The sequence below is a fragment of the Aythya fuligula genome, chromosome 11 (genome assembly GCF_009819795.1).
Source record: "Aythya fuligula isolate bAytFul2 chromosome 11, bAytFul2.pri, whole genome shotgun sequence".
In the NCBI taxonomy this organism is placed as follows: Eukaryota; Metazoa; Chordata; class Aves; order Anseriformes; family Anatidae; genus Aythya; species Aythya fuligula.
The window spans coordinates 1,765,934-1,826,881 of NC_045569.1; the positions used below are offsets into that span (position 1 = coordinate 1,765,934).

Consider the following 60,948-nt stretch of genomic DNA (forward strand, 5'->3'; position numbering starts at 1 on the left):
TTCAGAAAATACAACGTAACCTTTTCAACTGCTGAAGTGAACTACCACAGATAACTATGGTAAAGGAAGAAGTGATGGTCCTCCCTTCTTCATGGTAACAGCTAGTTGGTCTGTGCAACATCTCTGTCACTTAATTCCAAAAAGTTTCATATCGCTACACTATATCACCTTTGCTGTATATTAAGTCCACTAGCAGCATCCCTCATGGTCCATTATAAACATCTTCCATTATAAAACAACTCTCCTGAAGTTTTCCAACAGTTGAAGTTTTTAGAACAATAACAGAAGTGACATTACTTTTTACAAGACCTGAAAAAATGAAATTACGAAGTTCTAGTCTTGTTTACACAGCAACTGTGCTAAATATTAGAATTAAGACAAAAGCAGAGAAATACAACATTGTAACTGTCTTCACAATGGGACAGGTACCTTATTCCAGGGATCAAAGGATTATCTTACAAGTACAGACTGATTGACTGATTGAGACCCACCAGCACCTTAACATCATACACCTGTGTTTGGAAAAAATAAACTACCAGGAAAAAACCCAGCCAAGGAGAATCACTCTATCTTCCGACATTCTCAGGCATAACAAGAAGAGGAAATGAGAACTCATCTGCATGACACCATTCAGACATACATAATATTACCAAATTTGCACATCTAAAATATAAAAGGAAAAGCATTTTTTTTCTTTTTTTCAAATTTGAACAATGGAATAATCTGTCTGTACTGGACAGCAGAAATAAAATGATAGTAATATTCATGCTTTGAAAGAGGTGGAATGTAGTTACAAAGGACAAATCTTTCTGTCTTGAATGCCTGGGCAAATGCATCTGAAGTACATATGCATATAAACAGATATTCAAACATAGAACTGCTTTGAAGACTAAGAATTAGCCACATCATTTACTATGTAAGGACAGTGAAACTAAGCTCTGTATTATTCAGTTTTCAAACTTTTTAATAACAGAAACTGTTATTAATGAGAAAACAAAAAATGTTACCAGTTTTGTCAAATCCATTAGAAGAGATGTAGGAACACAGAGAAAGAAAGAAAAGTACATTCATGCAGGCTGTCTATAATATCCTTCCCAGTAAGAATCCTATTTATTCAAATTTTGCTTGTATAATTCAAAGTATATAATTGTGACAGCATACAAAATTCAAAAGTGACTGGACTGCTTTTCATTACTGCTCTGTGTGCAACTTATACATGTATGTGTCACTAATAGCAGCATGATTTTAATATTGTGTGCTATGCAAAGGCATTTAAAGAGAAGATTTGAATAAGAACTGTTGGTATCTGTTTATTTTCAAAAAATCACTTGAGAGAAATGCTGAAGATAAAATGAGGAATTTTTATCTCACCTAGTTATGACTAACTGCATTGATGGATGCTTTGGTCCATTTGGTGTACAAGTGGAGAAAGATTAAGGGCAAGACATCAGAGAGGACAGAAAAACTTACAGAACAGCATACAGTCCATCTGCTTTGGCCGTACAACAGATACTATCAAGTAACTGAGTGGCCAAACTTTAGTCTGCTTCAGCAGTTGAGTCATCTAAAAAGCACTTTCAAATTCTACTCACTAATGCACATTTGAGACTTCTGTGAATTCTCTTCAGGTACATTGTTTCACTTAAAACACAGCAAGACAGAATTTGGAGTTCATGTTTAAGCACAGGTTTAAATACCGCTTTAAAATGGGACGTGTTTTATTTTTATACTTGTAAAATTATCTGTATTACTTTGCTGACTATGAATCTAACACTACATACATGTACTTCAGGCCCTTATCCTCCTAGTTTTCATCTCCTCAATTTAAAATGTACTTATACACACATTGTTGTTAGTTGTCACATTGGTTATTTACTAGACCTCTTTAGGTGAGCACTAGCATTCATTATTACATACACACGCATCACTAAGAATGAAAGACAGCTGATGAAGGAATGATGGTACCACCTAGTTCAACAGGCTTGCTGAGCAACTTCTGACATTCCCTCTTTAGACCACACTAAAATACCTCAGTTTAAGTACCTATACTGCATAGTTTTCTAGTTATGAAATGCCGTAATGAAGATTAGGATTGGTCCATAAATAAAAAGCTAAAAATAACTTGGGATAATAGCTTCTACATAGTTCTACATAGTATAACTTCTGAAGAGATAAGACTCTCATTGCCAGGTTAGGAGCAAGTCTCTTGTTTGTAAGTGGAACAAAGTTTTATCCTGCAAAAGTTACATTTCTAGAAAAACTTCCTTGCATTTCTACCTACCTTGGTTAAAAAAAAAAAAATAGTAACTAGACGTTAACTAGATGATTGTTTGTTTGTTTGTTTGTTTGTTTAATCACAAGATGTGTGTGTTCTGTATGGATTTCAGACTTTTAGCTTAGATTTCATGCAAGGATTTTCAAAGTAGTATTTAAAAAATAAGTAAATGAATTAGCTGCAATAGACAATTCCAGTTATGTGTGTAAAACTCCATGCAGTTTTAATTCAGAAGAATCATAAGTTACTTTGATATAGTATCAGTCAATATCCATTATTATCCACTAATAACCTCTTTTGGTTCTTAGAAACCAGAAACAAGGTGTGGGACTGGTTCTAGCTGATTTCTTCTACTTCAGACCTACTTATCTGAAGAAATTACCAGAGTGTGGCACAAAGATGAGTAGAAAGTGAGCAGCAACAGGCTAAACCTTAAAATGAAGTAAGGTTTCCCAAAACAGACCAAACTGCTACTGAGAGTCAGACCACATTAGCTGTATCAGGCAGCTTTAATACTTCTTAGAACTTACATACAGAGGGCTGTATGTAAGAAAGATAGTCTGAATGAACATGCATTAAAAACAAATAATTTCCAGAGCTCTTTTTTTTAGCCAATAGAGTAAATTAAAATGTAAACACAAAGATATGAAAATCTAATATGCTATTTAATGAGTCAGGGAGAAATGCTGAAAATGATTTTGCTTACCCAAATTAAGTTAGAAGATAGTTCAAGCCTAGCACTGTGTCATGTGGGAAGAACTAACAGTTAAACTAAAATATCTTGAAATCTATTCATATAGAGGTAGTTCACAGCACTTTTTTTTTTTTTCGAACTTGTTTAAAAAAAGTAAAACAGGAAATACCAGTCAGTGTTTCAAATTCATAACTCAACATTATGAAAACACAGTAGTATCATTAGATTTCAGTAAAATAATTTTGTAGTAAAAACTGCAGTGATCAACAGTAATATTATATTCTTACTTGTCACCAATGAACTCTTCAGATTTTCTGTTATTCACCCAGTTATTAATTTTATGGCAAAGCCAAAACATCAGACAAAGGTAATGTGTCTGCCAGCATAAGATTGAAGGAGAATATACCATTTTTGCTAAAGAAATTGACATGCTACAAAGCCCTGGCCTTTGAGGTAAAAGGAATTCAATCTGAATGTAACCCCAGACATCAAGAAGTATTCTATGAAATTATTTAGCATTTTTCAGTTCATTAAAAAACATAACTGATTTCAATTAACATGCAAACAACTCCAAGCTATTGTTTAAAGTATGCAAGTCTGCCATGAGCCTCAAAATTCCTCCTGCTGCAGCTTCCACCAATTCAATGTACTTCCAGCTAGGATTAATAAATTGTTTGCAGTCCTTCATCTAATTGCCAACTCAAAAAATGTTAAATTACCTCTGTAAATGAATTGTCTACACTTTCTTCAGCGTTCATAATTTTGTGACTTAAGATCCCAATTTACCAAATATTTGGAACACACCTTGCACAAATCCAATGAAGGATACACCTATTTTAAGTATTCTCTAAACTACAGTTTACAGCTACTATTTACAAAGCACCTAGACATTTCGCACAAATTGTTTTCCATTGATCAAATAGCCCGGTTACATATCAAAGGGCTAAATTCTGTACCATTCAAGCTATAAGCTTATTTTCCTTAACTGTTCCATCTAAGTTTGAAGAACCTTTCCCAGCATTCTTGGTTTTGAACTCTTTGGCTACATTAAGTTCTTTCCATTTCTGAAACACATATGGTCAATACTTATGTTAAAAAATATATATATTGTTCTCAGCCCAACATTCAAGAACCATTACATTCTTTATTACTTTATTTGAAGCTGGGACATGTAGAATAAAGTTATTTTTGAGAAACCATTTGCTAAAACAAGTTTTTACCCCCAAAGCGATCTATTACTGCCAATGTTTTTACATTACTGTTTCACATTAAAGAAATGCAAAGCAACCCAGCTTTTCAAATCAGATGTCTTACTTTAGGTAAATAGTACAAAGAACATGATTTCCTCTAATTTATTGTTTTTTCATTTAAATGTTTCCCTTGAATGCCAATGGCTCAAGCTCCCCACAGATTTTATATATTGTCTCAAATAACTTGTATTCTACATAATTCTAGAAGTAGTATTTGTTCAATTATTAGAATAACATTTTACTAGATGACTTCAAGCAAAGCCTTGAACCAGAAACTTCACAGTAGCAGTCAGAAGATCACCAAGACTACTCACTATTGCTTTCAGAATCTAGGTCCACAGCTGCAAGCTTCTAAGAACACTTTCTGTGATTTTTGTCACTTGTAGTTGTTCAGCAACACTTTAACAGCACCCCAATGAATGCTAAAGATTTTTCATGACTCCTACATGAAAAATAATGCTGTTACTTGTACTTACTCATGGCTCCCCATCATATACATTAAAAGGTCTTAAGGGAAGCCTGCATTATAAAGGTACTTTATTATTTAATTCTGCACTAAAATAACCATCTTACACACATTAAGCTTATTGGTGAGCTATGAAATGTGAGATAAATACATTAATGACTATAGAGTACTCTGATACCACAGCCATTGCAGTTGTAAGAGTGGGAGCTTATTTCATGTCAAGTTGCATCTGCATGTTCTCTGAGCCAACACAATCTGGTAGAGCGGAGCTCTGTTCAGGCAGCTACGGTAGTTGAATACCTATGGTGAACAATACAATTTCCTAAGTTGCAAGTTAGACAACAAGATTTTGTTGCTTATGGAATTTGCGAGCATCTACACTGTATGTGAGGAGAACTGAGAACTAGTGCTGGTTTTAATTTTGTGTGCTCTGCTGAGCTCTGTGCCGCCACAGCAAACCAACTATTTCTACATATTTTAAGATTAAAAATAGCTCGAGTTTATGACACACATCATGTGCTCAACTTTCTTATATCTTGCTGTGTTTTGCTGCACATTGTTACACCTTTCAGAGGAGTTCAGGAGGAAACAATGGAGAAGAAATCTCAACTTTTAAAAATATCTCAAACACTTTGAAGAATTGGAACAACAAAGAGAGCTACCTGTTTATATAAAGCCTAGAAAGCTCTGTTATGATCATACAACCCAGGCATGGCCTATCTGTGGTTCTGAGCCATGTGCAACTTTCAAATAGTTCAAGTGAAGCTCTGATAATGGTGCTAAGTCATCTCACTATCACACAGCTGCCCTTAGCCACTGAGTAATCCAGACACATAGTTCTGTCTCTTGGTTTATATTCAATAAAATCCACCTCTCTCATCAGCTGACTGATGTATTTTTCTATCTCTAAAGAAGGAAAAAGATTTAAGAACCCAAGCTTGTGAATAGTCATGTTCAAAGCATTTTCACAATGTTACTTCTTAACACTATTGAAAACATTTGCTCTTTTGTAAAACTTCCTCTTTTTAAATATTTGCAACACCACTTTTATTTCATTGGGTTACTTGAGGGCAGGGACCACTCAGCTTGTCCTGTCTTCATCTCTGCACAGTACCTCACTACCAAACAGGGCATTTCTTTCACTGAATAGTTTACTGTTCCAAATGCTTATTTTCATTGTTGTTCAAATAATTTCTTGTGTACTTTAAGGATCTGTTGGGGATTTAAACCCAAACCTTTACATTCTTATACTTCTTCCTGACATCATACCTCATGAATCTATGAGCTGATGATCATGCTGACTTTTTTTTTCTCTCATTTTTAACCATAACTAAGCAGCTGATGTCTAATTCTTCACAGTAAAATGCCTTCTCTCTTCTTTCTCTACCTTGTAATTTCCCTGCCATCAATTTCATAACCTTTAAAGACATCTAATCTAGAGCTTAATTTCATATTTTAGTTACTATAATCATGGAAAAAACAGTCCATATCTACTTATTGGAATACCACAATTCTTAACTATATCCATATCATATTCTAGTATATTTAAAATTAATCACTGGTAACTATTTTTAACTATTTAACTCTTGTGTCACTCAGCAGCTGGGCTGTCAGAAACAGCTATACCTTATTTAAGAACACTGTGCTAGTTGCTAGTCCACACTGAAACACTAGATATTAAAATGATCCAGAGATCCTTTCGATTTCTATTCAAGAATAATCTGTGAAATTAATTAGGCTAATATTGGAAGCAAGGCATAACTCCCAACTTTACATAATTAATTGTGTTGGTAAATATTTCATCAATACTTGTGTGTAATTCACCAGTATAAAAATAAAAGAGTATACAACATTACAGAGTACTTTTAAGGATACGAAGAACCTTGGTACTGAGTTTAATGGACATACATATTTATATGTTGGTTTTACAAAAGTTTCCTAATGTTCAAGTAAGAAGTCTGTGCAAAAAATCCTATTTCACTCTCTCATCATATGCACATACAATTTCCTCCTGTTTTTTCTATGTTTGGGGTTTTGTGTTCTTTTTGTATTTTGTTATATTTTATATGACAGTGTTTAATATAGGTTAAAAGTCACTAATGAAGCATAAAAGATTGAACCATGATAACTTCAGTTAGCAGTCTGAAGGCCTATGAAGATGAGACAAGTTTACAAAAGACTTAATACTTTGTTAAATGTAGCATATGCAAGTTTTGGTATTAAAATCTGTGTTTTAACTTCTTTAGAGATAAATGTATTGCTACTCCAATGTGAGAACTGTTTATGGAATACTTAAAAAAAAACAACTGTTGGATATGGTACTGAATACTCTACACTGTACTGGATATACGGTATTTATGTCCAAGTATTAGACTGCAAAATTAGGATATCATCTCTTTTCTTAATTTGACTTATGTTAGAAGACTCAGCAGGAAAAGTCTTTGCTGACTAGATAAACAAAAGCAGTATTTAAATATATATATGTATACTATCAAGCTACATCTCAAGCATACGATATCAAGCATAATTGTAGAGAGATGCTAACTGCACAGCACAAAGTTGAAAGTTTTACCAATAAGTTGGAAACACCTCCAGTAATACACATTCAGATGACCAAAAGCTTTCTAAAACTGCATTATTAAAAGTACTGAGACATCTGCGGCATCTTTGACTACAACAATAATCACTAATACTAGGGCTAAACACATAGAAGTAGTGAAGCAAGATAAGGAGGGTATTTCTGGAATCAATGATAAAAAAGCATGATTCCAATTTTAAAATGCATCACAAAGTTCCATTATATAAAATCAGTAGATCTCCATGAAATTTCATGACATTTTCATATACAATAGGCATATAATGATAAAAAAAAAACAAAAAACAAAACAAAAAAAAAAAAAAAAAAAAAAAAAAAAAAAACAGAAGATTGAGAAACTATCATCTACTTTTCTGCTTTCTGTGAGCTCCAAATAAGAGACTAAAAGAGGAAAACTAAAAACACCCACAAAGATAAGCAAATGAAGAAAAATGAACTCCAAATCAAGGGTGAAACAGAAGAGAAACTGCAGAATTGGAATCAAGTTTTCTTAGTATTTTAAGAGTTTTCCTCCGTGCAGAAAAAAATACTCATTTCTAAGTAAAAAATACTGATATAGTAAGGCAGAAAAATAGAAATCAAGGCAAAAGGAAATAAAATAAAAAACTTAGAGAAATATAGAGCATAAAATAAACAGTAGCAAGTAAAGACCCATGTAAGTGAGATAGAATTAAATGCAACACAAATAACACAAAACAAAGAAGTGGCAAAGTAACTGATAATCATGCATAAACAAAAATGGAAAAAAAAAAAAAAAAAAAACAATTTCAGAACAAACTATATTTTAGAAAGGATCTAGCAGTGAACTGCTTTATAAGATAGTGATTTTTAAATGTCACTTTATCTGTTCTAGGTGTGTCTCAGATCATCATGATTTGTTCAGTTTTTCAACCAATGTTAATATATTAAAGGAGCTAGGCATGGACTTTGAGGTTTCTCATCTAACCACCAGACTCTTTCTACCACCTCTGAAATTCTGAAAGAACATGTGGTTTCTCCTCTACAATTTCCCTATTTCTTAAGTCTTTTCAGTGTTTACACAGTAAAAATACCACCATGTACCAGGAACTGGATTTATATATCACATAGAAAAAAAAATAGGTATTTATTCGGAATATACATCAGTACGACTTCAGATATTTACGTTACAAGCTTGGTATTATGAGTATTTTGTAATTATTCCCTAATACATTAGCAATATATACAGCTGTAGCTAAGAACGTAACAATTATAATGATTTAATAGTTAAAAAAAAAAAAAGAAAAATTGAATCCTATATTACCTACATCTTACTGGTAGCACTAGATTTGAGCATAGAGAGATATACATGTTTGGAAAAAGAATAGTTGTACGCTGTATTTGAGGTTAACTTTTATTCTAAGCTACTACAATTATAATAAAGGCTTCCTGCTTTTCCCAGCAGATGTCACTGCAAGGCAGGTGCAGAGAAAAGACATGTTGAAATGATTGCAAAGTGCAGCAACCAACCAAACACGCTCACTTGCATATACAACAAAAGCACTTTCTGGAACATTTAAACTCGCTATAAATTTCTAACTGATAGGACAATGCAACACAAGATAATTTTAGCTTAACTACAAAAGCTGTAAGTTCTAATTTGGAAAAAAAGAAAGAAAGACCTGAAAATTAAACTTCTATTTCCTTGTAGAATGTACATTTCATTATCTTATTATTCTACTACACATTATCCTTGCTACTGTAAATTAATTTTTTTCCAATAAATTGTCTTTTCAAATCTTTAACAAAGCCATAAAACAGAAAGAAAAAAAAAAAAAGTTATTCACAAATCCTTTCACAGTGCACATTAGAGAAAATAATAACGAAGTTAATCTCAGATTTGTTCTTTTCCAATTCTTGCAAAAACATGCCTGTAATAATGCAGAAAAACACCAGCCAAGCTATTGCTATGAAAAGGAAATGAGACACAGAAGCTCTAGACAAATCATTAAGCTCTCCTGGTGAGGCACCCACATGCGCCCCCAAGGGTAACACTCTGGACCCTATGTATTCTTGGTTCAAAAGGCTTGAACAATGTGTCTGGATCTGAGCTGATAAATCATTATGATATTCTTTGTCAAATATTTTCTCATGGATTACTTTCCTTTGTAAAACTCCTTAGGCCTTAAAACATTTTTCTATTCCATGTCTGCTGCACAAAGGATGTTGTGATGGGTTTACATGCATAAGGTTTTATTTGCAGTCCCTAAACTGATGCCATGCATTACAAGGGACAGAGGCAGGGGAGGCACAAAGAAGTCTCCCCTGGGGCCAGCTAGCAAGAGAAGTGATGGGAGTTCCCAAACAAACATCATCCCTCTGGCATTTTCTCCAGTGCAGCAGGAGATAGTGACAATGATCACTTTCACCACGCCTGTCCCTATTACTGTACACTTTTCAGCAGCACCCTCTCAACCTCCCTACTGGGCATTATTACACAATCAATGCAGATCAAAGCATGCTTTAATAACATGAAAGGTCTGCACATAGTCTACTTACTAAATATCATCCATGTATATTATTAATACTGACCATTAAGGCCAAAAGAAAACAGAGGCGCACAAACATTTTGACCAAAGGTGCATAGGCACTGACCCAACAAGAAAAGTCTGGAGAAAGCATATGACAGAAGAAAGGTTTCCTTAACAAGGATGAAAAGAAATGATCTGATGGAAGAACATTTTATCTAAATAGCTGATGAAAGACACAACATGGGTGAAGTGTAATGTGATTTCTAAACAGAACAGTCCCACTGAGGAAACATTTACTTTCAGAACTATTGGCATTTTTCAATACTGCCTTATCTCCATTGTAAGTTCATTTTTAAAGATTACACTAGTAAAGACATGTTTTTAATTAGTCTCAGATAATGTAACATAGTAAAAAGAGGCAAAAGTGTCTAAATTACTCTGAAATGTGTATTTTTATTTAGCAGAGGTATATTTTTCAGTCAAACGTTTAGAGATTCAGAGAAATCTGAAGTTGGGACACTATGTATCTACTCTTTCCTGAACGTGGGATGTAGTAAGAACAGACAGCTACTCTGGGTAGGTGTTCTCACAAGGTGTCTGTACACGCCCGCTATTTACTCCCTCTCACCTTGTCACCATCATTCTTGTAGATATCACATGATTAACAGAACAGGTCCTCAGCTCCTCCTTAAAAGAACAAGAAAATATTTTATTCACTGTTTTCAGCTCTTGTGAGAATACTTCCTTCCCCTTTGTAAATACAAAGGCAGTATCATTTTGGACCACAAATTCTAACCAGCAGACAGAGGACAACACACCCATAGGAGCTGAAAAACAGAACCTTGACTAGTGACACGGACAAACTGCAAGTATTCTAGATAGACTTCAAACCTCAAAGTCTAGAACAGAGCCTTTAGCAGGGCAAATGGTTAAAAATGCACTCAGTCTGAAACTTAATTTGATCGGCCGATATTAATTTGAGAACTAAATGCATAGTCATTTTCACAGGCACTTCCACAGTAGGACTCCACAAGCTTCATGCAAATATGAATGGCTACATTCTGTTCTGTGCAATGTAGGCATTGTTCCTAGGTTGGCTGCCAGGGCTCTCGCCAACCCTCGCTGAAGTCTGTGACATTCTTCTGATGAATTCTCTAGGAGAAATGATCACCAACTGAGCAGCTGCTTCTACTGTAAAAAAAAAAAAAAAAAAAAAAAAAAAAAAAAAAAAAAAAAAAAAAAAAAAAAAAGTCTATAAGTAATGGAGCAAATAGACTGCTATGGATTTTGACCTTACATCTCGACCTCTTGCTGAGTTTGCTAAAGGTCGATTGCTGGTTCAGAACAAGCTAGTACTCAGCCCCATATCTTAAACTTGCAGGAAGCAACTATGGCTGAATCATTCAGCTTTGGAGTTCAATGGAGTGATTTTAATCTTGAAAGGGGTATACAGAAAGGGGTAAAGAAGACGGTCTGATCCCTTGTTTTCTTAAGAAGGGAAAATAAAAACCCTAGCACAACCTCTAACAGCTTTGAAAGACTAACAAAAAGCTTAAAAAGTGAAAAAACTAACTGGGTAAAATATATACTGCATGTCTTAGGCAAAAGTGTTTCTGAGATCTTTCATTTTATTTTTCCAATCTTTGCTGAAACAACTTTTAGTTTTCTGAGTGTTGTTTCGATAACCAGATCTACTTAGTTCATTCAAACCAAAACAATTAATTTTCAAGTCTATTCAATTATCCCTTTCAGTCTTTTGGAGCTATGGGAGAGTACCAGTACTTATGTCTCATGAGTATAGTTCCCTAGTCATAATATACATACATAAATTAACATGCTTTAAGGATATGCTTTAGACATTTTCGTTAAAAATGCCTTTATTAAGTATACTCAGCAACACGTCTTGCTCCACTGGATTACAACTCTGGACTCTATAAACTGTGGTTCAGATGAAAGCTAAATATAATTTACAAGTTATTTACATGTATCTTACAAGTTCTGATTCCGTAGAATTTCCTGGGGAAAAAGTTTCCTTTGAGATAAATTTAAATGCTGTAAAATTTCTTCTTATTTTGAAGGGTAAACACTTTGCCAAGAGTTTCCTGACCCACAGAATCCGTCTTGTTCAAGAGAACAGAGTGGGACATTTATATGAGTCTATCAACAATTTTAATAGTTCTACTTCTATGGTTACACCTTTATATAATAAACAACTACAGTTTTTAAACAGTTGTATTCTAGGGAGGAATATATTCATATTTTGTTAGCTATCATATACAAGGACATTTGAAGTGAAATTCAGATCTGCTGTGACAGGATGCAGCTCTTGAACACATAAGATGACTGCCATTAAAGGATTTAAATAACAAGGTCCTTGCAAGTAATAGTGTAAATTCAATTCATACTAATTGAAGCTAGATGTAATTATGTTTGAAAAAGTCTGTTGTCACATCCCTAAAGATTATAAAGGAGGAACAGCAGATTGCAGCAAGCATCAGATGCTTTCATCAGACCAGTGCAACATTCATAAATGTAGTATACAGCCTGAGAAACCAAACATGTCCAATTTCCATTAAGAGACTGACAAACCAATTTTTAGAAGTGCGTGTATAGACATGACTCATCTTAAGTGCTTCATCATTTTTCTGTAATGCCCTGTTCCAACAATGCAAAAACAAACAAACCAAAAAAAAAACAGCAACATAACATTTCATAAAGTGTTTTTGGAAACACCAACAATTCAAAGAGATAACTGTTTGAACATCCCTAGAGTGCTACATTAAACAATACGAAAGTTGTAAACCATGATTTTCAATTTTCAGTTTAATAGCTTGTTTTGTAGATAATATCCCAGCCAGAGATTCAGCCCCTTGGAACCCATACAAATGAATTTTTAAAACAATAAAAACCATGCAAAATTAACTATTGAGATTGTTTTTGGTTTGGGTAGTGTTTGGTGGTTTTTGTTTTCTGTTGCTTTTTTTTTTTTCAGTAGAAGGAATTCTATTAGGCAAGAAAGTGATGTTATGACTTCATAAGAGTGCTCAAATCCCAGTTTTGAGCATCTGAAGCTGAATTTTTCAAGTGATCTCTTGTTTTGGATCAAAACAAAACCACAGAAAGAATATGCTGCTCTGGGTAGCATATAGCGAGTAACATTTTATGTAGTTTGTTATCTTAAACTTAAAATCCTTTCTGGTGTTTGGACAGTAATAAATTTGTACGTGCCAGACTGAATAACTTGAAATCACGGTGAAAATAAACCCATTCATTAACTCACAATAATTAAATGAAGTGTGGTTATTTCAGTATCTGCAATATCTGAGCTTCTATAGTAAGTAAACTTTATGATGGAACAGCAACAATATTCATATGAAACACTAACATAACCAGCACAGATTACACCAATTTCAGTAACAAAGACAAGTGACAGATTCAAAATAATGCTATTTGGTATTTGACTTTAAAAGAAAAGTGAAAAAGCAAACACCTCATCAAGGAGAATTTCATTACATATCTGATTGCCTGCACAGCATGATGGAAGTCCTAAAAGTACAAATGGAAATAAATATGGAGATGGAGCAGTGTGAGAAGTAACAGAACCACTTTCCATTCACGCCCAGTCCACTGAACTTCACACCTGGAAATCTAGAAATACGGCTTTGTCATTGAATTTGTGAACCTTCAACCTTGACTTGTTCAAAGAAAAAATCTCAAATTCTATAGACCAGCATAACAGAAGCTAAGGAAAATTCTTGAAAAATCACTGAAAATTCTTGCTATGATCTTCTTTCATTACTGTTCATTAGAGTACTTGGATTGCATTACTTAACCACCAGGCATTTGAAAGTCAGTATGTTTTAAAAGAGTATTTATTTCTCTGAAATATTTTGCACTGCAACATTTTCTGAGATATGGAACTCTTCTGATGGTGTTGTAATCATTCCCACTTCCTCTGTAAATCATAATTATCTCACATCAGTCAGATCAGTAATCAAACACTGGGGTGGGAAGTAGAAAAGGTGATTCATTCCAGAAGCATTAAAAATTATAAAACAGCAATAAGTGAAAATAGCAGCTTGAAAACAGAAAGGCAAAAATGCAGACACAGAAGTGACAATTCATACAAGTCCAGAATAATTAATCTAATTTTAAGGGATGATGACAAGGGAAAAAATGTTGATATTTGTACATGACTGTGTTCCAAGATCTTTGTTTTAGGGAAGAGGAATGCTAAAGGCATAAGACTCCTCCCAAAGACAGAAGAAAAAACTATTATACTACCAAAAGACAATTACTCCTACCAGCAGCTGGCTTGATTGTCTCTCCAAGGATTTTCAGAAGCTTTTCTTCAGCTGAAGCATGAGATGTGCCTAAACATGGAGAATATGCATGACTATTCTGATGTCTCATACTCAGTTAATAGCTGTAGAATCATTCACACTCCCATAAGAAATAAACATCTATCACCATAAGGACAGAAAAATTGCAGGTTTCTGTTCAAAGGACTACTGGATTTCCCTTCAGACTGTCTTTCCTACACTATACTGCCCTCACAGAACCTATTCCAAGGTTCCTGACCTTTCTTTTCTGCCTTGGTCCCTTTCTACTTTGACTGCCATTTCTTCCTTTTGAGGAACACAGATGACTTCTATTAATACTGTAGCGTCTTTGATGCATGAAAGACAATTGGTATAGCAGAAATGCTAAATACATTGTACTCAGTACAGAACACAATAGTTTAACAGAATTCAAGATTTAACATTGTGTGTGGTATATCTGTATCAAATTACTGGTAATAAGTTGAAGTCAAATTTTCCAACATAATTGGCATTTCTTAGGTAATGCCAAGACCTCAGTTGTCTTGGGAAGTTAAGGTGCTTGTACACCTCCCACAATTAGGCTGCTTGTTTGTTTTGTTGTTGTTGTTGTTGTTGTTTCCCCCCCCTTTTTTTTTTCTACTTTTGTCTAAACCACATGATTAATTCTCTTCCTGTTGTGAGCAACTGTTGCCTCATTTCCATAAGGATACATGGCAGTAATACCACCTTAAAAAATCCTCATTTTCAACCCTCTCAATATTAGGCTATATAAGAGGTGTGAATTAATATAGCTATCTTTAATAAACATACTCATAATTAAGTATACTGAATAGAAAAAAATAAACATTATTAAAACTAAATCCTAGTATTACCTCTCCGAGAATTCTTGTCCTCCTTCTACAAGGAACATCAGTGAAAGAATATGCACGAATTTTATTAAATCGTGTGCAGTTTAGAACCGTTCTAACAGATATTTTGATATGCTTCTTTGTGAGCCATCAAAACAGTAATAAGGGAAGTAATTTATAATTGAATTTCCAAGCAAGGACAGAGTAAATATTTTTTTCTAGAAGTACGTTCATGTGCTACAATGATCATTAAACCAAACAAACTACATGAACATTTTTATCCAGCCTACTGTTTTATAAAAGAAAACAGCTTATGCATTTTACTGTAAATACATATCAGCAATAAAATTAACTGCTTACCATCCAGTAATTTAAATGGAAGACAATATCTGTTCAAGTTGCATACATATCACTCATGAAAGAACTTAGCTAAAAATTTCTTCTCTGCAAAGCATTATTGCATCAAGCTAGTTTTCACAGAAGCAGACCTGAAAACATGCATTAATGAAAAACAAAGCCCACTGAAAATTGACTAATGGAATATAGCACCATTCTTCTGCTTCAGAATTTCAGATGTAATATTCTTAAAAGCCCTTCAGAAATCGTGAACTAGAATTCAAATTGTCCTATGACATTTAGACATTATGTCATTGTAACTATCCTTTTAAGACCATTAAACTCATATTTTAACATTGCTGAAATTACAAATTTGATAATTTTATAGAGGAGTGGAAACAGTTTTGTAGAGCTTCACATATAGTCAAATTCAAAAAGTAAAGAACATCATTACACACAAGCAAGCTCTATGTTAAAGTACCAGAACTTGAAGTGGCCCTAAGTACAAACTGTTTTGACAAGAGAATGACTAATTCATGAGGAATAGTCCCATCCAGCATTTATTCCAAATGATGATCAATATGCAAATTCTGATTACATCCCTTGCCTTCAGCTAGCAAACGTGACGCCCATCTACAAGAAGGGCTGGAAGACAGATCCAGGAAACTATAGTCCTGCTAGTTTGACCTCAGTGCCAGGGAAACTCATGGAGCAGATTATCTTGAGTGTCATCACGCGGCACTTGCAGGGCAACCAGGCGATCAGGCCCAGTCAGCATGGGTTTATGAAAGGCAGGTCCTGCTTGATGAACCTGATCACCTTCTATGACAAAGTGACGCACTTAGTAGATGAGGGAAAGGCTGTGGATGTGGTCTAACTTGACTTCAGTAAGGCCTTTGACACGGTTACCTACAACATTCTCCTCAAGAAACTGGCTGCTCATGGCTTGGACTGGCATACGCTTTGTTTGGTTAAAAACTGGCTGGATAGCCAGGCCCAAAGAGTTGTGGTGAATGGAGTCAAATCCAGTTGGAGGCCAGTCACTAGTGGAGTCCCCCAAGGCTCAGTGCTGGGGCCGGTCCTCTTTAATATCTTTATCTATGATCTGCATGAGGGGATCAAGTGCACCCTCAGTAAGTTTGCAGATGACACCAAGTTAGGTGCGTGTGTTGATCTGCTTGAGGGTAGGAAGGCTCTGCAGGAGGATCTGGATAGGCTGCACCGATGGGCTGAGGCCAACTGTATGAGGTTCAACAAGGCCAAGTGCCGGGTCCTGCACCTGGGATGCAATAACCCCAAGCAGAGCTACAGGCTGGGAGCTGAGGGGTTGGAGAGCTGCCAGGCAGAGAAGGACCTGGGAGTGATGGTTGATAGTCGGCTGAATGTGAGCCAGCAGTGTGCTCAGGTGGCCAAGAAGGCCAACAGCATCCTGGCTTGCATAAGAAGCAGTGTGACCAGCAGGGGCTAGGGAAGAGATTGTCCCCCTTTACTCAGCTCTGGTGAGGCCGCACCTCGAGTACTGTGTTGAGCTTTGGGCCCTTCACTACAAGAAGGACATGGAGGTGCTCGAGCAAGTCCAGAGAAGGGTGACGAAGCTGGTGAGGGGTCTGGAGAACAAGTCTTATGAGGAGCAGCTGAGGGAGCTGGGATTGTTCAGCTTCGAGAAGAGGAGGCTCAGGGGCGACCTTATCATACTCTACAGGTACCTTAAAGGAGGCTGTAGCAAGGTGGGGGTTGGTCTGTTCTCCCACGTGCCTGGTGACAGGACAAGGGGGATTGGGCTTAAGTTGCACCAGGGGAGTTTTAGGTTGGATGTTAGGAAGAACTTAATTGAAAAGGTTGTTAGGCATTGGAACAGGCTGCCCAGGGAAGTGGTTGAGTCACCATCCCTGGAGGTCTTTAAAAGACGTTTAGGTGTAGAGCTTAGGGATATGGTTTAGTGGAGGACTGGTTAGTGTTAGGTCAGAGGTTGGACTCGATGATCTTGGAGGTCTCTTCCAACCCAGATGATTCTGTGATTCTGTGAATGAAACATTACAGGATTGCTATTGCAATATTAATATGCTTTGAAAGGACACTATATGTTATATAAATCATATAAGTTCCAGTGCATTTCCAAAAATTATTTTCTAATGGGAAGAATTAGTAATAACCATTGCTAATCACAAGAAATGCTCAGAGTATGGTTTTCTTGCTTTAATTCTGGACGCAAATATACTGCATTCCATTCAATGAGAATTAGACAGACACCTTGCTGTCCCAATTCTGTCTCTCTGACAAGCAGTACAAAAAGAAAATATAAATGGTATTGGACAGGCTGCCTTTTGGAAGCATGCAATGGAAATGTAGTAATGGTAACTATTAACATTGTGCCTAACATACTTTTGCCAATTAGACTAGTGTCCAAAAGAAAACCCTAGATCAAAAAGCTTCTTCTACATAAACCATCTATATACCTGGTGAGACATTACTGCCAAAATTTATTTACTGAAGTGAAAATATTCCATGGAAAGTACTGATTTCCAAAAAAACTTCCTGGGACTTTTAGAACAAGAGAGCAGCTTTGCTCCCTTGCACTGACCCTGTTCTGTAACGAACCGATTCATCGCACTACACACGCACACATCACAAAATTATGGAGAAGTTTTCTCTCAGGTTAGCATGTTGAACTGAGGGGCAAAGGAATCAGACAAGTACTAGGGATGACTATATGGGATTTTCTAAGAGGAAAAATGTTGGTACAAAGCATGCACCTGCAATTTTGCATTTCTGATTCAAATTACTTTTGCAGAATTCTCTGCAGAATTTAAGGAATAAACATGATACTTTAAGAATGCGCCTTTAAACAGAAAAAATAATGTGAACAATGGTCAGAAATGGACAGTCAGTATAAGTGTGCATGACACTTTCTTTTTCATAGACTCCCAATTTCCAACCATTTCAGCTTGCAGAAGTTTCTTATACCAGTGTGAGCATGGCTCTTCAGCAATCCTCTAAGCTCTCTTCTCACACAGACCTTCTCAAACCTGAGAACTATTGCGAGCATCAGTCTTTTCTAAATAATTGTTCAGTCTCCCCTTGTACTGACAGTTTTCCATCCACAGCATCCTTCAGTGAAGTTCTACAGATCTACTACCCACCATATGATGGATGACCTCTTTTTCTTTGTTTTGAACATAGGTTTAAGTGCCATCAGTTATTCTGGCATTGGAAGAGACCCTTAAAGCTGGCATTTGCTATCCAAGCCACAATTTTGCAGATCTCTTCCATAGTCATCTCAAAGTTTTATGTTGAGCAGTTACAGACTACTTCTAGTCATTCCTTGCACTGAAGCCATTCCGTACCTTTGATCATTCTTATTGCCTTCTATCCCACTTCTATAAAGGGGACTCTAGGATGGCTTTTCCCTCTTCACATCAATGTATACTAAATTTTATCTGCCATTTTATTGCAAAGTCCCTCAGTCTTGTATGGTTCTTATGTCTTTCTCCACAGTCTGCTCTCATTCCTATATTGAATAGCATAAAATCATTTCCTTGCCAACTTAAGTAAAGACACCAGAATCTCCTCTGAATTAATTCAGGTGCAGGCACATATTCTTTTCTGATACTGAGGGCTCTAACTTCCCTCAGCGGTGCAATGTGAATGTTACCTAAGGTGCAGTAACATCACAATAACAGTTTGGCAGCAGTCAGAGATTTTCCACACTTTCTTTGAGAAATGCAGGGCCTAACGTCTCATGCCTTGCACATCCAAAATTCCTACTAGATGCAATGAGAACTTTTTCCTTATAAAGATACAAGGCTGGATGCTCACTGGAAAGTTAAGTAAACAAATTGAGGGTGGCCCTCCCATAAAAACATGCAGACATACAAGAGCTCATTTTTCTCCTTTAAGCACATCTTTAAAATTTATCTATGAAGTTTTGTTAAAACTGAAACTGGTGCTTTAAATGCACAATATCTAGCATAATTTATCAGTACAGGCTGGGGGACGACCTGCTGGAGAGGAGCTCTGAGGAGAAGGACGTGGGGGTCCTGGTGGACGACAGGTTGACCATGAGCCAGCAGTGTGCGCTGGTGGCCAAGAGGGCTAAAGGGATCCTAGTGTGCATTAAAAGGAGCGTGGCCAGTAGGTCAAGGGAGATGATCCTCCCCCTCTACTCTGCCCTGGTCAGGCCTCACCTGGAGTACTGTGTCCAGTTCTGGGCTCCCTGGTACAAAAAAGACAGGGATCTCCTGGAAAAGACTCCAGCGGAGGGCCACAAAGAAGATACGGGGCCTGGAGCATCTTCCCTATGAAGAAAGGCTGAGAGACCTGGGTCTGTTCAGCCTGGAGAAGAGAAGACTGAGAGGGGATCTGCTCAGTGTATATAAATATCTGAGGGGTGGGGGACAGAAGCATGTAGCCAACCTCTTCTCAGTGGTTGGTGGGGATGGGACAAAGGGCAACCGCTGCAAGTTAGAGCAAAGGAAGTTCCACTCTGACATGCGAAAGAATTTCTTCACGGTGAGGGTGACGGAGCATTAGAACGCGCTGCCTAGGGAGGTTGTGGAGTCTCCTTCTCTGGATATATTCTGTCTGGATGCCTACCTGGGCAGCCTGCTGTAAGGAACCTACTTTGGCAGGGGGGTTGGATGATCTTTCGAGGTACCTTTCAATCTCTACAGTTCTGTGATTCTGTGATAATTGCAATGCAGCATTTATTTTTGGCCAGAAAACCTCCACTAGACATTAAAATCCTGCTCTAAAGTATATACATGCCATCTACCCACTCTGAGCTATCTTTATTTGATTTATAGACAATTAGCATACATTTCAAAATCCATTTATCATTAAGAAAAACTACATTAAAGACACTGTTAATTTGTTAACTATTATGATACATACAAGATATAATCAAACTTACCAAATATATATTCAGCTTAATACCTTATCTACTTTGTATGCAGGTAATTATTGTAGCAAGACACAGCTATTTTATTTTGTGAGCTATAATAAATTGGGAATGAGGAACAACATTTTATTCTACCAAAAATCAACAGGTATATCCAAAAGAAAAATATTATTCCATCTCTTTAGAATATCATTAAAGTATTTTAAGTTGTCCTTAAAAAGAAATACACCTGGTCCACTAAATATAAAAGTAAACAATAAAAGAACATTCTTTCCCAGAAATAAACAGCAATAAAACCAATACAAAAAAGCAGAAACCGTAATGAAGCTGAAAATGATCTCAACACTCACTGTGCTGGTATTTCAGTTTGATATTTGAAACAGAGTGAAGACAATGCTGGACTACAATCAATTTCTCCAAGAACCGATGACTACTCCCTTGAAATTATCAGATCTGCAAGGAGAAATACAACCATTCTTGAAGATCAGCTGCCATCTAGTGAATATTAAGAAAATTGTTTAAAACATTGGTTTGGTTTGTTTGTTTGTTTGTTGTCTTTATTCCTTCCTTCCTTCCTTCCCTCACTCCCTCCCTCCCTCCTTCCCTCCTTTCTTCCTTCCTTCCTTCCTTTTACAATTTAACTAGATTCTTGGTGGAACACCTTCTTGCCACCTTGTCACTGCTGATTTTGGGGCCTGTAAAAGTTTCAGGAGCATGAGTATTCAAAGTGACGCATTCCAAACCAGAATAGTCATTCAGCAATGTTTTTTGTAAAAGTATATAAATAAGGTCTTGGTACTACAGTTTGGTCAAAAAAAGAACACGCTTTCAAAGAGCTGAATTGATGATTTTTGGACTCCATTACATTGAGTTCCTATGCATAGTTAAAATTAGCTGAACTGATGATGTTCACATTACCCGTTTATGTTCATATTGCTTACTGTTTTGTATACAGCCCTTGGTTCATGAAGGAATGTGATGAAACAGGACACCACCAAAGAGATCTCCTCACGTTTTTCTCATGAGACCTTCAAAGTGCATGCTGGACAGCTTGTAGGCATGCCATAAACCCCTCCCCGTCTGTCTATGAACATACCAGTCTGACCAGTGCCGTGTGTTTGAGATGCCAATCCTCATACATATGAGGTCTCAAACAGAGCTTGTGTGTATTAAGTACATGTGTAACTGCACTCATAGCGAAGCTACTTCCAGGAGTAAAACTGTACACTTTCCAAATCTCACAGATCATGGCTTTATATTGCATCCTACAATGCTGGCAGATCTGAAAGGTTTTTATAGAACTATTGCACAATTCATGGCACGATTTGAAAAGACCATGGGCCAAACAGTTATAAAATTGTTTTTTCTCAAACACTGACTGAATATTTGTCAGAACAATGCATTACAACAGATTTATCCATTCCTGAAAAAATTTCTGCCTCCTATTCACCTGTACCAGCAGCTTCTCAAGGCAATTCTGTGGCTCCCCACTTGCTTCTCTTACTTAGCACTGAGGGTTGACTCAACCCCAACTGACAGCACTGCCTTGAGCCGGGGAACTACTGGAAAAAGGGAGCCCAACTTTTGAGAATGCACTTGGGAAGCGCCCACCTGACGAGCGGGTGGCGCTGAGGAGACGACCTGAGGGAGGCGAGGGATCGCCGGCACGTCCAGCAGTGAGGAGAACAAGGTGGCTGGCCACGACAAGGCCAGCCCCATTTCGGCTGGGCACGGAGGGTGTGAAAGGCTTAGAGGGGTCTGTGAGACAGGGGCTCGCCTCACAGTGCCCTGACTGCCCTGAGGGGGGCAAGAGCGAGGCGGGAGCGGGAGGGACGGCGAAGTCCCGCCCTGGTGCAGTCCCTCAGTGCGCTTGCTCCGAGGCGGTGCATGCGCGGGGCTCGGAGGGATGGCCGGCGGCTGTGAGGGACGGGCACTGCCGGGTGAGGGGTGAGTGGGGAGTCCCCCGCGGCGCTGCGGTCGCTGCCCGCCATGGAGGCGGTGCCCCTAAGGCTGCTCCCGCCCGAGCCCGGCGACGAGGGCACGCAGAGGTGCAGGCTGGGCCCTGCCGCCCTCTCCTTCCTGGGTGCTCCACTCGGGGCCCCGCTGAGGATCTCCGTGCCCGGCGGGAGCTGCTTGTGCACGGCCTGGCCCAGGGCGGACCTGGCGGACGGTTACCTGCAGGTTGACCTGGCCTGCAGGACCGCGGGGGTGGCGGCGGCGGCGCTGAGGGGCCTGACGCTGAGCCTCGGCCGGCTGCAGCTGCTGCCCCATTGCCGCCTAAAGAAGGCGACCGTGAACGTGGTCGTGAAGAGCTCGGCGCTGCGAAAGGCCATGCCCCGAGCAGTGCTTCAGGAGATGATCAGGGACCTGCTAAGAAACGTTTATGTTTCCCATCATTACGTTGTTACTGTCGCCCCAGATCTTGAAACTCCTGTGGTGCACATTGAAATTCTCTCTGTAGACCCTTTGACAGAGGAGGCCGGACTGATAACCCCCCAAACAAGTGTAAAAATTAAAGAGGTGTTCACTCTAGAAAGGTACAGGCACTTATCGGAGGACACAGGAAATATTTCAGTTGCAGGACTGGATGATGTGAGAAGGACTTTGAAAGAAATGATTGATTTGCCCTTCCGTTTTCCAAAAACTTTTAAGAAGCTGGGGCTTTCTGTCCCTAATGGGGTGCTACTAATAGGCCCTCCAGGTGTGGGGAAAACTCTTATGGTAAAGGCAGTAGCAAAAGAAGTGGGTGCATACCTGCTTTGCATCAGTGGCCCAGCCCTTTATGGTTCCAGGCCAGGAGAAAGTGAAGAGAATTTGCAAAGAGTCTTTGAAAAGTGCAGAGAAATGTCCCATGAAGGCCCAACTATTCTCTTTATTGATGAGATTGACTCCTTATGCCCAAAGCGAGGAAGTTCAAACAATGCTCCTGAAGATCGTATTGTTGCTCAGATGCTAACACTACTGGATGGTGTAGGTAGTGAAGGCAAGATGGTTCTCATGGCAGCAACAAACAGGCCTGATGCCTTAGACCCTGCACTGAGAAGACCTGGCAGATTTGACAGAGAGGTAAGCAAACCCTGTTACACATAAAGAATTTCCTTTCTTTTCCAGGGGGACACTTAATATAGTAATTCATTTTTTTAGAGGGAAAAATGGCTACTATTCATGTTTTGTAGTGGGATTCCACAGATTTGACACATATGTCCTGTTTCTCTGTTGTGAACACTGAAATAATGTCTTTGCCTAAGACTTATGTTCTTACTTGTATATTACCTTAAAACAGTATTTGGTGAACAGTGACAGTGACAGCTGACAGTGTCTTATGAACAACTCTTTATACAACACTGTTCACTTGGAAGGTAAGTATAAATGAAAGGTGCTTTAAAAATTTATCATTTGTATGCTGCTGTTGGTTTCTTGTAAAACTCTAGTTGCAATACAGGTAGGTAAATTTTCAGAACACAGTATAAAGCAGAGACAAATTGCTTGCATAGGTCTACAAAATAAGAGGAATACAGCAAAATATCTCCTTAAAATTTTTATTGTTTTAGGTTATTATTGGGACACCAACACTTATGCAGAGAAGATCCATCCTGCAGTTGCTTACATCTAGTATGCCGATTTCTGCGGATGTTGATTTGATTAAACTGTCGGAAATTACAGCTGCGTATGTTGGAGCTGACCTTACAGCACTCTGCAGAGAAGCTGCTATGCAGGCTATGTTCCACAGTTCTTTGGTATGCTTGCAAATTAATCAAGGTGAATGTAATTATTATGTACTACATTTTCTCCATTAATACTTAGTTTTCCTGGAAATTCTCAAGAAGATGAAAAAGTCAGAACCTTAAATGCTGAAAAGCACCAAATGTATTATAAATGTAAATATACCAATGCTTTTACTGCATTTGCAGTTTAATAACTGCATTTTGCAGACTTTTTGAGAATTATGAATGCTAGACCATTTGTATTCAAGAGAATCAAGGCATTTATGTGTAGTAACCCTGAATCTAGCAACTCTTTGATTTTGTAGGTCACTCTGTAATGGAAAAATAATTTAGGGAAAAACAGTAGTTTTCCCTAAAATATTCCTTTCTTATAAGCTGTTTTTGTTTTTTTTTGTTGTTGTTGTTTGTTTGTTTTTTGTTTTGTTTTGTTTTTAATTTTCAATAAAGAGAATATATTCTACTTTGTGCTACATCTTTTTGTATGCAGTGCTTAAGCTTGTTAGGGCAGGAATTTAATTGACTACTGATTGCATTCGTCCTTTTGTGAAGTGTTTGGCATACTAATAGAGCATTGTAAATTATTATGTAAAAACCTTATTAATATGCTTTATTTGATTTTCTTCAGGATTCAACTGAAATGGTGATTAAGATGGCAAATTTCCAAGAAGCTTTTAAAAAAATTCAACCATCCTCGTTTCGAAGTGTAATTGGACTAAAAGAGTGTAAGCCAGTCACTTGGGAGCAAATAGGTGGTCTTGAAGATGTAAAACTGAACTTAAAACAGGTAATGTATAAAATGTATTTAGATAAAAAGGCAGTTTATGGCCATGTGCTCCAAGGTGTTCTATGTGCTACATTATAGAAATGTATTGTCTAGCAAATTACATGATTCTAAATTGTATTCTAAGCATTATTTTCTACTACATTAAGTTATTGTAATGCTTGTGATTTAAAAACCTTCCTGCCCCAGGATAACAGCAATAATACCATGAAATAATTATCATGCTTTCCAGTATCTGAAAAACTGCAGCAGTACATTTCTGAGTTTGTAGCCAGATGTGGCTCTTGCATGTCATTCTTCAAGGATTGCCTTTTATTCTGTTTGAGACTGAGAGGAAACTTCAAGAAGGAGGGAAAGGGAACGAGGAGGGTCTGTCTTTTCATACCAAGAAAGACCATATTAGTATTCTGTGTTGATTTAAAATTAATGCATGAACCAAAGAGAGAAATATTTTGCTTAGCTGCTTTAATGATTGGCTGTGAACTCTAGTTCCTTTACTGAGAATTTCATCCCTTTTTTATGTATTGACAGTGCATTGAGTGGCCTATGAAATTTCCTCAGGCGTTTGCTAGGATGGGTCTGTCTCATCCAAAGGGTGTTCTTCTCTATGGGCCACCAGGGTGTGCCAAAACCAAACTGGTGAGGGCTGTGGCCACAAGTTGTCACTGTTCCTTTCTTTCTGTAAGTGGTGCTGACCTTTTCTCACCTTACGTTGGAGATTCAGAGAAGATTTTGTCTCAGGTACAGTTTTTAATTTATATGAGATCTAAAGTTTATTTTTGCCTGTTTTTTATGAAGTGTAAGTTAGGCCTAAATTTTGCTATTGGAAAAATGATAGTTAAAATTTACCTAGCTTTGAAATAGAAAAAGATAATGCTTTCACATTTGTGTAAATGGAGAATCTAACCCTAAAATGATACCAGTTTTAAACTTTGAAAGTATTTCTACCCCTCTTGTTGTTAGTTCACATAAGAATTTAATTAAAAAGTAGAATCTGTCTGTAGTAAATGTAATCCAGAATGGCTTTTTGAATGAATGCATCTTATTTTGTGAAATAATTTATCTTTAAAGTTGCATAATTAAGTCAAAATACAGAGTGAATGTAAACAGGTGATTTCACCTTACCCAGTAGAAAGTATGCATTAACATTTTATTCTATCGATCCAAAAATAGGTATTTTGCCAAGCAAGAGCAAGTACTCCAGCAGTAATATTCCTAGATGAGATTGATTCTATCTTAGGGTCTCGGTCACACCATAAAACTGGCCATGGTGTCTCAGAACGAGTTCTTTCTGTTCTTCTTAATGAGTTGGATGGCATTGGACTGAAAGTCACAGAAAGGAGAGGAAATAAACTACAGCTTGAGGGCCAATGTCAAGAATTAAGTGACGAGGAAAGACAGGTAATTTTTTAGTTGTTGGCATTCATGTTTTTAAACTTAAAATCCTTAGGCTTAAAAACGTGCTATTCTATTCTGTCATTGTTTCTGATTTTTATAAAATACCATTTATAGATTGCTGGTTTTGTATATGCTGTTCATCAGTGAGACTTTGTCCAAGCAAAATACCCATACACAAAATATTAATATAAAATAATAAAATGCTATATAAAATGATATATAAAATATTGATATTAAAAGGGAAATAGACGCATACAGAGATGCATTTTCTTCTTTCCCCTTTTATTTTCTTACTAGTAGTTAACAAAAGTCTTTAGATATTACCTATCTTATCCATGTTGCACTAACTTGTTTATATAATCTCTCTACTCAGCTAGAGTTTCAGGAAACTTTGAACAAAGATTTCATGGTAGTTGCTGCAACAAATAGACCAGATATGTTGGATGATGCTTTACTGCGTCCTGGAAGGCTAGACAGGGTGATCTATATTCCACCTCCAGATCTCAAGGTGATGTATTACGAATCCATACGTGGCTTCAAATGGAGAAAGAGAAATTGCCAGCATACTTTAATTCAGGAGTAAAGGGGAAATATTCCAATAATATAAATATATTATAGGAATATATATTAATTATATAGTAAAAAATTGATGGTTCACGAAAATGAGTCACCAGATTCAAAGTACATGAAGTTTAAAAAGGAATAATCCTATTTGTAATTTAAATACCAGTAATTTTTGAACTGGTGCGTGTAGTTACACTATTGCATATAGAAAGCAGCCAAAAATCTGAAATAATTCTTTATTTACAGAATCAAGTTGCAGTTTAGGAAGTATCATAACAAGTTAGCTGTCCTTGCTTCAGATCTCTTGTGCCCTGTAAACGCTCAGTGGTATAACTATTTGCCCTGAGGCCCTCAAAAAGAAGAGATGACCCACAGCAGGACAAATATGGAACTTTCAGTGTAAAATAGCATTTTCATGAAGTAATGAGCAACTCTGAATACCAGACTTTAATGTATGAGATAACCGCAAGAGTGAATATTTCCATTAATAGTATTTTGTTTACTCTTTCACCAGAAATATGGTAGTTCTGCTTTTGGTAATTTCCCAGATCTTTCTTAGTTCTGATTTCAGATTTTTTATTGCTTTGGAGTGGGAGTAAGTGTTACTTTGTTCGGTTTTGTTTTCTCATTTAATATATACCAATATATACCAATTTACAGGGAAGGCTTTCCATTTTGAAAATTTGCACGGAAAAAATTCCGTTAGATTCTGATGTGGCACTGCAAGATTTAGCAGTCCTAACAGACCTCTTCTCTGGAGCTGATATTGAAAATCTGTGCAAGGAGGTATGAAATATTCATGGTTAATCTGTGAAATAAACTATAAATTATACCTTTCAATGAAAATAGTTAACTTCTAGAGGTTACCAAGCCTCTAGAATAATCTGTAGGACAGATTATTCCACCGCTGAAAATAAAGAGAATGAATAAAACAGGAGTGAACAAGAATTCTTTAAATAAAAATCCAAGTAAGTATAAAGGGTTTCCATGATAATTTACTGGTGGAAGTTATTCTACTGGCATAAGTGGAAGCTGTACTACCTTTTATTTCATGTGGCTTTTTGTAATTCAGGCTCACATCTGGAGGAATCATATTTTGTGTACTGCAAGCAACTGCGGCATTCTTAGCTGAAAGCAGCATGTACTGTCAAGGCTAGAGTGGAAAAAAACAGAACAGTCCATAAATACTTGAGCAAAGTTATATTGAAAGCAGAAAAAAAAAAATGGAAGAAAATCCAATATGTAAATGATCAAGGATATGTTTTCTAATACAGACAAAAAGTAAATGTGAAATTTACATTAGTCTTACCTGATGGTGTGTTTAGTGATAAATATAATCCAGACAAAGTATCTGAGAACAGCATTGTATAAAATTTGGTTTCATGTAAAATGTTTTAAAATATTTGCAGTAACTTCTTTGTGAGTTAATATTATAAGCATTTCAAGCTTTTTTTTTTTTTCTTTTCTTAAGGCTGCTTTGTTGGCATTGCAAGAGAATGGACTTGAAGCAACTACTGTAAAACATGAGCATTTTGTAAAATCACTGAGGACTGTAAAACCGTCTTTAAGCACAAAAGACTTGGAATTTTATGAAAAATTTTATAATCAAGAATTAACATCTTGAATCAAAAAGGAATGATATGGCATAAGTATTTTTAAATATATCACGAAGACTGAGAGTTGAAGCGTTTTGTATCTTTCCTGCTTTTTCATACTGTACTTACTGTAGTTTTCAATCTGTATGAAATACAGTAAAATTTCACAGGTGAAAAATGCATAATGTCAGTAATGAATAAACTGAAACCATGGTTGCTTGGGCTAGGTTTCCATTGGATGACATGGATCGTTGAGATAGTTACATGGAGTACTACAGAACAGCTTTGTTTTACTATACATTTCCTAGTTTTGTTTATAAACACTGGCACAGTAAGAATATTTGATTTAAAATGTTAAGTCTGAAAAGGACAGAGTGACTACTGAAGGCAGAAAAGCTTTCAGAATGTGAAGTATGAGAAACCAAGTTCCATACTACGCAAAAAGACAAGCCATTCCATATGTGCATATCTAAAGGCTTGCTTTCTCAAAGGCAGGTTAAAAGCTTAGGGCCACGGTTAAGTTTTTGCTGCAGCAACTGGGCCAGACTTCAGCTGGGCTCCGTTTTCGGTCCGCTCGCCCGGCCCTGACGCGAGGCAGGCCGAGGCCTTTGCCCTGCCGTGATGTTCGTCGGGCAGCAGGGCTCGGGCGAGGGGAGCCTCCCATCAGGGGCCGGCGTCGCTCCCCTCAGGAGCCGGGGATACCCGCCGGGGGGCGCGCGCGCTTCTCGCGCCGTTGCTCCGGGCGTTGCGGGAGCCTGTTTGCGGGAGCCTCCCCGCCTATATAAAGCGGAGGGCGCGGCGCCCCGTGCCGCTGTCCCGCCGCAGCGCTGCCCGGTCGTTCCTTTGCCGTCCCGTCAGGTAACGCCGCGCCCGGGGGGTGCCCAGGTTCGGTTAACAGCCCTGTTTGTTCCAGGTCCGCAGCCGCAGCGAGGATGAACACGAATTTCTTCCACATAATCAAATCGAAAAAAGAAGTAAGTGCCTCGGGTCGCTTCAGAGCCCCGGCGGCGGCTGTGCTGAGGTGGGCGCCCCGAGACCGGGCGCTGGCACCTGAGGTGCGGCCCCTGAGGGCTTGGGAAGCACGGGGAGCAGCTCAGCCTGCCGCCGGGCTCCCTGCCCCTACAAATCCCTCCCGAGCTCAGCCAGGACAGGTTGCTCCTCAACTCTTCTGCACATCGTGTCTTTCAGCTCATTCCCCTGGTTGGAGTCGTGTCTTTCGCAGCAGTTGGGGCTGTTGCTTTCTCTGCCTATTCCCTCTTCAGCAAGTCTGATGTGATGTAAGCGAAATACTGCTCGGATTTATGCTGGTTTGTTCATCTCTGCGGAGGCAGTTGACAGTTACGTTTTCCTGAAAAAAAAGAAAAAAATCCAAGTGCATGTTCCAAACTACTAGGAAAGATTAAGACATCTACACACTTTAAGTACTGAAAAATTAATAAATATAGTGTAATGCAGATGGCTTCCCAACTTAAGATTTAATAGATAATATTTATTTTTCTTGGCTTTAGGTGTAATAGGTTTTAGTTGTTCCCAGACAATTGGGTAGAGGCCATTCAGATATGGGGCGAGCAGGCTGTATCTAAAGAACAGTATTTGCAAATACAAAGTTAAAACAAGTTAAACTGGAGCCAAGCCCTTCACTCTCTAAGCTTTTGGAATATTTTGTATTTACTTTAAAGTGACTAAAATAGACAATTTTAGCCATCAGGATCAGAATCCCCTTTTTATTTGCATCTTTATTCAGTTTTGATTTTCAGCTTTTTTGTCTAATGTTAGACAATACATTTATACTCAAACAATATAGGCATGTTGGTGCTTTGGAAGTTACAAATAAAGCAAGCCGTAGTTGATGCCTAACCAGAATTTAAAATACAGAGTTGACCAAACCTGTAAACATGTGTTTCAAGGAGCTACTTATGTGAATAGTTCTACTGCTAATAGATTCCTCGTGTAGAAAAGTATGTGCAAGTTCACACCCTAAAACATAGTACCTAGTTTGCTTTCTTCTCTTAAAGCATTAACAAGACTGGCAATCCAGAGCCATGGGAAACTATTGATCCTACCCGGCCTCAGAAGGTAATTAATGTGAATAATACAGTCAGTGTAAATGGCATATTTTTTCCAATACAATGACTATAATGTGTAAGAACTAGCAAAATATGGATGAGGAAAAAATGTAAAGCTGAAATCTATTTAAAAGTAGAAATGATTGCATAGCTCATTACTTTATCTAAAGAATTTTCCCTACGTTAATGATAGTAATTAAGGTATTTCCTTCTCGGTCAACTGCTGAATTTGTGGTCTATTTGTTGGTGTTGGCCCCCACAACATCCACTTACTCAATTCCATCGATAACAGTAGATATATGGACTGTAGAGGAAATGCTGTTTACATTTGCATTGTTCCTGAATTACAAAATTGACTGAGAATGGCTTATTGGGTATTATAACTGTAAGGAAAAAAAAAATCTTAGTTTAGTAGAGCACCTAGGACAAGGAAAAATAAAATTATCTGTGAATAATATTTGGGTTTATTATTTTATTAATATCAAAGTGATTTTGTTCAACAAATCATTGGATGTGATAATAATTGTTATTTTTGCTTATTTTTACTAGGAAAATATAAAACTATTAGAAATCCTTTATCACCAATAAGTTGATGTGTGGTGTTGTGGGGAGAAGACTAACATTTTATTGACAGTGGACTTAAGTACTGAGGGTTTGCTAATTTCTTCCATGATTTCCTTTGAATCCAGCTATTAACAATCCATCAGAAATGGAAACCCATAGAAGAGTTGGAAAACGTCAGAAAGCTTACAAAGTGACAAGTTTCTGTTGGCTCTAAAAGGTACTCTATGAATCTAGTGGAATCACTTCTGCACAAACTTGACTACTGAAATCAGTGTGCGGAAATGCTTCTGCTACGTTTTTAGGGTCTCCCTACATTTTTTGGACTCTGGATGAGGAGTTTCATTTTGCCTTAGAAGTTGGCATACAACATCCACGTAGTCCAAAAACCTGTTTCAGAGCTCATTTTCAGGTTGCATTTGATGTCAGATATTGAAGATTCAGATGGTAATTACATATGGAAAAAACCTTCACCCTTTTTGTAGAATTTTATTATCTCAAAATACATCCGTTTTGTAATTTTACAGTGTTTTTTAATAAAATTGTTTAATGTTTGCAATGTTATATGTAAATTCCATAAATGGGAATTACCCAAAAGCCCTTCTAAATTAAGATTCTTGGTCTGCTCCCTCTTTATCCTATATTTTAATGCAGCATGCATATTGTATTCAGACTAAATAGTCGTCATAGCCAGAGGATGTCTATGTATGGCAACACGTCATAAAATAAACTTGTATTTATTTCCTACATTAGATGTGATAACGTAAGATGAAGTTAAGATAAGGTTCTATTCCTAATACTAAAACTTGCACATATGCACAGCGTAATCCACCAGGGAGTCTTATATGTTACTTGAGACTGCAGGATTAACACATAAGACTTTAGCATGGCTAAAAGGGATTTAGAAATGAGAGAATTTCTGTTATATTTAAATATTGCTCCTGTTTAAACTTAGAAAAAAATGCTAGAATTGGGAAACACACTACCCAAAACCACTTAAAATGTTAATTTCTTCATCTTGTGGGAGGTAGTTCAAGCTTAAATTTGCAGCACAGTTTTGGTGATTTTTTTGTTTGTTTTGTTTGTATTTAAATAGATATTAGAGACCTCTGCTTTAATAAAGAGAAAATAACACAGATTAAAGTTAGGAATGACTCCACATAAAGACTTTCTCTTTAGTTTCCTTACTGGTGAATTGGCTAGGGAAAGGATGCCATAATCCCAACAAATTAATTATCTATGTATATCCAATGGTGAAACAGCCTTTTTGTGGGTATTTTCTGTATGTTTTCCTTGCAAGCCTTTTCATATATATTACATAGTTTCTTCTACACTGGATGATCAGAATGCATGTTATTTGCTGAGAGGAAGAAAGCAAAACTGAAACAAGTTGATTTGAGGAAGTCCCCTTTCAAGTGTGTAATAGTGAGCCTAGTGCTGTAGCTTCCTCTGCTGTAGCAAAGACAAAACAAGTTAGTAAAACTGTCTCCAAAATCTTAAGGTAGGTTGGCTTCAGAGACTTCAAGTTTTTTAAAGATTTTTTCGATGCTGAGAAGTTAAAGATTTACTTATTCCACACTTGTGTGCAGATACAGCATATTTAATATGTAAGTATGACTCAGCAGCATTTATATTTAAGAGTGAAAGGAACAACAGGACTTCAGAATACATGCTTAGCTTTCATTTTAAGGAATGACATTACAAGACAATCAGTATATAACCACAAAAATCTAGTGCTCTGGGGAATAAACTTTTAATCATTTAAATAGAGAAATGTTTTAAAATATTTTCTGTAAGTTACTGTGTATTTACATATGTTGCTCTATTACATTAAAAGATGTGCTGTGCTGTGCTCTAAGTTCATGCATGAATTAAATGAGTTTGTCCTTAAGTAAACTACGTGTATGGTCTTTGAGTACTATTACTTCTTTTGACCTAAGTATATCAACATTAAGGAAACAAGTCATTTTTACATGATTTTTGTACTTAAACACTTTTCACTGGTGTCTTCCAGTAGTGCATTAGGCAGCGTGACTACCATCAGTCCCAGGTTATTGCTTCTCATTTTCTCTTAGGGCATAATAGCAAAAGTAATAATATATTGTTTTGCTTGTTACCTGCATCCTTTAAAAAAAAAATCATGGATTTGTGGAAAGGGTTTTCACATAATGTGAGAAATCATCATCTCTTCGTATACTTCAAAAAGATTATGAGGATTGTCCAAGTCCTTGGGACAACTTTTTGAGTTCTCAGACCATCCCTAAGAATATTCTGTCTGCTGTATTGATGAGATTACTCCCGTAGGGAATACCAAGGCCAGTTGCTGTATCTACCGCCAGAACTGCTCAACATAAAGCAATAAAGCAATATACAGGTTATTTCCTTATTCTGCAAACATCAGAGTTCAGACAGTAAAGATTTAATCCGTTGAATTTTATGGGTTTACTTTTATGAGAACAGTAAGATTTCCTTGTCCTGTGTAATGCAAACCCATGACTTTTTATTCTTTGTGCAGTTTAGAGGCTGTTGAAATAAATTTCACTTCTTCCTTTCTTCTCTCCATTCTTTTCTACTTCTGCATCCTACTTAAACTTCTGTTCTAGGTTTTTGTTTTTTAAACAATTGCTGTTTTCACTCACCCTGGCTAGTACTTTTCCATGGAGCTATATCACTTCCAACTATCATATTAATTACAAAGTTTCATTAAAATGCTCATTGGCTTGTTAAAATTTCAAATCTGGATTAAAAACCATTAGCAATGATTTTTAATGGTGCTAATCACCATCACAATCATTAGAATCTATACAAGTTATGCTTTTCTGCAGCTAGTTGATAACTGTTAAAGCCCATTTGTAAATAGTTTTCTGGAAGAATAGAAGGTTGCTTTCTGCAGTATGCATGCAAACTGAACCAATAGTTGTGTCCCCCCAAAAAATAAAATTTGGGGCAAGAAAAGTTTATGTAATTTTGTAAATAGACAAATCCATCAGTTCAAACAATCCGCAGAAACTTAACAAATGTTTTAAGCCTTGCTTTCAAGGAGCAGTACCATACAGGGGAACCTGAGTGCTACTGTCTGTTCTTGGGTCTGATTCAGGCTTTATAAAATGCCAGCTCTTTCAGCCTTCTAAAATACTTCCTTTTTGTTTTAGGAGTCATTAAAAAATTCCTGATCTGTATTTCACTTACTGTCTCCCAGGCTTTCACTAAGATACTTATCTTTTCTTGAGTTAATAAGAGAGCTAGGCCCCAAGAAGGATAAAACATGACTGTCAACCTCATTTTAGCCTCTACCCTTTCTCCATCTTATCTGATACACCTTTAAACATACATCTCCTTAAAGGAGCCATGACATGGGACAAGCTTGATGGCCTGGCTGTAAGGACCATTACTTCATGTATTAACTCTGTAAGTTCACAAAATCTTTGAGCAAAATTTCAAATGCTCTGAATTCATTTTAACTTCCAGAAAGTGAAGCCTAACAATCAAAAAATATATATATTCTTTGCTGTGTATGTTTATTTTAATTGCAATTCTTTGTATTACAGTAGTACTTAAAGGCTTAAGCAGAACGATACAAGATTTATGGGATCCAAGACCCGTGCTGAGTTTCTCCTTTGGTTTTCTTTGCATATGATAGCCTCTGTGTCAGCATTTCTCTGCCTGAGAGCCCTACCCCTCCATGTTTCTCCAATGCAAATAGTTTACTACCTAGTTATTTCACTGGTGCATGTAATTTCTGTAGTAAGTAGTTACTTACAGTGGGGCCTGTTGCAATCATTAAAGGAAATTGTTCATCCTCCAGTTGTCATCTGTCTCAGTGCAGAGGGCTCTTGCCCCTAGGACTAACTGTAGAAAACAAACAAGAGTAATGGGAATGATTCATGGGTTCTGGCCGCTGTTTGGTGTTGGATGCTTCCCAAAAAAGCTTTCAGATTAAACAAACATGGCCACACTACTCAGCACAGTTTTAATTCATTGTCTGAAGTCTTCAGTGTATAGCACATGCCTGCCATAAAGGCAGCACACAAGATAACACCATCACTTGAAAGCCTGACTGAAATGGAAATGGAGAAGCATTAGTGAAGAAGAAGACCTGGTGAGCTGTGGCTGGACTCGGCAACTTTTTACATTCAGGTGCTGATTTGAATAGACAGCAAGCAGATTGTTTGCTGAAAGCACTCTGCCATCATAAAATAGCCATCACCACAAATTACACCCTTCAGGGAAAGTCCAGAGTGAACAGGTACCTATGGGCCTCACCCCGTGCAAAGATCAGACACCCTTGTGGCATTTCATGGAGGCTCTATCAACCCTATTAATTCTGTACTTTGGCCTAGCAATCAAAGGATTTCAGTTTAATAATGTGTTACTTTCAGATAACATTATATGTCAATTCTTGCCAGCAATGTCCTCCTGTAGAATTAATGAGGGATTTGCAGTGCCCTCTAAGGACACCTCACAGAGACAAACTCCATTACATGTTAAGCCAACATGAGAGAGCAGCTGTCCAGAGGCTGTTACTCGCCACCACACTGAAGGGGAATCCTGAGGGATCCTCCATGTCCCATAGCTGCCATCTCCTTCAGCCACCTCTCAGTGGAGAGGAGGGAGCACAGGGTTGCCTGCAGCTGGCGGGTAATGGTGGGACACAGGGCTTTCATTAGCACTTCATTAAGGAGGTGCAGTAAGTGCTATTTGGGTTCTTCCCTTCTCTGTGAGGCAGGGGAGGGCAGAAGGATGAGCCTCGACGTGCATTGCTGTCAGACCACCTGTGGGAGCGCTGGAAGGCTGTGAGCCCTCAGTAGGGCTGACGATTGCAGCAAGGAGAGAAGAGGTACAAAGAGAGTAAACTTGCCACACCTGGGTTCTGTGTAAATACACCATTTTTAGGTGGGAGGACTGAGGAGGTAAACTCTCTTTCTGTGGTGGTGTGCTGTCTCAAGTAGTTTGTGAGGTAAAGGATTTCTCTGTATAGCAAATAAGGGAGATTCTAGGAAATAGTATCTGTGGGGTTAGGAAATGACAGGGCTTTATTTGTGTGATGAAGCAGAGTTAGCAAGTCAGAGTCCCAGAAGTAATTTCTTTGGGCTTGTCATGTGCTGGTCTGAAAAAAAACCACAGAAGTCTCATCAAACAGCAGTGGGAGCATGCACAGAAGTGCTTGCTTTTGTTTTGCTCTTGCCTACACCTAAGTCTGGCAAGGTTAGGTCACCTGTGTGACACAAGTGCTGTGGGGCTGGGCTGAGGCCACCTGCCTGGCCATGTGCCCCATGGCACGGCAGGCCCATGCCGCTCAAGTCATCTCTTGTACTCAGGCCACAGCTTCCACCCTGTGGCTTGTGGCTCCTCACGAAATGGCCAGGCTGGACTGGAGACACCAGGGCCTACTGTGATATGTGGCTGTGCCATCTGTCTGGGTGATGGGCCTTGATGCCTGTGTGTGGCTATGCACCTGCTCTGGGCAGCAGATCCGCTGCTGCTGGTGGCCAAGGTTTGGCCACGTGTGTAACACTTCCTAAAATCCTTTTGTCTAAATACATTAGACTTCACAATGTGATGTTTTAAGATAAAGCCAGTCATCCTTGTGACCTTGGTCCTGTAGTACTTAGAAAGTGCTTGTGCTAGTATATTAAAATTCAGATAAATGTATATCCAGCTTTATAAGCTTCAAGCAATTGAAAACAGGTCTCTTCAACTTCAAACATTTGATCCCTACTATATCAGAAACCAGGTATTATTTGATTTCTGCCTCTCACACCCTCCTATTTGCTGCAGAAATTCCTTCCTTATTTCCCTTGCTGACACGTTTTTTTTTTTCCTCATGCTATGTCTCTCTTTCATCCACCAAAACAATATAAGAAAAACATAGAATTGTCTTGGTCTAACTTGCTTATGCTGTTAGTATTGTTTATTAGTATATACCTGTACTGTGTTATAGAAAGTTAAACATGTAAAATTATTATATCAATTTATAATTAGGCTGGTGATTTAAACTCAGAAATTATGCAAAAAAAAAAAAAAAAAAAAAAAGGAAAAAATAAACCCACCACAGTCATGACTTTAGTAAGAATGTTTTCTTTATTTTTTTTGTAACAGTGGTAAAGATGCGTAATCTGAGCTCTTTAATCAAAGATTTCTGTACTTTCTCTATGTGCTTTAAAAACAGCAGATACTGAATAATTGTTTTTCAGTTTTGAAAATAAAATTTTAATTTGCCTCATACGTAAGTATGCTTTGTCTCACTTAAAACTCAGGTAAAACAGTTTTTTTCTTTAAATTTGTAAACATACTAATATTGTATTGTTAGGTAGGTTCCATTTCACTGAAAACTATTTGTTAATTATGTTGATGTGGAAGACTAAAGACAGTGTCTGCTAATAATATTATGGGATTCTCTTCCTTGCTTAATATCTTCATAACATCTTTTGCTTTGAGTAAGATCTGTTTTCTGACTGAAATCTGATTGATCCAGTTGTTTTCTGACAATAAAATGTGAAAGTGACATGTTCATGTTCTGAAACCACAAACTTGAAGTGGTCAAGTAGTTGCTTATTTCTAAATACTGTGAATTGTGTGGATTCCTGTAGCCTTGCAGACCATGATGGTGGCAGTCGAAGCAACAGCTGTGAAACAGTTTTTTCCCTTTTGTATCTTCTTTTATGTTTGGTGGTGGTTTTGTTTGTTTGTTTGTTTGTTTTTTAAGTAAATTCAGAGACATTATTTTTTAGGCTAGCACTCACTCAGCCAGAATTTTGCTGGCTTCATGAAGCAGGGCAGGGGGTGGTAGCTTTTGAATTTGTGACTTTACACAGCAGTTATTTTTTTCGTATTTTGAAAGCAGAATTCTCTGCTGGAGTGAGTGGAAGTTTTGTACAGACATTGATGATATCAGATGGTGTCAAATTGGGTATCTACAGACTTAGGACAAAATGTCAGTAGGATACAACACCCAAACCAGACTGGGGGGACCGGAGGTCTGTAGCGACCCACTCAGCATTGCCTGAAGGAACTTCTGTGAAGCAGTGCAGTCAGAAGGCAGAGTTGTTGCTCTCCCACTTCATGGTTACAACCCTTTTCTAGAACTCTCCAGTGTTCAAGCCACTTCCTGTCATTCTACTCCTTTTGTATGGTATGTGGCATGAGATCAGTCTTTTCTGGTAGACCAGAGGTAACCTGCTAGTGTCTGAGGCCTACTGTGGTTCCTCAGCCTTTTTCACAGAGCTGTGTTTCATCTTCTGACAAGACTGGTGCATGCTGCGAGGTATAAGCAAGGAATGCCAAGCTTATCCTGCTGGATTGTTACATGGATTGTCAAAATCCCCATGTTCTGAAAAGCTGGAGTTCCTTGTATTCCTGGTCAGGTGTCTTAGAATACGCAGATTTTTACTGCAAAATTCACATAGGATCAGTATGATGCATTATCAAGTGCAACTTATTTCAATACTTTTATTACACTGCATGGTATGTTGGGAGCAAATGAGGTAGCTGTAGATGCAGATAGATTAGCTGAGAGGTCAGAAAGCCATACAAGTTTGAAAAACTTAAGTAAATGTGTTTAAGCTTTCATTTTTAGCAAGGCTTTTTCATTCTTGGTTGCTTTTTGTGTGACTTTTTTTTTTTTTTTTATTCAAATAAATGTATTTGCAGTAAGTAGGTGACTAAATACCGTCCTGTACCAGACTTGCTGCTGCAGCACAAACAAGGAAGTAAGCGCTGAAAAAACACATTGGTTGTAATTCCTGGTAGTAACAGGGAAATGTTATCAGTTTGCCAAAGAAAGCAAAGTCACATACTTGTCATAAATCACTGATTCATTACATCAAAAAACAAACAAAAAAAAAAACTATTCTTACTGTTCTTATATTAAATATGTTAATGTTTCATGTAATGATTCATCTCTCTTACCTATTGTAAGACTCTTACAATTCAGTGAAGCCTGAAATATGAAGGAAAAAAAAAAAAGGCTGTCCTTTTCGAATCATGTTGGGTGACTTTGTAAGTGTTTAAAATAGTCAGATAGGACTTTGATGAGATCTTAGTTATGTATCTGGGAAAATATATGTTAACATTATGCTGCTTTTACAGAGTTTTTATTTTTTGTCTTATGAAATGCTTTGAATGGAACATGTTTAGTGAGAAGACAGAATTTGGCTTAAAGACTGCAATATCCACCCTACTCCCAGAAGCAGAAATACATTGCCAAATCATAGTTATAATGACTTCAGTTCTGTTCATTGCCAAACTAAGCCATAATTTTAATGTTATCATAGCACGCTGTGTGAAGTAGATGTAAAACAAATTGATTTTGAAGTTACAGATTTCAGGGAGACATGGTATTATCACAGAACTTGTAGTGATTGTGTACATATGCAAGTACATCTTTTTTTTTTTTAAATTGCCTCTTAAGAGAAATAATAAGTTTATAACTAATTATTAAATATATAATAAGTTTATAATTATTATAAGTTTAATAATAAGGGTGTGACTGAAGTTTCTGTATCCCCATTAGTTCAAAGAGGAAGCTTGTGTAGTATGCAAAACAGGGTGATAGGTAGAAGTTTGAGCTATGTGTTGGGTGTATCACTTTTTGGTGCACATAAAGGACAAAACATATACCCTCTACAGGCCACTGCTTTAAATGCCAAATTCCCACCTAAGTTATATGTAGAGTCACTCAGTAAAGATCCTAAATGTTTGACCAATCAGCCTGTTCTCAGAAATCTTCACAGCTGTCTGTTTGGCAGTACCACAGACATATATACATTCCTCAATAAGAAATACTGAAGCACAAAGTTATTACTGTAGCTAGAGATGAGGATTTGTTGAAGCAACCTGTAATCAGAGGTACCAAAATTATGAGCCAAGGGAACTTCTGTACCTATTGGATTTTCTTCTTCATGAAACAAGTAAAAGGATATGTGGCAACCGAACAAAGGAATGGGGTGTGGGTAAACCTACAATTGTTTTTATTATCAGGAATGAATGGGTGTGGTATGCATGAGATGGGTAATACATACCCTTGCTTAAGAGAAAAATTGTAAAGTTAGCTATCAAACATTCTAGCTTAACAGCACAACAGATCAACTAATGCTGCAATCTGTAAGCAAAATTGATGTTGGTTTAACTTGTGACCACCACAGTTTGGCCCTGAAATATGGGTATGCTCCAGAGTTGGCTGCATGGTAATGTAAAGGCATCTAATGCTTTTCAGTTGCTGTCTGGAGTATCTATGTACTCTGGCTTTATCTGTTGGGTTGTTGTGTGTGTGTGTTTTGTTTTTTTTCCCAACTCCCTCTTTTGTACACAAACACACCTTATATTATCAATAAAGTATTAACGATCTAAGAAAAAAAAAAAAAAAACACTTTCTGCAGTTTGAATATCCTTACTCAGCCATAGTAGTTGGTGGATCCAGTAGTAAGGTTTCTTTTTGTTGTGTTACTCTTGCTCTGTGGGATGCTTCTATCTCCAATGGCTAAAATTAGAGACTACCTCTTCCCTCTATCCTTTCTCCAGATAAACATTAACTGTAGTAATTCTGAGGGGAAAAATAATGTTCTGGTTTCACTGCTAATTTACTGAGATAATTAATTGATCTAATGTAATATGATATCCTGTATGACTATCAACAAGTGTGTGGATCTAGAAACATATATTCACTTACTGCTTATGTACATGACCCTTTAACTTTTGATACACAAAGAGTTGCTTGCTTTTATATTTTCTATGATATGACTTGACCTTTGCTCCATGGCAACTCCAAGCAGCAAGATTACCTGAAAAACATAATAACTTGTTCCATCTAGGCTACGCTTAAAGCAAATGTCAAAGCACCAAGAAAATACTCTGTGTAACTGGGTTGGGTGATTTCACTTTCTAGTTGATGGTATGTGTTTTTTGCAGAAGCATAGAAAATTTGGAATTGCTTAATAGCTTGAAGAAATGAAAGAAGACTTTACAGGAAGGAAGCTGTGGTTGTGCGTTGCTCAGCCTCTACGTGAAGCCTGTTCAAATAGCTTAAAAGACAGCAGTAGCAATTGCAGCACTGTGGTATTTTCTACTTATTTTGTATCTCCCTGTTTAGAAACAAAAATGCTTCCCTCAGTGTATGTTTTTAATTCAAAGTGTCATCAAATCCTTTATCTTGAAAAAAACATCCCGTTAATTCGAATTCAGCACCCCACAGAAACAGTACTTATTTTCATAGAAACTTATGGCTTGCATGATGGATAGTGTTGTTTACATTAATGAATGTAATTTGTTCTAATTGCATTTGATAGCCACAGCTGACTTATAGTCATAGAACATTTTTTTTTTTTATTGCATACCTGGGACTGGCAGAAGGTAACTTTTTCCACTCTGTATTCCATGGGTATTTTCTGTACAGACCTTTAAGAAGAACCTTAAATATTTCCCAGTAATTGATTAGGAAATCCGTGGTAGGCTTGTGCTTTTTCTTATTATATGTGTGTATCCACGGGGGGGGGGCGGGACACGACACGACTTTTTTTTTTTTTTGCTTACTAGTAAGTCATTTGAAAGATTTGTGGCAGGATACATTCTTATGACACCTAAACCAGCACGTCCCAGCGGTTATACTCGGTGCACATTTATTAACGTTGGGCCTAATGCCCCCTCTGCTGGTAATTTTGGGCAGGACTAGCTGCTTAGTGCAAGGGGCAGACTGTCCATGCGGTTTGTCGGACCTGTTCTTACACTGGGTTTGGAGGAAAAAAACGTAGGAAATCTATAAAAACGATGAATAACGGTATACAAGTTTCAAAACTTTACTATCATCTGAATTATGAATAAGTTTAAATATGGTATTTACATTCAAGTAGAGTTGACTTTTTTGGGGGGAGTGGCAGGGGAGGAAGGCTGGTTACTATCATTAAATGTTTTTGTTTACATTCCCTCAATTTATTTGAGGGCTTATTAGTTAATTTGAGAAAAAGAGAAAAAGAAACCAGAGGAATGCGGGAGTTGGGCACTCTTAATGCGTGTGAGCCAAGGAGAATTTATTGCCTGCTTGCCATTCAGCTGCTGTTATGAGTTCAGCTGTGCCTAAGATCCCTGTCTGTATTGGCACTGAGTGCAGTGGGACGTTTCCTGGGCAGACAGCCTTAACTGTCCTCATATGCTACTCACAACCCTAGAACAACCACTGATCTTTTCAGCAGGTATAACAGTAAGGAAATCATAAAGCAGTCACCATATGGATAAAACCATAGTTGTGTTCATGAAGTGGCTTGTTTTTCTGCAGAAATTGGTGCCGCAAAAGTGTGCATGCTTCATAACCTTAATAGAAGTGACTAAATTACGTCACGCATTTTACCACTGGCAGTTTTCAACAGAAGAAACTGTGAAACTGAGGAAACAGAATACATGGAGAAAAGGAAAATAGATAAAGGAGTAAAAATATAGATTTGGATTATCATTATTTTACAGCTGTAAAAGTAGAAAGCAGGCAGGCATGCGTTCTAAGAACAGATTGCTGTCATAACTGCATAGAAGTAAATGGAAAGGATAAGCATTTATTTCAGCAGCTTCCAAAGTTGTCAGGTATCTCACAGAACGGAAGGGCAGGTATTGTCCTTCCTAGAGCATTCGGCTGTGGAGAATTAAATGAGAAGAGTAAAAGCAAAGGGGATTTGCCATCCCTAGAGCACAGAGTGGCAGTTAGTGCCCAGTGTAATTTCTTAACCAAGAACAAGGGTGAGGAGAAGCTGGGAAGTGGATTAAGGGGTCTAGGGAAGGGGGAAGATACATGTTTTTTTTCTTAATGTACAAAGAAAATCAAGAAAAAGACTTTTGGCAGTGCCAGTTTGGATGTTGAAGACCAAGTTCAGGTATAACATTTTACATGGTAATCCTACTGGTATAGAAAAAAGTGCTGCTAGTATTGAAAGGAGTGTCAACACAATTTAGAAAGTAAAAATCTTCATTAAGCAAGGAAAACACTAATTCAGAAATAAAATTGGTTTATGTTAAGTTCCGTCTTAGCATAAGAATACTTAAGAATATGAGCAGAATGCAAGGGTTTGCAGTCCACTCCTTGTAAAAAAAAATAAAAAAAAAAAAAAAATATGGGTAGTCATCAAAGTTGTATCTATATTTCAGGAGAAGATGAGTAAAATCACAGATTAAGATGAGAGAAACTTCTTCCCAATGTAGACTGTTAGAGGTGACAGAATTTTCATAGAATTTTAGCCATTCGATCAGCAATAGCATTTTGGCACATCTCTGGAAGCAGGAATACTAGCTGTGGAAGCTTCAAATTTTAGGTGCCTATTGGGTAGGGACAACCCAAAAAGTAAAGGCATTCTCATTTCAAGCAGAAGGGTTTACAATGATGAATAGAGAGGTATGAGGACATGTAAATCATCTTGTGATAACCAGGTGAAATAATCTGGATGTGCTGCAGAGCTGCTTGGAAAGGCACTACGATTCTTGTTTATACCAATGTCATTTTCCTCTAAGGTGATGACTGAAAAATGATCTTACAATATCTATAACTTGCATTCTTTAATAGCCACTTTACACTTACCAGAGCACTGTTAATGCATGTTAGATTATATATTCCCTGTAGTTTATTTGCAAATAAACTTTCTCAAGAATTCTCTATTAATTGTAAGTGTGCTATTTCAATTTGTTTATTTTTAGAGTTCTGTTGTACTCTACACAGAAGTGTACACAGGAGTGTAGAGTACACATCACTAGGAGTGTTATAAATTGTGTATTCCTTTTGTTACGGATTAATAACGGATTCAGAAGAGTACCGAGATCTTACATGAAATGCAGCACTGCCAGACAACTTTTGTCCTGATCTATAAAGACTAAGAAAAGGGTTAGAGGTAAGCCATACAGATACCAATTGCTATGTGAGACCTTAAGACCTTAAAATAGGGAGTCTCTACTTCAGAGTCTTCCTGATACAGATGCATGGATTCTTTTATTCTAGATTGTATTCTGTTTTTTTCTGTGAACTCCTTCCAGTTAGTCCATAGGCCTTGATAACAAGGGCACCTCTGGGGTGACTGAAGGGCTTCAAGAATGCCTTGCCAGTTGCTTTATGGCTGTTTCTTCACCATACTTTGTTTGTATTTTCCAGCCTGCAATTATTGCATAGGAAATAACAAGACTTAAGTTGTCCTGACTAAAGAGGGAGCCATAATTTATTTTAAACAGTGTCACCTGAGTTAAGCTTCAAAAAACAACTGCTGTAAGAATCAAAGACAAGAAATAGCAATACAAATAAAATTTATAAGACAACAATGTGAATTTTAATTATTGATTTAATAAAACCCACAATAAAACAACACTTTTGCTTTTTCTTAATTAAACGAACATGTAGTAAATCATTACAATAAAAAACTCCAAATACAATACATGTCTACTGTACTTCAACTTCTAATTACATCAACTGTAAACCCCAAGTTAATTAAAACCTATTTGAGTATTAGTATGTGCAAAATACCTGTTGTGGTTTCTTTTTTTGTTGTTAGGAAGTTTGTAAGGATGGGATGCATGCTTTTCATGAACTGTGATATGGCTTAATTAATGATGGTGTTTGTATTGAAGCATTAACTTTCCATGTATGGTGCTCCTTTGCCTCTGATATATCTACTTGTATGTTGTACTCATGTTCCCATTTCTTGCCAGAACAGATACAAACATAATCCAGTGTTATGAGTACTTTGTCCAAAATAATACTGTGTTGTCAGTTTTCACCTTTGCAAATTCATCATGTGATATCTACCTCAAAAAAAAAAAAAAAAGAGAAAATAAGCCAAGGTTATTAATACCAATCGCAGATAAAGATCACCCTGATGAATATGTGAGACTCCAGCAAGTTTCAAGACAGACAATAGCTTAAGCATTCACAGCTGAGTATCACAATATCCATTATTGGGCCAAAATTTTCCTTTCTGATCCACATATGGAACTACTCCTGATGTCAGTGGAAGTTTTGCATAAAGATCAAAGTGCAGAATAAACAAAAAATACTTGAAGTTCTGTTTATTGAACTCAACAGGTCATATTCCTGTTGCCCTTGGCTTCTTCAATCTAACTAACTTCAGAAACAGGTGTAAATCTGGATGTATGATAGCTTAGGGACAGGTAAAAGGGTTGTTTTATTATCCTTTGTAGGTTGAAAGTACAAGGATCAACACCATGAGCCAAAACAATTCAGCTTTGTGGACTTTGAAGCATCAGGATGAAAAAACAGTCTTTTCCAATTGCTCTGTCTCTCAACCAATAAGAGGAAGCAATCTACAGACATAGAAAGGCTACATTAGCGTTGCCCAATGTACGTTAGATTACTGAGCTTGCTTAGGTTTTGTTTTATTCATAAAGCTAATTAGGGGGGGACTGCTATTGCAGTGGCTCTCCTGTGAGGATACCACCTCAAAGCAAAGATGAAAAAGTCGGAGATCTGAGACTGAGGGAATAGTACATCTAAAACTGCTGCTCCCTGCTTTCCTTTTAGTAGATCTAAGGAACTTACATGTCTGTAGAATGAATTTGAGAGTAACTTCATGTCAGTTATCGTTTCTAGCATTTGATTTTCTGTTTTAACAAAAAAAAAATCATGTATAATGTTTGAATTACAGCATATGTATTAATTGGAATACATGCTAATAACTGGCCTTTTAATGTGAATCAAATGTTGGTTTAGATGATCAAAATTATTAATAATAAATTTAATCTTACAAGTCAAAACTCTGTAAAATAAATAACCTGTTTCTAAAGTATAAACCCTATTCTAAAGTACATTAAAGATAACCGATCATTTAGAACACTTTGGGTCCAGTGTTGGGTATGTAGTTGCCCAGCAGAAGTCTGGGCAAGGATCTTCCTGTCTGGATCCCTGAATGCCCAGATTAAAGCTAAGTTTCTGGTCTGGTTACAGTAAATTCTGTATTTTGCCATGTCTCCAAAAAGACCACTTATAAAAGAAGTCAGCTAGCACTGCATGCATCATGATTTAAGAGACTGTATGAAAATGACTATTATAAAAATACTGTATGAGTTTGAGGTTCATGGTGTATGGAACCCTGGCATGATTTTAATTGAAATACTGAATGCTTGATGCTCTGTTTAGAGTGCAGTTACTTTATGGTGCACAGTCAGTAAAGGACAATCTCGAACTGTAATTTGTGAGGTATCTGCAGAGCCACACTTCAGTTTGTAAACAACCTGAAAACAATTTTGTCTCAAAATCATAACAACTTGAATAAACCAGTACAAGGGAAAGAATTAAATACATGTTCTGTAGGGCAACCACTGCGCTTTTTGCAGCACTAGCTCTCCCTGCTGCGTGTTATATGGTACAAATCCACATATTAATTAATGTTATTTGATCATTTTCATTTTGCATTTATTGCTCTCAGTCTGTCTTTGACTACAAGATAAAGAATAAGGCAGCAGTTCCCAAAACATATGAAATTAGGCACTGGAACTCTGACAACTTGCACAGGTTTTGCTTGTTTCTTGTTTGTAACTCTGAAGCTGGACAGAGCATTTGTACATTCCAAAGGTGTTCAGCAGCAGTTGTCTGGCCTTGAACTGAACTTCCTCCCATTTAGATGAACTACCAGGAACTGCAAAATCAAGAAAATATTTAATAGAATTCAGTTGTTAAGAACACTGGACAATCTAGCTGTTTTCATACTTAACACACTCAGCTACCAACTCAAGTAATTGCTCACTCATATATACACACACACGCACTATGTATTATTTTACACCTTTAGGCCTTATCCTGCAACCATAACTATATCTTGATAAAAATAAATAATTTAGATGGGAGGATGAGGGGGTAGAACTTCTATCCTAAGAATTGATAGGCATGGCAATATATTAGATCCCTAAATCAGCATTTTTTGACAAAGCATACAATCTTCCATATGTCAGATTGTTCCACGTGCTGGTTTAGAACTTCACCTGGCCTTTCCCTAGACAAAATATGGGAATTTCTGAAGAGAAATTCTTCCCACACCAAAGTACGTATCATTCCATACTGGATGTTTCAGTATAAATATATTTTCTTTGCATGATTTTCATTTATATTTGTCCTTCTTGGCTAACGGTTTCTATACCTCACTGTACGAAAGCATAGTTAGTTGATTTTTTTCCACCAGAATGGTATTTTATAGATCTACTTAAATGAGAATATAAAGAAGAGTAGAGGAAAAAGTGGTTGGTTTTTGTTTCCCCCACCCAAGTTGGACTTAATCTGAAATTATGCTGTATAGCATCTTACCTAATTGCAAGTGGACTATGGCATTTGTTTTTCCTGCAGTGAGAGACCAAACGTTTAAATCTTCTATAGAATAAACATCTTCAATTTTCAGCAAGTCTTCCTTAATGCGATCCACATTTAAATGCCTGGGAACTCCTGTGATACCAAATACAAGACAAAATTAATTCAGTCTTCTGCAAACTCTGTGGCTTTTCAAATAAGCTATCATGGCAGATCTCAAAACATTGAAAGAGTTTATAATTTGTGTTGTTTAAAATGTTTAGTATCTTTAAGTTACCAAAAGAGAAGAATATGCAAATTGCCATATTAAGTCATTCTGTATACTTAAGTAGTACAGAAATTATGCTGTTGTCTCAAATGCAATTTGTCCATTCCAGAATCCAGTCTCTAACAGTAGCCAACATCACATCCTTTAGAGCAATGTACTTGTGGAGATACAACTTTTTACTACAGCTCCTAGTAACTGCTAAGCTCAAACTCTTCAAAGGAAAACTTGTATCATTATCCAGAATTTTTTAATCCTAAAAAGCTCTTTGTTGTGTTACTAAAACTTGACAAAAATATGCATGAGGGTAGGTTTCCAATTTCTGATTCAGAGAAGTAACTGATTTAGAACTGCGAGTTAAGTTGTTGAACAATTTCATAGAAATAAGTATTTGAATAGGCTTCAAACTGCATGTATATCAGAGTAGGGTTTTGTTGTTTTGGGGTATTTTTTGAATGCTTCAACAAGCTAGATGTTTTGTTTCTAAATGAAAAGTTTATTTTAAAATATTCATTTACAATTGAAACATTAATTTTGAAAGGCTGCCTTAAAAAGATTTTATGTGGATTCCTTGGAAGTCTGTTTGCTGGAGATCCTTGAAAAAGGACCAGTTGGAAAAATTCTCTAGCATACATTAAAACAATGGTGCTATCACTTCTGATAGCACCATTAATTCTGACATTTTTATGGCAGCTGGATACCTTTGCAAAGAGCTACAACTCAAAGATCTGGAATTTGATACACCATTAGTTTGCCTTATCTATTTTGCCCAGCAAAATCTCAGCTGTTGCCTTGGAGCTGATTCAGGTTTCTTAATTCAGGTTTCACTATTTTTTCCTTCAAGGTAAAGGTTTTTTTTTGCTTTTTCCTAAATGTCAAAAAAAGCACTTGATATTGAATATGCTGAGGTCCTTGATTTTACCTTGTAGTAAAAGTCAACAGTATTTTTTTTTCTTCATCCCTATGTTCTCACTTTCATAACATGGAAGTACTAGATAATGTAGTTGTAGTGGGCATGTCAGTTATAATAATGCAAAAAATGTTGCTGGCATTTTCCCCTCTGTACCAGAGTTTACCAGTATTTGACATGTAAAGCAAAGCAAACTGTGTGGATCTTACCTTCCAGAATGATAACTCCTGTGTCACACAGAATTCGGACTGTTGTCAAAACCACCAGTATGGAAAATACGTATGTACATATAGGATCAGCAATCTTGTATTCTGGCTGGAAGGGAAGTTACAAAGTGTTAAAGGATGTATGAAAACATGCTCATTTTTAAAAACGTGACTCATAAAATGCAGTTACTTAGAACTCTGACTTATATGAAGATTTCTTTTTTGATAATTACAAAATATAAAATGGTCCTTGCCTGTTTTACATAACTATATGAAGCTTCTAATAGGACATCACAAAGTATATTATTTTCTTAACTTAGAAAAGTAAGTCTCTTTTTAATTTAATCACTTCAAGTGAAATTAAAAAATATATATATATCCCACCCTACCTCAAAGATTAGCCATTACTTACCTTGAAACGTATGATGTATGCAGCTACCAGCACACCAATACTTTGTACCAAGTCCCCAAGGGCATGTACAAATGCTGCTCTCACTGCAAGGCTGCTGTGTCCGTGGCTGCTGCTGTGGGCTGTGCTGGGAGAGTTTGACTGAGGTATGTGGGAGTGAGGGTGGGAATGGGAGTGAGAATGAAGATGTCCGGACTGATTCAGCAAAAAACCCATTCTGAAAGGGAAAGAAGAAAAACATTCCGAGAAACAGGCTTTAGGGCTTGGTGAGTTTTTGTTTTAAAGGAAAGAAATTATAAAGAATGGAGAAAGTAAAACTCAATATCATTTCCAGTCTTATTTTATGAGAATGAAGAGGTCCAGCAAAATGATGTCCCATGAGAAAATTACAGGCCATGAATGAATTAACAGTTTATTCAGAAATGCATTTATGAGCATTAATGGAGAGAAAGGGAGGTCTTACATTAAGTTAACTGCAACACCAACGGCTGCTGTAATCAGCATGATATCGCCATTTATTTCATAGTCCATATGGATAGTTCTTTGAACAGCTTCATACAAAAGGAATGCCATAAGGATATAGACCAGCAATACACTAATGATGGCTGACAATACTTCTGCAAACAGAAAGGAAACAACATTATAAAAATGAGTCTTGGATCTACTTCCGAATTATAACATGGACACAGCCTTAATTATTTTATTTTTTTGTGTGTATTATGGCACTAATGCACAACTAGCACGTTGTAAATATAATTCACAAATACACTTAATAAATGGTGTAGCTTGTTTCAGTCAACACCTTCACACAGCCTTGTCAGTGTGTTCGACAAGTCATGTTTTCTCCAGTTATGCTAAAAACAGGCAATGATGGTGACCTGATCAGACCACCTAGAACTTTTGTCCGAGAAGTCACAGACAAAGGCCCTGCCTGAAGGAGAGGAAAATTAGGTGGGCTGGTGGTGTTTGAGATCTCCTACAGAGAAGGGTTGACTTCAAATGTCTACAGTGTTAAACTAGATTTAGAGGTGACTTTGTATGTATCCTTTTGTATTTAGAAGGGGAAAAAGTTATAAGAGTAAGGAACTGAACCATACAAACTTGTCAGACATCAGTCCTGAGCTTGTTGACATGTACGTGTACATGTGTACATTTTGGCCATGAAGCATTGCTTAATGTAAGTCTCAGTATTGACATGTGATGTTTTAATACTACTGAATGATTACTAAAGCCTCATATTTCACAAAGGTAGGAGTGTTATGACCAATGCTGTAATATAGGAATTCTATCTGATCATCCAGACTTTCAAAAGGGCACATGACATCAGTATGAAGAAAGTAAATTAAAAAAATTTCGTCCCAGAATGTCTGCTGCCATTTGCCTCTGTGATAAGTAGTTATAGCTCCCCACAAGGCTCCCGCTGCTCTGATGGAAAGTGGCCTGAATATTTTATGGGTTTGGACCTTAATGCTGTCTGCCTCGGTGCCCAGGTAATGAAACAGGGCTGGTGACAGTATACATAAAACCTGAGGATGATGAGTCCATCCTGTGGTTTTAGGACCCTATTTTAAATAACATAGGGGTCACTAGATTTCACATAAATGTGCACTTTTTCACTCTAGCTTCATATACCAAAAATGATTGACCTTTTGTGGCTTTCTGGCTTTCCCAGATAAGACTGTCTCAGTTATAAGCAAGTTAATGCAGGGCTATAAAAAGTACTAGGAAAATCTTAAAGTTAGCTCCATTGTATTGCAAGTAAATCTGCAGCCATGCCTGAGTAATTTTTAATCACTATGCATAAGGCTTACTATTGTCACATGTCAGATGGATCACTGGGATCTTAGTTTTCCTCTGTGAGTTCAAAGATCAGGGTTGGAAGTTATTTGCATTGAATTATAACTGTTGTTCTTTCCTCTTGCCCTGATTTATTCCTGAGGAAGGGCAAAATTCAGCTCCTGGCTATGTGACAGCTGTAGGAAGATTGATCTCAGAATTGCCTCCCTTCTCCCTCTGCTTTAAATCTGCCAGTGTGCAATGCAGCTTTGGCTACTGGAGGTGTCATTTCTAATAAATAATTGCCTTTATTTATTGAATATAACAGTAAAGAACATGCAGGTATAAAAGCTTCTCATACCACCAAAATCACTTGACCAATACACTGAATTTGTTATGGGAGAAGAAACTCATGCCAATGTACTCAGTCCTAGTGTGTGGATGTCTGGATTAGTACCAACATTACCAGGTGGTAACAAGGCTCTGAATGGCAACTGTCACAACTTCTGACTTCAGAGCAATAATGAAGTCCTAGAAATAACCCCTGCAAGTGGTAGCTTTCTTTATAATGTCCACAGATTACTCAGGGTAACAGCCTCCCCCCCCCAACACACACACACACTTTGGTTTTCCACAATGTTTTTTTTTTTTCTAATTCCTGTTTGTGAAACTGTGGTTTTATAATAGAAAACCGTGTTTTCTGCAACAGAAACCAGTGTTTTCCTTGCAGTCTTTTTCACATTGTCATCTTGACACTATAGATTTGTGCTGAGATCTTTCACTTGTGAAATGAAGTATGCACTGTGTCAGTAGCCTGACTGATCTGTCATTACTGACGTCGTCTCTGCAGCAGTGGAAAGATGCCAAGTTTCATATCTGTGTTTAAATCTGCTCGCTGTCTTGCTGAGAAGGAGGTAGCTCCACTTGGTGAAACAGAATTATTTTTGGCTTCAAGCATATATAACCCTTTTCAGATAAGACTGCAAGCTTCATTATTTTGTATTCACTTCTCTAACTCATTCCTGAATCTGTCAGCTTCCCTTTCACCACTGAAAAGGGAATACAATAAAGATGGAGCATACATATTACACATTCAAAGAGAATTAAAACAGATGAAAAACAGTGCTTCCTTCTGGAATTTGACTAGACAATCAACAAATGTTTTCTTTACAGTGCTACACTTATGTGTACAAGTATGAAAATTCATGGTTCTGCAAACAAAACTGATAATGAACACTTAGAAGCACTTGATTGTCATGTTTTTGTGCTTAGTTTATGTATAGATTATCTTAAAATTTAATGCAAAGCAGATTGGCCATGAAAATTCTTGTACATACTCCTAGCTTCAAACAACTGTTCTACTTTTTTTTTTTTTTTTTTTTTTTTCCTGTTACAGATGCTCAATCTCCACCCTATTTTTCACATTGCCATGTTTTACCATCTCATGAAATTCAGGCTATTGTTGAGCTCATATTATTTTGCTGACAAACTTCTTACAGCACAGGATATTTGGAAAAATGCATTATAACAAGAATATAGCCCAGAAGTAGCTTTGTTCCATAGACAGCATTCACTGAAGTGTGAAACCGGGTCCTAAGGCCACAACATTCAGAAAGGGTGCCTGAAATCGGCAAATAAACTTTACAAATATGACTTAAAAAAAAAGTATAGGGTCATTTTCAACAATCCCATCTTCAGTACTCACAGAGCCTGGATCAAGGTTTTGAGAATTTCTTGCAAGATCTTTACCAACTTTCCCTTTTTTCATTGCAACCACAGGAACTCTGTTCCCACCCCCACAGGCTCTAGTTCTCCCCTGCTGATTGCTATGCTGCTGCTAACATGTAATCTCACGGAATGGTTGAGTAGAAAGGTGCCTCTGGAGTTAGTCTGGTCCAATCCCCTGCTCAAAGCAGGATCAACTACAGCAGGTTGCTCAGGGCTGTGTCCAGCCAGGTTTTGAGTATTTCCACCAGACTCTACAATCTATCTGGGTGACCTATTGCCATGTTTGATAGCTTGGCCTCACTGGGCAGCAGACAGAAAGGAGGAATTGCTGCTGGTCGCTCTCTTGTCCAGGGAGAAGATGATGGGTGATACAGACTGATTGTATGGGCCAGATCCGGCCCACAAGTCACGTACTGGATTGATCAGTCTGATCATTATTTTTCTTGGCAGTAAAATGGGGCAAAAATAATGCAAAAAGTGAGGTGGCAGTAATCCTGAGGGATTCCTCTCTGCAGAGTGCTATGGAACCCCTGAATTAATAAGTGAAAAATTATATAATTGGGTAATATTTGATGGTTAAACAAAAGTTTATTTTTTTCTTAAGAATAGTTCCTGTTTTAAGGTGTCGCGTTCGTTCTATTTATATTTTTGTTTTAGAAGAATTGTAAAGATGTATAAACTACTGACTTTTATTTTTTTTTAATGAGGTTAAGGTACGTCTAAATGCTAGCAAACATCCTTGTGGAGAGTATGAGCCAAGTGCCAGAAGCATACCTGCAAGGTCAGGTTTCAGTATTAGGGGGGACTCCTATCACAAAATTAAAACTTCTTGAAAGAAAAGTTTGTAATGGGAAATGCTGGCATTGTTAATGCTTTCTTGCTAAAGCCCAAAGATCTTTGCTAGTGTACAGTTATGCATTCACGCATTAGTGACTAACTGATGACAAATGACTAGGAGTGATGGAGTTGTTGGATTCTGCTGCTGTCTGGCAGTCAGTATAAGAATTAAATACTATGACTATACAAGACTGTGAAATTCCTTGAAAAAATATACGCTATAGAAAGTATAGAGGAGATGTAGCAAGCTGTAATGCTAGAAATTACCTATTTCATGAAGCATAAATTGAAGCTTTTGGGAAAATATCTGCAAGTCCAAAACTGCAACTGTACATTATAAACTATTAATAACCAATACAGATAGCAACCACAAGAAAGCACCCTTTAGCATCATTACACTTCCAAACATCAAGTAAAATGAATCCTGAAAAAGTCCTTCCAAGGTTTAGTACATAATTCTGCTTGTTTCTTTTTTACAAACACCTAAAACAGGCAGAGGTGGAATAACTTACTGTACTGGATACAAGGGTACATTTTAATCTCTGCTTCGTGTGGTTTGTGGGGTGCAAGAGGAATAGTGATTTCTGAGACATCTTGCAGAGCTATCTGGTCCTATACTCTACAAAACTTTTTAGTTCTGGATTAAAGTATCAATATTCATATTGCATAGTTTGTTGTTTTTTTTTCCAGTATCATAATTCTACTGAAGTCACTGGGGCTTCGTAAGTGCAGCGCACCGGCAACAAACTGTTGTAAACAGCCGACTGACACACATAGCTCCTGCATCACCAAGCTCCTCCATGTAGCTGTCACACAAACAGTAATAGTGATACACCAGTGAACGTACCCCTCCTGCTCAACAGACCTCCATTCCACAGCACAAAGGTGTACAGGCACCTGACTTAATGCAGCAGCCCAGTAACTATGGGTGAGCTGTGAAACACAGCTGAATACCCACTCATGTTTTTGCTGGGGATAGCTTTCCTCCTCTGAACCCTTTTTAAACTTTCTAGGCAATGGTTCATTTGTCGGAAGTCTTACTTACAATGTCTCAGTGTATCCAATTCCCCAATAGTCTGAAAACCTTCCTCATGATGATGGAAGATAAAACAGCCATTCAGAATTTAACTCTGAATCTAATTAATCATTGTTCCACAGAGACTGAGAGACTAATCCTACTCCCAGTGAGTGAAACTCTGAAGTTTGATAACTTGAATTTGGCTGAGGTTTAAAATTCAATAAAAAGGTCTGATGCAATGACCTAATGATGAAGTTCAGTAGTAATCAAAAGGAGCATTTGTCTAAACCTGTGAAGAGGCCAGGCCAGACTTTCAGCCACAACTGGTCACCTTTAATTGTTTTTATGCCTCCTTGCCAGTTTCCCCACTGCAGATCAAGTTGGTTTACGGCACAGTAGATACCAGACTGTGATCTAACATGGACAACTCAAGAGTTCAGGCTCACTGCTACCTCAAGTTCAGTACGGTACAGTACTGATTACAATTTTGCACAAGTGATTTATTCTCTTGTGGCAATACAACCCATGTAGCAGATCCAAAATAGCCAAAGCAGTGAAAGGACATTACAGGCAGGGTGTCAAAGTTACTTTTGTTTGTTACTGTTGTCCTTCTAGTTATCTCTTCTTCTACAATTAGATATTCTTTTTAGTTGTTGCTTAAAATACTCTGTTAATAGCAAAAGCTGGTATCTACCTACCTAAGCGATGAAATCCAAAAGTGAACCTCTTTGTTGGAGACTTTGCAGACAGCCAGACAGCAAGCAGGGTCAAAATAATACCGCTAAGGTCAGTTAACATGTGAAGTGCATCTGTCATAATTGCTAGACTGTTAGCAACATATCCACCTGAAAAGAAATTTGGAAAAGTCAAGACATACGATCTTTGTGATTCTGGATACTCTTAGCACAACCTCCAGTTACTTATTTTCAGAACACCGCATTAAGTGCATGAGAGTACTTAAAATCACTGAACAGGGATATTTTTTGCAACTACAATCAACATGCCATGTTATAGTTCAAAGCTATCATAGTTAGAAATGCAGTGAAGCGTGCCTTCTATTAGGGTAACATAGAAAGGATTCAGTCCTGTTATTTTCACTGACACTGTTTGCTTCATAGTGTTTGCAAGATCAGGTCCAAAATAGTTCAGTATCTTTTCTCTATAGATAATTGTGTATGTTTAATCAACTGATCCTTTTTTTTTTTTTTTTTTTTAATTAAATTAAAGCTGTTGAATATTTTGATGTTATGGAACAGGGACAGACATACAACAACTCAATGACAAAGTAATTCACACTGCCCCCTTTTTATTTTCATTACATTATCTTTTAACCTTCATCATTCCCTGTCCTGGAAGGGGCATATAAATTCTGCTAATATATATTGCTGATAGTAACTTTCACTTGCACAGCATTTTTCTTTATTTATTGCCATAATTTTTTCTCATAATTATGAGCTGCATTGAGACAAATACCCACAGAGCAAAGGTTAATACCTTTGTTCCGTTTCAATTGCTAATGCTACTGTTAGATGGATGACAGAGGTTTAAACAATGTGCCTCTCTTAGGCATCCCTTATCCAAATGAGGAATCAAGGACAGACTGTGGTGTCTTCCGTATGCAAGAGGATAAGCCCATTTTCTCAGAAAAGATTACATCTTTAGTGTCATTTCTTCTATGATTTAGTTTCTCATTTTACCTTGAGACTCATTCAAACCATAGATTCTACCAAGCAGAGTGTGCAGCTGGCACACTATTTGCCAGGCTTGAGGCTCCAATTAACATTTCAAGTAAAGGTATCTTTGTATATAATTAAAAGCCTCTTAGTGAAGAGGTTGACCATGAAGAAATAGCAAAGGCAAATTCACAACAGGCTGATTGCTTTCAAGATCTGTTATAAAATTTGTGTGTCCCTGTCCATCCATGAGCGTGCCCATCTGCAAATCAAGCTATACTCTTCCCCCAACCATACAAGCAGGAAAACATAACATAGTTGCTTGTACTGCCTGTAATTACTGAAAATACCACAGTTCAAACAGTTCCTTTCCCCCCAACACCTGTCTTTAGTTGTTCCTAAGTCAAATTCTTTAGAGGCTGAAATTCTCCAAAGGCTCAAAGATAATGAGGTTTTTAAACCTCAGCAATTCAGCAGGGTTGCTTTTTTTATTATTATTATTATTAAAATGGGTAATGCCTTGCCGTTCTGAGTTAATTTGTTTTCACACATAATTTTAAAAAAATATGACTTAGAAATGTGCAACTCAGCCAGTTTTATAGTCAACACAGAAGAAAACAATTTCTATCCAAGGCCATTCACTTCAAGAGTTTACGTGTATGATCATTTAAAGTATGTATGTTAATTCACATGTATTAAATTTTGAGAGGTACTTCAGTCTAAGATGAGTCAATTCCATTTCAGCTAGTCTCTTAGGAATTCAAAAATAAAATTAGAAGGAAGGAATTCAGATACTGAAGGTAGTCTTAATATAGCACATGGGTTAAGAAAATAGCATTGAGATGAATGAAATTCTGAAATTGAAGGTTCTCTGTGTTCCAAACATCCTGGTTCATTGCTTGGTGAAGTACTACCCAGGGGCTGTTTAAACACAGTCAGCAACTGTGGGGGGAGACATCTCCAGCCTTTACAAACAGAAGGCCTGATGGCTCACCACCACTGTTTTCACTGACCTGTGAAGGACAGGAATCCTCCTCATGAATGATCAATCAGAAATCTCTGAACATAACTGAATGCATCAAATCCTGTCAGGAAAGATAACTAGGAGTTGCAGTGTTTTCCATTTCTTCATTCAAACTGGTTCCCAGGGAGTGTAAATTATCTTATCTGACTTTTACAATGACTGTTCATCAAATAAAACAACAAACACTGAAGTGGGCTGGATTAACGATCTTGGCTATACTTGAAAAAAAAAAAAGCCAATCAAGATTTCACAAATCAGCTGCTCAAACAAGATTTCCTGCATCTTGACATCAGTAGCAGGAAGATTTTTACTGAACGTTTGATGATTAATCATCTGATAAGGTGTTCTGCCTTTTCTGCAGAAACTCATATCTATCAAAGATCACAGAAATCAGTTAAAGTCCGACATGAACAAAGTTTTACAAATATCTGAGCTACAGATTTGTTCAAAAAGTTCCACAATTTCAAACCAAATGGGACAGAACACAGTGCGGGGCTGGACTGAAATACATTAAATAGGGGTGGTGCTGATCCAGGACTTGAAGGCTCCATCTTCACTTATTTTGGTACTTGCCTTAAGGCAAGTCATTCAGGTCAGGATCCACAGAAGCACGCAGATATCTAAGTCCAATTTATTCTCTTTGGAAGTTGGATACTTGACTATTTTAATGGTCTATGTACTGTCCGTGTCTGTGCCCAAATCCTGAAAAAGGACTGGTAACAGCATACATGAACCTGAGAATGATGAGTTCATACTACAGTTGTAATGCTTTGTACAGACAAATCAGTCACTCTCACCTGAGCTTGCAGAAGTCCTGGCTGCACAGGAGAAACAGTGGATGATGCGTCAGCAAGGAGAGTATTTTTACTCTCAACACCTATTGTTCCCAGAGCTGTCCCTGCACTAGCTATGGAGATGTCTACAATGCAGCAAATCAGATCAGAAGCCCCCAAACACAGAATGTCTGTGACTTCAGCATAAAGCTGCCAACAGCTCAGGAATACTACTCAGCAAAGCTTCCTTCAGATAGACTAAATTTGGTGTGTATCAGAGTCCTGATATAAGTACAATGAAGTCACCTTTAGGACACCTACATCCGAGACATAACACTACATCCCTCATCAAATTTGCCTGAGTTCACACTGAACCAAAATCTCAGCCAGAGAGAAAACAGAGCCAGAGGACAAACTCAGGCATTCAGCTACATCTCTGCAAGTCTGAAGCTAAGCGCTGAACCATGATGAGTTGATGTATTGTGGCAGTATTATTAAAGACTAACCAGAGCGAGGTGTTGAGAGACAAAGCCACTATTTTTTATTAACCCACATTCCTGAAATAAGGTTCCAAATAAAACTGTGGTGCACATGCAGCCAGTTATCTGGTCTGTCTGAAACAAATGACCATTTCTGTCTCCTATGAATGTGTGACACGCTGTATTATTTATACTCAGTGATTCTGAGTATCCAGTATGCTCCCTACACGTATTGTTGAAGTTTCTGTCTTAAAGCTACAATGCAGAACTGCACTAGAAAAAGTGATCCAAGAGTACTAGCTTACTTCACATGAGCAATCATCAGCTCTTCAGTCAGACTGACCTAAGTTAGGCAGGGAAGAAGAAAGAGGTAAGTAAGTCCTGTGTTACTACATCTGAAGCATCTATTCCTTACTTCAAGAAAGTTTTTGTGACTTCTTTTTATCTGGTGAATTATGGGCAGTAGATTCTCTGTGACTCAGACTTGTATGTTAAATTGCAAGCAACTTAAAAGAAACTGTCATTAATTGTCTGTTGCTAGATAGACCTGGCTCAACATAACAGGCTGTCCGGTGTCTGATAGAGGCATTCATGTGCTGGCACCATGTACCACTCCCCACTGCTTTAAATCAGGAAAGTGGATGAGAGAGTTTCAGCGTTCTGCAGGAGGCTGAAGAGCACCAAGCACTTACACTGAATGTCATGGACATATCCAAAAGATAGATGGTAACGGGACACTAATAGGAAATTGAAAAGTGAACAGTGATAAATATTACGCTTTGTAAAAATTGTTAGATAATGGCAAAGGCATAACATTCAAGAGCTCATCTACACATCCAGGGGACTTTCAACTTTAGATTTTATCTCAAGCCCATGTCACTATCGGCTATAAATACAGTCATATTTTGTACAGTCTGATGTATCATGTACAGGTTCTATTCAACCTGAATAGTAAATGATAGTGCATCTTTATGAGGGAGTAATAAAAGCTGAACCTGAGCACCAGATGCATTCTGCTAACCGACAACAATTGAATGCTCATATAGGAACAAATTTCCAGGTTAAAAAAAACAGCTTTCTTCTGAATACTAACGAATAGAAACCACAAATACTTGAACTCAATCAAACTACTTGGTATTCTGAACTGTTGTAATAGGAAGTATTAAAATACCTATTATTTTCATTTGCTTTGATCATGTGGTTTATGTCAGGATGGAGTATGTGCTAGCTCAGAGCACAGCAGCACTTCAGGAAGTTGTCAGGAGAGTGGTTTCTGGACTGCATTGTTGCACAGGATTTGTCTTTTTGGATGTAAAAACTAGAATGCATTGCCATATCTGATGGCTAAGGATAAGCACCCCCCAGATATTAGAGTTTTGGTACAAGGTCAGTGTCACCCTTAGGAACTATATTTCCCTCTTCTTCCCGTAGCAAACAGCAAAATTTTGTGGCAGAATTAGAAAATACTGAGGATGAAATTATTCATCTTTTATTTCTATCTGTACAACACCATGCAGTTTCTCCCTTGCTACACCATAGCAGCTTACAAAGCGGGCAAAAATAAAAAGCCATTAGACAGACAACAAAAACCCTGCTTTCTGCCAGTCTGGGGAACCGATGAGATTCAGGGAACTCAAGTTGACAATACCCCTTGCTTTTCTTGCACGAAAAGTACAGGTGGACTTCCATCCTCACCCTCTGGCCTTACTGCTACGGGCACTGATCTCTCCACACGACCGGCAGACAGATGGCTTCTCTGGGTAAATAATTAAGAACGATGCCAGAGCACCGAGCCAGGCCAGAAGGAGAGAGGCGACGCAGGCCAGCGACTCACCCACGAGCTCCCCCGTCATGAAGAGCAGGTAGAGGACAGCCGCGAGGCTCAGCTGCTTCTTCACCTTCCTCTGCTTGCAGAGCTCCCTCCGGGCGCTGCAGCCGCCGCAGGGGCCCGGCGCCGTGCCCCCGGCGCCCCACAGCGCGCTGCCCCGCTCCGGCAGCGAGTCCTCGTCGGGCTGCAGGCCCAGGTGCACCCCGTTCCCCGGCGGCTCGAGGGCCGCGTCCGACGGGTCGTCCGCCACCACCACCCGCAGCTTGTTAAACCTGGGGAAGTCGTCGTCGGCCGCCTCGTCCGAGAAGTCGAAGGCACTGGAGTCGTTGAGGAACAATGCCGGGTCCCCGCTCCTCCAAAGCGCGGACTTGAGGCTCGTCCACAGGCCGGCCCCCGCCATAGCGGCGGAGCCCGGGCACCGTCCGCGGAGCTCCCCCCGCGCCGTCCCGTCAGGACATGGCCCCCGCCTCGCACCCCGGGCCCCACCGAGGCCGGCCGGGACGCCCCCGGCTCCCCGCCGCTCTCCCCCGCTCACGGAGCGGCCGGGCGGGCGGCGCCGGGCGCGGGGCCGCCTCCCCGCCGGCGCAGGGGGAGCAGCGCCGCCGCCATGCGCGGCAGGCGGGCGGGCGGCCGATCCGTCAGGCGGTCACAGCGACCGGCGCCGCGCTCCGGGCATAGCCGCGCCTCCGCCCCAGCGCCAGCCCCAGCCCCAGTCCCGGCGCGCACCGGAGGCGCGGGGCAGGGCGGCCGCTGAGGGGCCGGGCTGGGCGCTGCCAGTCCCCGCCGCGCCTGCGCCGCTCGCTCACGCCCAGGGCTGCAGGTTCGAGCCCCGCCGAGGCCGCCCCGCCGAGGGGACGGGCCCGCAGTGCCCGGCGGCGCTGAGCCCCGC

General features: G+C 38.0%; 3 protein-coding genes across 5 annotated transcripts; 2 read left to right on the forward strand and 1 right to left on the reverse strand.

The window, feature by feature from the left end:
* Nucleotides 1–22,099: 22,099 nt before the first annotated feature.
* On the forward strand, nucleotides 22,100–28,458 carry SPATA5L1 (spermatogenesis associated 5 like 1). The gene is made up of 8 exons (XM_032195255.1): nucleotides 22,100–23,239; nucleotides 23,725–23,910; nucleotides 24,524–24,682; nucleotides 25,211–25,420; nucleotides 25,853–26,080; nucleotides 26,451–26,585; nucleotides 27,302–27,427; nucleotides 28,113–28,458. Exons 1-8 carry the CDS (start codon nucleotides 22,163–22,165, stop codon nucleotides 28,263–28,265), a joined length of 2,274 nt encoding a protein of 757 aa, XP_032051146.1. The 5' UTR covers nucleotides 22,100–22,162; the 3' UTR covers nucleotides 28,266–28,458.
* A 568-nt stretch (nucleotides 28,459–29,026) lies between these two features.
* On the forward strand, nucleotides 29,027–32,705 carry C11H15orf48 (chromosome 11 C15orf48 homolog). Of its 2 annotated transcripts, none has more exons than XM_032194936.1 (4): nucleotides 29,027–29,210; nucleotides 29,425–29,513; nucleotides 30,252–30,312; nucleotides 30,992–32,705. In XM_032194936.1, the coding sequence occupies exons 1-4, from the start codon at nucleotides 29,169–29,171 to the stop codon at nucleotides 31,058–31,060; spliced, it is 261 nt and encodes an 86-aa protein (XP_032050827.1). In that variant the 5' UTR covers nucleotides 29,027–29,168; the 3' UTR covers nucleotides 31,061–32,705. The 2 variants fall into 2 exon arrangements, with proteins under 2 accessions (XP_032050827.1, XP_032050828.1); XM_032194937.1 differs by having other exon boundaries at nucleotides 30,852–31,057.
* Nucleotides 32,706–44,121: 11,416 nt separating this feature from the next.
* Nucleotides 44,122–60,563, reverse strand: SLC30A4 (solute carrier family 30 member 4). 2 transcript variants are annotated; one of them, XM_032194782.1, is made up of 7 exons: nucleotides 60,066–60,561; nucleotides 54,981–55,127; nucleotides 49,387–49,540; nucleotides 48,927–49,140; nucleotides 48,518–48,623; nucleotides 47,134–47,268; nucleotides 44,122–46,471 (listed from the first exon to the last, which is right to left on the reverse strand). In XM_032194782.1, exons 1-7 carry the CDS (start codon nucleotides 60,457–60,459, stop codon nucleotides 46,317–46,319), a joined length of 1,305 nt encoding a protein of 434 aa, XP_032050673.1. In that variant the 5' UTR covers nucleotides 60,460–60,561; the 3' UTR covers nucleotides 44,122–46,316. The 2 variants fall into 2 exon arrangements, with proteins under 2 accessions (XP_032050673.1, XP_032050674.1); XM_032194783.1 differs by lacking the exons at nucleotides 44,122–46,471; nucleotides 47,134–47,268; nucleotides 48,518–48,623; nucleotides 49,387–49,540 and having other exon boundaries at nucleotides 49,060–49,140; nucleotides 60,066–60,563.
* Between the last annotated feature and the right edge of the window lie 385 nt (nucleotides 60,564–60,948).

Coding starts and splice junctions, on each gene's coding strand:
- C11H15orf48 (XM_032194936.1), top strand. CDS start 29,169: ATGAACACGAATTTCTTCCACATAATCAAATCGAAAAAAGAA. Junction 29,211..29,424: donor TAATCAAATCGAAAAAAGAA/GTAAGTGCCTCG, acceptor CGTGTCTTTCAG/CTCATTCCCCTGGTTGGAGT. Junction 29,514..30,251: donor TTCAGCAAGTCTGATGTGAT/GTAAGCGAAATA, acceptor CTTCTCTTAAAG/CATTAACAAGACTGGCAATC.
- SPATA5L1 (XM_032195255.1), top strand. CDS start 22,163: ATGGAGGCGGTGCCCCTAAGGCTGCTCCCGCCCGAGCCCGGCGACGAG. Junction 24,683..25,210: donor TAAAACTGAACTTAAAACAG/GTAATGTATAAA, acceptor ATGTATTGACAG/TGCATTGAGTGGCCTATGAA. Junction 26,081..26,450: donor TAAGTGACGAGGAAAGACAG/GTAATTTTTTAG, acceptor CTCTCTACTCAG/CTAGAGTTTCAGGAAACTTT.
- SLC30A4 (XM_032194782.1), bottom strand. CDS start 60,459: ATGGCGGGGGCCGGCCTGTGGACGAGCCTCAAGTCCGCGCTTTGGAGG. Junction 48,624..48,926: donor CATACATCATACGTTTCAAG/GTAAGTAATGGC, acceptor CTTCCCTTCCAG/CCAGAATACAAGATTGCTGA. Junction 46,472..47,133: donor CATAGTCCACTTGCAATTAG/GTAAGATGCTAT, acceptor TTGATTTTGCAG/TTCCTGGTAGTTCATCTAAA.